Raw genomic sequence first — 72,089 nt, 5'->3', positions numbered from 1 at the left:
ACTACGGTTACATGACTGCATTGGCCATTGACAATTTATATCTGTCCCGAGGATATTGTTGGGACCTAACATCTGCAGGCCACTTTAACAAGGACCAGTAGAACAACTGAGCTGGCAGCACTGGAATTTTCATTGGGATTTACAAGATAAGTAATCATTTTGAGCATTCACTTCTGTGTCCATTTCTTAAAAATCTTACACGACTTAAAGTGTATCTATAAGCACAGAACATTATTGCTGCAGGCCACAAAACAAAGGCTGATGGTATTACTGGTGTGGCAGCATTAGAAACATGGGTTATTTATAAGATTAGTGAATAATGAAAAATTATTACTTGTTTTTGAACATTTTTTAACAAATCCTAGACAATTACTTAAAAAATGTATCTATAACTTATGTACAGAATATTGGTCAGTCATATCACATTCAATAACACAATACTAATATATGAGAAAAAACCATGGTTAACATATCAGCTTTAGCTATTCATGATTAGAACATGTAGACATATACTGTATATTGGACTTAAAAGCTTAAAAAAGTTTATTAAATATACCTTGAATATGACATTTACTATGTTTCTTATTTTATTTTTACCCATTACACTGCTTTATAAAAAAGGCATGTATTAACTTTAGTTCTCACCTACATTTCTTAAATTGTGAGCAAATGGATTAGGTACACTTAGAAAAAAAATCTAAAAAATAACAGCCTCCTCCATAACCCCTCTAGTTGTCCTTTCCATCACCAAGAGAAATGTGTGTTTTTGCCATCTTAGACAAAAATGGTTATTCCATTTGCTCATAATTTGGGAAAGATCATATTAAAGTAAATTTCGCTAAATGGACTCCTCCATCCTAGCACTTGATACTGGTAAGAGTATATGTTACACATCTTGTTTTTAAAGATGTAGTTAACACTTTCTGAAAACTGAACTTGAAGCAGAGAATTTGTTAAACTCACAAAATATCTAGTATTTAACTGAAAACTCCCTGCCGCTAGCATACTGCTGATCTAATATTCCTGCTCATAGTTGGAAACAGTTTTGCAGGACTTTTGAGCTGACCATACACAGGTTACAGCTACCGCCAATCTCTGGCTGCACCGCTGATGATACTACGGTTACATGACTGCATTGGCCATTGACTATTTATATCTGTCCCGAGGATATTGTTGGGACCTATTATCTGCAGGCCACTCTAACAAGGACCAGTAGAACAACTGAGCTGGCAGCACTGGAATTTTCATTGGGATTTACAAGATAAGTAATCATTTTGAGCATTCCCTTCTCTGTGTCCATTTCTTAAAAATCTTACACAACTTAAAATGTATCTATAATTTCTGCACAGAACATTATTGCTGCAGGCCACTGAACAAAGGCTGATGGTAATACCGGTGTGGCAGCATTAGAATCACAGGTTATTTATAAGATAAGTAATAATTTTTCATTATTCACTAGTCTTTGTACATTTTTTTCACAAATCCTGGCCAATTACTTAAAAAATGTACCTATAACTTATGTACAGAACATTGGTCAGACATATCACATTCAATAACACAATACTATTATAGGAGTAAAAACCATGGTTAACATATCAGCTTTAGATGTTCATGATTAGAACATGTAGACCTACATCGGACTTAAAAGCTTAAAAAAGTTTACTGAATATACCTTTAATATTACATTTCACTACATTTCTTATTTTATTTTCACCCATTACACTGCTTTATAAAAAAGGCATGTGTTAACTTTAGTTCTCAGCTACATTTCCTAAATTGTGACCAAATAGATTTAGGTACACTTAGAAAAAAAATCTAAAAAATAACAGCCTCCTCCATAACCCCTCTAGCTGTCCTTTCCATCACCAAGAGAAATGTGTGTTTTTGCCATCTTAGACAAAAATGGTTAATCCATTTGCTCATAATTTGTGAAAGATCATATTAATGTAAATTTCGCTGAATTGACTCATCCAGCCTTGCACTGAATACTGGTAAGAGTATATGTTAAACCTCTTGTTTTTAAAGATGTAGTTAACACTTTTTAAAAACTGAACTTGAAGCAGAGAATTTGTCAAACTCACAAAATATCTAGTATTTACCTGAAAACTCACTGCCGCTAGCATACTGCTGATTTAATATTCCTGCTCATAGTTGGAAAGTTTTGCAGGACTTTTGAGCTGACCATACACAGGTTACAGCTACCGCCAATCTCTGCCTGCACCGCTGATTATACTACGGTTACATGACTGCATTGGCCATTGACTATTTATATCTGTCCCGAGGATATTGTTGGGAACTAATATCTGCAGGCCACTCTAATAAGGACAAGTAGAACAACTGAGCTGGCAGCACTGGAATTTTCATTGGGATTTACAAGATAAGTAATCACTTTGAGTATTCCCTTCTCTGTGTCCATTTCTTCAAAATCTTAAACAACTTAAAATGTATCTATAAGCACAGAACATTATTGCTGCAGGCCACAAAACAAAGGCTGATGGTATTACCGGTGTGGCAGCATTAGAAACATGGGTTATTTATAAGATTAGTGAATAATGAAAAATTATTACTTGTTTTTGAACATTTTTTAACAAATCCTAGACAATTACTTAAAAAATGTATCTATAACTTATGTACAGAATATTGGTCAGTCATATCACATTCAATAACACAATACTAATATATGAGAAAAAACCATGGTTAACATATCAGCTTTAGCTATTCATGATTAGAACATGTAGACATATACTGTATATTGGACTTAAAAGCTTAAAAAAGTTTATTAAATATACCTTGAATATGACATTTACTACGTTTCTTATTTTATTTTCACCCATTACACTGCTTTATAAAAAAGCATGTATTAACTTTAGTTCTCACCTACATTTCCTAAATTGTGAGCAAATGGATTAGGTACACTTAGAAAAAAAATCTAAAAAATAACAGCCTCCTCCATAACCCCTCTAGCTGTCCTTTCCATCACCAAGAGAAATGTGTGTTTTTGCCATCTTAGACAAAAATGGTTAATCCATTTGCTCATAATTTGGGAAAGATCATATTAAAGTAAATTTCACTAAATGGACTCCTCCATCCTAGCACTTGATACTGGTAAGAATATATGTTACACATCTTGTTTTTAAAGATGTAGTTAACACTTTCTGAAAACTGAACTTGAAGCAGAGAATTTGTTAAACTCACAAAATATCTAGTATTTAACTGAAAACTTACTGCCGCTAGCATACTGCTGATTTAATATTCCTGCTCATAGTTGGAAAGTTTTGCAGGACTTTTGAGCTGACCATACACAGGTTACAGCTACCGCCAATCTCTGCCTGCACCGCTGATGATACTACGGTTACATGACTGCATTGGCCATTGACTATTTATATCTGTCCCGAGGATATTGTTGGGAACTAATATCTGCAGGCCACTCTAATAAGGCAAGTAGAACAACTGAGCTGGCAGCACTGGAATTTTCATTGGGATTTACAAGATAAGTAATCATTTTGAGCATTCCCTTCTCTGTGTCCATTTCTTAAAAATTTTACTCAACTTAAAATGTATCTATAATTTCTGCACAGAACATTATTGCTGCAGGCAACTGAACAAAGGCTGATGGTAATACCGGTGTGGCAGCATTAGAGTCACGGGTTATTTATAAGATAAGTAATAATTTTTCATTATTCACTAGTCTTTGTACAGTTTTTTTCACAAATCCCGGACAATTACTTAAAAAATGTACCTATAACTTATGTACAGAACATTGGTCAGACATATCACATTCAATAACACAATACTATTATAGGAGTAAAAACCATGGTTAACATATCAGCTTTAGATGTTCATGATTAGAACATGTAGACCTACATCGGACTTAAAAGCTTAAAAAAGTTTACTGAATATACCTTTAATATTACATTTCACTACATTTCTTATTTTATTTTCACCCATTACACTGCTTATAAAAAGGCATGTATTAACTTTAGTTCTCAGCTACATTTCCTAAATTGTGAGCAAATAGATTTAGGTACACTTAGAAAAAAAAATCTAAAAAATAACAGCCTCCTCCATAACCCCTCTAGCTGTCCTTTCCATCACCAAGAGAAATGTGTGTTTTTGCCATCTTAGACAAAAATGGTTAATCCATTTGCTCATAATTTGGGAAAGATCATATTAATGTAAATTTCGCTGAATTGACTCATCCAGCCTTGCACTGAATACTGGTAAGAGTATATGTTAAACCTCTTGTTTTTAAAGATGTAGTTAACACTTTTTAAAAACTGAACTTGAAGCAGAGAATTTGTCAAACTCAGAAAATAGCTAGTATTTACCTGAAAACTCACTGCCGCTAGCATACTGCTGATCTAATATTCCTGCTCATAGTTGGAAAGTTTTGCAGGACTTTTGAGCTGACCATACACAGGTTACAGCTACCGCCAATCTCTGCCTGCACCGCTGATGATACTACGGTTACATGACTGCATTGGCCATTGACTATTTATATCTGTCCCGAGGATATTGTTGGGAACTAATATCTGCAGGCCACTCTAATAAGGACCAGTAGAACAACGGAGCTGGCAGCACTGGAATTTTCATTGGGATTTACAAGATAAGTAATCACTTTGAGTATTCCCTTCTGTGTCCATTTCTTAAAAATCTTAAACAACTTAAAATGTATCTATAAGCACAGAACATTATTGCTGCAGGCCACAAAACAAAGGCTGATGGTATTACCGGTGTGGCAGCATTAGAAACATGGGTTATTTATAAGATTAGTGAATAATGAAAAATTATTACTTGTTTTTGAACATTTTTTAACAAATCCTAGACAATTACTTAAAAAATGTATCTATAACTTATGTACAGAATATTGGTCAGTCATATCACATTCAATAACACAATACTAATATATGAGAAAAAAACCATGGTTAACATATCAGCTTTAGCTATTCATGATTAGAACATGTAGACATATATATTGGACTTAAAAGCTTAAAAAAGTTTATTAAATATACCTTGAATATGACATTTACTACATTTCTTATTTTATTTTCACCCATTACACTGCTTTATAAAAAAGGCATGTGTTAACTTTAGTTCTCACCTACATTTCCTAAATTGTGAGCAAATGGATTAGGTACACTTAGAAAAAAAATCTAAAAATAACAGCCTCCTCCATAACCCCTCTAGCTGTCCTTTCCATCACCAAGAGAAATGTGTGTTTTTGCCATCTTAGACAAAAATGGTTAATCCATTTGCTCATAATTTGGGAAAGATCATATTAAAGTAAATTTCGCTAAATGGACTCCTCCATCCTAGCACTTGATACTGGTAAGAGTGTATGTTACACCTCGTGTTTTTAAAGATGTAGTTAACACTTTCTGAAAACTGAACTTGAAGCAGAGAATTTGTTAAACTCACAAAATATCTAGTATTTAACTGAAAACTCCCTGCCGCTAGCATACTGCTGATCTAATATTCCTGCTTATAGTTGGAAACAGTTTTTCAGGACTTTTGAGCTGACCATACACAGGTTACAGTTACCGCCAATCTCTGGCTGCACCACTGATGATACTATGGTTACATGACTGCATGGGCCATTGACTATTTATATCTGTCCCGAGGATATTGTTGGGACCTAATATCTGCAGGCCACTTTAACAAGGACCAGTAGAACAACTGAGCTGGCAGCACTGGAATTTTCATTGGGATTTACAAGATAAGTAATCATTTTGAGCATTCCCTTCTCTGTCCATTTCTTAAAAATCTTACACAACTTAAAATGTATCTATAATTTCTGCACAGAACATTATTGCTGCAGGCCACTGAACAAAGGCTGATGGTAATACCGGTGTGGCAGCAGTAGAATCACGGGTTATTTATAAGATAAGTAATAATTTTTCATTATTCACTAGTCTTTGTACATTTTTTTCACAAATCCCAGACAATTACTTAAAAAATGTACCTATAACTTATGTACAGAACATTGGTCAGACATATCACATTCAATAACACAATACTATTATAGGAGTAAAAACCATGGTTAACATATCAGCTTTAGATGTTCATGATTAGAACATGTAGACCTACATCGGACTTAAAAGCTTAAAAAAGTTTACTGAATATACCTTTAATATTACATTTCACTACATTTCTTATTTTATTTTCACCCATTACACTGCTTATAAAAAGGCATGTATTAACTTTAGTTCTCAGCTACATTTCCTAAATTGTGAGCAAATAGATTTAGGTACACTTAGAAAAAAAATCTAAAAAATAACAGCCTCCTCCATAGCCCCTCTAGCTGTCCTTTCCATCACCAAGAGAAATGTGTGTTTTTGCCATCTTAGACAAAAATGGTTAATCCATTTGCTCATAATTTGGGAAAGATCATATTAATGTAAATTTCGCTGAATTGACTCATCCAGCCTTGCACTGAATACTGTTAAGAGTATATGTTAAACCTCTAGCTTTTAAAGATGTAGTTAACACTTTTTAAAAACTGAACTTGAAGCAGAGAATTTGTCAAACTCACAAAATAGCTAGTATTTACCTGAAAACTCACTGCCGCTAGCATACTGCTGATCTAATATTCCTGCTCATAGTTGGAAAGTTTTGCAGGACTTTTGAGCTGACCATACACAGGTTACAGCTACCGCCAATCTCTGCCTGCACCGCTGATGATACTACGGTTACATGACTGCATTGGCCATTGACTATTTATATCTGTCCCGAGGATATTGTTGGGACCTAATATCTGCAGGCCACTCTAATAAGGACCAGTAGAACAACTGAGCTGGCAGCACTGGAATTTTCATTGGGATTTACAAGATAAGTAATCACTTTGAGTATTCCCTTCTCTGTGTCCATTTCTTAAAAATCTTAAACAACTTAAAATGTATCTATAAGCACAGAACATTATTGCTGCAGGCCACAAAACAAAGGCTGATGGTATTACCGGTGTGGCAGCATTAGAAACATGGGTTATTTATAAGATTAGTGAATAATGAAAAATTATTACTTGTTTTTGAACATTTTTTAACAAATCCTAGACAATTACTTAAAAAATGTATCTATAACTTATGTACAGAATATTGGTCAGTCATATCACATTCAATAACACAATACTAATATATGAGAAAAAACCATGGTTAACATATCAGCTTTAGCTATTCATGATTAGAACATGTAGACATATATATTGGACTTAAAAGCTTAAAAAAGTTTATTATACCTTGAATATGACATTTACTACGTTTCTTATTTTATTTTCACCCATTACACTGCTTTATAAAAAAGGCATGTATTAACTTTAGTTCTCACCTACATTTCCTAAATTGTGAGCAAATGGATTAGGTACACTTAGAAAAAAAATCTAAAAAATAACAGCCTCCTCCATAACCCCTCTAGCTGTCCTTTCCATCACCAAGAGAAATGTGTGTTTTTGCCATCTTAGACAAAAATGGTTAATCCATTTGCTCATAATTTGGGAAAGATCATATTAAAGTAAATTTCGCTAAATGGACTCCTCCATCCTAGCACTTGATACTGGTAAGAGTATATGTTACACATCTTGTTTTTAAAGATGTAGTTAACACTTTCTGAAAACTGAACTTGAAGCAGAGAATTTGTTAAACTCACAAAATATCTAGTATTTAAAGGGAACCTATCACCCCGTTTTTTAAAAATTAGATAAAAATAGTGTGAAATAGGGGCAGAGCTGGGCTTTACATTACTGCCTTTTTGGTGCCTTTACACCCTCGTTAGGCTGCCGAAATACCTTTGTGAAGTGGCCGTTTTCTGCTGTCACTCAAGTTGGTCAGGTCGGATGGGCGTGGTCACAGCACTGTTTCTCCCCCAGATCAGGCTCATCATTACGTTGGTGGCGTAGTGGTGTGCGCATGTCCAAAGAGAAGATCCACTGCCCAGGAGATTCAAAACAGCGCGGTCTTCGCTATTCGCCGTTTACCGGTGGGCGCGGCCATCTTTCCTGTGGCCGCGTGTGCGCAGATAGAGCACTCTGCTGCCCGGGGCTTCAGGAAAATGGCCGCCGCGATCTCCATCTGCGCACGCGCGGAATCCCGCGGCCATTTTCCTGAAGCCCCGGGCAGCAGAGCGCTCTATCTGCGCACGCGCGGCCACAGGAAAGATGGCCGCGCCCACCGGTAAACGGCGAATAGCGAAGACCGCGCTGTTTTGAATCTCCTGGGCAGTGGATCTTCTCTTTGGACATGTGCACACCACTACGCCACCAACGTAATGATGAGCCTGATCTGGGGGAGAAACAGCGCTGTGACCACGCCCATCCGACCTGACCAACTTGAGTGACAGCAGAAAACGGCCACTTCACAAAGGTATTTCGGCAGCCTAACGGGGGTGTAAAGGCACCAAAAAGGCAGTAATGTAAAGCCCAGCTCTGCCCCTATTTCACACTATTTTTATCTAATCTTTAAAAAACGGGGTGATAGGTTCCCTTTAACTGAAAACTCCCTGCCGCTAGCATACTGCTGATCTAATAATCCTGCTCATAGTTGGAAACAGTTTTGCAGGACTTTTGAGCTGACCATACACAGGTTACAGCTACCGCCAATCTCTGGCTGCACCGCTGATGATACTACGGTTACATGACTGCATTGGCCAATGACTATTTATATCTGTCCCGAGGATATTGTTGGGACCTATTATCTGCAGGCCACTCTAACAAGGACCAGTAGAACAACTGAGCTGGCAGCACTGGAATTTTCATTGGGATTTACAAGATAAGTAATCATTTTGAGCATTCCCTTCTCCGTGTCCATTTCTTAAAAATCTTACACAACTTAAAATGTATCTATAATTTCTGCACAGAACATTATTGCTGCAGGCCACTGAACAAAGGCTGATGGTAATACCGGTGTGGCAGCATTAGAATCACGGGTTATTTATAAGATAAGTAATAATTTTTCATTATTCACTAGTCTTTGTACATTTTTTTCACAAATCCTGGCCAATTACTTAAAAAATGTACCTATAACTTATGTACAGAACATTGGTCAGACATATCACATTCAATAACACAATACTATTATAGGAGTAAAAACCATGGTTAACATATCAGCTTTAGCTATTCATGATTAGAACATGTAGACATATATATTGGACTTAAAAGCTTAAAAAAGTTTATTAAATATACCTTGAATATGACATTTACTACGTTTCTTATTTTCTTTTCACCCATTACACTGCTTTATTAAAAAAGGCATGTATTAACTTTAGTTCTCACCTACATTTCCTAAATTGTGAGCAAATGGATTAGGTGCACTTAGAAAAAAAATCAAAAAAATAACAGCCTCCTCCATAACCCCTCTAGCTGTCCTTTCCATCACCAAGAGAAATGTGTGTTTTTGCCATCTTAGACAAAAATGGTTAATCCATTTGCTCATAATTTGGGAAAGATCATATTAAAGTAAATTTCGCTAAACGGACTCCTCCATCCTAGCACTTGATACTGGTAAGAGTATATGTTACACCTCTTGTTTTTAAAGATGTAGTTAACACTTTCTGAAAACTGAACTTGAAGCAGAGAATTTGTTAAACTCACAAAATATCTAGTATTTAACTGAAAACTCCCTGCCGCTAGCATAATGCTGATCTAATATTCCTGCTTATAGTTGGAAACAGTTTTGCAGGACTTTTGAGCTGACCATACACAGGTTACAGCTACCGCCAATCTCTGGCTGCACCACTGATGATACTATGGTTACATGACTGCATGGGCCGTTGACTATTTATATCTGTCCCGAGGATATTGTTGGGACCTAATATCTGCAGGCCACTTTAACAAGGACCAGTAGAACAACTGAGCTGGCAGCACTGGAATTTTCATTGGGATTTACAAGATAAGTCATCATTTTGAGCATTCCCTTCTCTGTGTCCATTTCTTAAAAATCTTACACAACTTAAAATGTATCTATAATTTCTGCACAGAATATTATTGCTGCAGGCCACTGAACAAAGGCTGATGGTAAAACCGGTGTGGCAGCAGTAGAATCACGGGTTATTTATAAGATAAGTAATAATTTTTCATTATTCACTAGTCTTTGTACATTTTTTTCACAAATCCCGGACAATTACTTAAAAAATGTACCTATAACTTATGTACAGAACATTGGTCAGACATATCACATTCAATAACATAATACTATTATAGGAGTACAAACCATGGTTAACATAGCTTTAGATGTTCATGATTAGAACATGTAGACCTACATCAGACTTAAAAGCTTAAAAAAGTTTACTGAATATACCTTTAATATTACATTTCACTACATTTCTTATTTTATTTTCACCCATTACACTGCTTATAAAAAGGCATGTATTAACTTTAGTTCTCACCTACATTTCCTAAATTGTGAGCAAATAGATTTAGGTACACTTAGAAAAAAAATCTAAAAAATAACAGCCTCCTCCATAACCCCTCTAGCTGTCCTTTCCATCACCAAGAGAAATGTGTTTCTGCCATCTTAGACAAAAATGGTTAATCCATTTGCTCATAATTTGGGAAAGATCATATTAATGTAAATTTCGCTGAATTGACTCATCCAGCCTTGCACTGAATACTGGTAAGAGTATATGTTAAACCTCTTGCTTTTAAAGATGTAGTTAACACTTTTTAAAAACTGAACTTGAAGCAAAGAATTTGTCAAACTCACAAAATAGCTAGTATTTACCTGAAAACTCACTGCCGCTAGCATACTGCTGATCTAATATTCCTGCTCATAGTTGGAAAGTTTTGCAGGACTTTTGAGCTGACCATACACAGGTTACAGCTACCGCCAATCTCTGGCTGCACCGCTGATGATACTACGGTTACATGACTGCATTGGCCATTGACTATTTATATCTGTCCTGAGGATATTGTTGGGACCTAATATCTGCAGGCCACTCTAATAAGGACCAGTAGAACAACTGAGCTGGCAGCACTGGAATTTTCATTGGGATTTACAAGATAAGTAATCACTTTGAGTATTCCCTTCTCTGTGTCCATTTCTTAAAAATCTTAAATAACTTAAAATGTATCTATAAGCACAGAACATTATTGCTGCAGGCCACAAAACAAAGGCTGATGGTATTACCGGTGTGGCAGCATTAGAAACATGGGTTATTTATAAGATTAGTGAATAATGAAAAATTATTACTTGTTTTTGAACATTTTTTAACAAATCCTAGACAATTACTTAAAAAATGTATCTATAACTTATGTACAGAATATTGGTCAGTCATATCACATTCAATAACACAATACTAATATATGAGAAAAAACCATGGTTAACATATCAGCTTTAGCTATTCATGATTAGAACATGTAGACATATTGGACTTAAAAGCTTAAAAAAAGTTTATTAAATATACCTTGAATATGACATTTACTGCGTTTGTTTTATTTTCACCCATTACACTGCTTTATAAAAAAGGCATGTATTAACTTTAGTTCTCACCTACATTTCCTAAATTGTGAGCAAATGGATTAGGTACACTTAGAAAAAAAATCTAAAAAATAACAGCCTCCTCCATAACCCCTGTAGATGTCCTTTCCATCACCAAGAGAAATGTGTGTTTTTGCCTTCTTAGACAAAAATGGTTAATCCATTTGCTCATAATTTGGGAAAGATCATATTAATGTAAATTTCGCTGAATTGATTCATCTAGCCATGCACTGAATACTGGTAAGAGTATATGTTACACCTCTTGTTTTTAAAGATGTAGTTAACACTTTTTGAAAACTGAACTTGAAGCAGAGAATTAGTCAAACTCACAAAATATCTAGTATTTACCTGAAAACTCCCTGCCGCTAGCATACTGCTGATCTAATATTCCTGCTCATAGTTGGAAACAGTTTTGCAGGACTTTTGAGCTGACCATACACAGGTTACAGCTACCGCCAATCTCTGGCTGAACCGCTGATGATACTACGGTTACATGACTGCATTGGCCATTGACTATTTATATCTGTCCCGAGGATATTGTTGGGACCTAATATCTGCAGGCCACTCTAACAAGGACCAGTAGAACAACTGAGCTGGCAGCACTGGAATTTTCATTGGGATTTACAAGATAAGTAATCATTTTGAGTATTCCCTTCTCTGTGTCCATTTCTTAAAAATCTTAAACAACTTAAAATGTACCGTATTTTCCGGCGTATAAGACGACTGGGCGTATAAGACGACCCCCCAACTTTACCAGTTAAAAAATAAAATCTTCTTAAAAGTCGGGGGTCTTCTTATACACCCTATGTCGTCTTATAGGGCCGGTGAATATGTGCCTTTTGGGGGGGGGGGGGAGTGATCCTGATGAGGACGAGGGGGCGTCTCACAGGAAAGTGAGTATCCCCCATTACCTTATCATAGCGCTGCAGCGTGGGGTCTCTGTGCTGGGAGCGGCGGCTGCTGTGCTGTGCTGTGCTGTGCTGTGCTGTGGCGGCTCCTCTTCTGCAGTGTGGGGCCTCTGGTGCTGTGGGGCGGTGGCGGCGGCGTATCTTCATACAGTCGGGGCTCCTCCGGCATCTCAAAGACTGGAAGCCCCGCCGGCAACTCCATGGGTACAATGCGGTCAGGTGGCCTCCGGGAAAATGGCCGCTGCTCAGATTCAGATCTCGTCCCGAGATCTCGGGAGACGAGATCTGAATCTGAGCAGTGGCCATTTTCCCGGAGGCAGCTCAATAGGTGCGATGCGGTGGCCCGGCCGCTGGGGGCTGCGCATGCTCAGATTCAGATCTCAACGAGATCTGAATCTAAGCAGCGGCCATTTTCCCGGAGGCCAGCGCATTGTACCGATGGAGTTGCCGGCGGGGCTTCCAGGCTGAGATGCCGGAGGAGCCCCGACTGCATGAAGATACGCCGCCGCCGCCACCGCCCCACAGCACCAGAGGCCCCACACTGCAGAAGAGGAGCCGCCACAGCACAGCACAGCACAGCAGCCGCCGCCGCCGCTCCCAGCACAGAGACCCCACGCTGCAGCGCTATGATAAGGTAATGGGGGATACTCACTTTTCTGTGAGACGCCCCCTCGTCGTCATCAGGATCACTCCCCCCCCCCACCCACCATATACACCCGGCGTACAAGGCGATTCCCGGCGTACAAGACGACCCCCGACTTTTAAGAAGATTTTCAGGGGTTAAAAAGTCGTCTTGTACGCCGGAAAATACGGTATCTATAATTTCTGCACAGAACATTATTGCAGCAGGCCACTGAACAAAGGCTGATGGTGTTACCGGTGTGGCAGCATTAGAATCATGGGTTATTTATAAGATTAGTGAATAATGAAAAAAGATTACTTGTTTTTGAACATGTTTTCACAAATCCTAGACAATTACTTAAAAAATGTATCTATAACTTATGTACAGAACATTGGTCAGTCATACCACATTGAATAACACAACACTAATATATGTGTAAAAACCATGGTTAAGGCTACGTTCACATTTGCGGTCGGAGCCGCAGAGTCGGGCGCCACAGCGTCGCCGCATGCGTCATGCACCCCTATATTTAACATGGGGGCGCATGGACATGCGTCACACTTGCGTTTTGTGCCGCATGCGTCCCTGCGGCGCCCGCGTCCGGGCGCAGAGGACGCAGCAAGTTGCATTTTTGCTGCATCCAAAATAAATGAAAAAAAGGATGCATGTGGCGCAAAACGCAGCGTTGTGCATGCGTTTTGCTGCGTTTTTGTTTGCGTTGTGCGTTGCGGCACCGACGCTGCGGCGCACAACGCAAATGTGAACGTAGCCTAACATATCAGCTTCAGATATTCATGATTAGAACATGTAGACCTATATTGGACTTAAAAGCTTAAAAAAGTTTATTGAATATAACTTGAATATGACGTTTTACTACATAATACCGGTGTGGCAGCATTAGAATCACGGTTTATTTATAAGATAAGTAATAATTTTTCATTATTCACTAGTCTTTGTACATTTTTTTCACAAATCCCGGCCAATTACTTAAAAAATGTACCTATAACTTATGTACAGAACATTGGTCAGACATATCACATTCAATAACACAATACTATTATAGGAGTAAAAACCATGGTTAACATATCAGCTTTAGATGTTCATGATTAGAACATGTAGACCTACATCGGACTTAAAAGCTTAAAAAAGTTTACTGAATATACCTTTAATATTACATTTCACTACATTTCTTATTTTATTTTCACCCATTACACTGCTTATAAAAAGGCATGTATTAACTTTAGTTCTCAGCTACATTTCATAAATTGTGAGCTAATAGATTAGGTACACTTAGAAAAAAAATCTAAAAAATAACAGCCTCCTCCATAACCCCTCTAGCTGTCCTTTCCATCACCAAGAGAAATGTGTGTTTTTGCCATCTTAGACAAAAATGGTTAATCCATTTGCTCATAATTTGGGAAAGATCATATTAATGTAAATTTCGCTGAATTGACTCATCCAGCCTTGCACTGAATACTGGTAAGAGTATATGTTACACCTCTTGTTTTTAAAGATGTAGTTAACACTTTTTGAAAACTGAACTTGAAGCAGAGAATTTGTCAAACTCACAAAATATCTAGTATTTACCTGAAAACTCCCTGCCGCTAGCAGACTGCTTATATAATATTCCTGCTCATAGTTGGAAACAGTTTTGCAGGACTTTTGAGCTGATCATACACAGGTTACAGCTACCACCAATCCCTGGCTGCACCGCTGATGATACTACAGTTACATGACTGCATTGGCCATTGACTATTTATATTTGTCCCGAGGATATTGTTGGGACCAAATTGCTGCAGGTCACTAACAAAGACCAGGAGTGGGGCAATGCTGTGGATACTGGGCTCTCATAAGACATAAGTGCCGATGAGTGGAGTCCCCTTTCTGGTATATTTATCTGCAGTGGGCTTTGAGAAAATGGCCGCCAGAGGCAGTGTATGCATAGATTGAGTTTTCGAGAGACGAGATCCTCTGTCACCCTGCAGCACAGCAGCAGCCCCCCACCCAGTAAGCTCATTTTGGAATATAAAACGCACCCCCATTAACCTCCCAAATTTGGAGAAAAAAAGTGAGTCTTCCAATCCAAAAAATACAGTACTTAAAAGTTTAGTTTGCCTTTAAGAAAGCTCACTCTGATGTGGTATTTGCCTAATTGGTCTCTGTGTTATTTGCACTTGGTAACATTAGGCTTTGTTTCCAAGATGAGTTTTTGGTGAGTTGTTGATACTGCATATTTTCGATGAGTCAAAAATGTTTTAGAAAAGTGGATGCGATTATATTTATTGCCTTATTTCACTAAGCGTAAACTGACCTGCGGTGTGTGTTTCAAATCCGCAACATGTCAATTTCTCTTGCTGTTAAGCTTTCAAGTGAAGATTTTCCCCATAGACTTGCATTATATAGGAAAATCCACAGGTAAAAAAAACACACAGGCATTTTGAGGTTTTTGTGACCAAAATCTCATGAAATCTGCAAATCAATATATGGTAAAGTTTGTCAAAGCCAAATACCAGGAAGTATTAAAAGCAGGGCAGCTTGATTTAAGGCACAGCAGACCAACAAGACACAAAAAATGCAAAATAACTACATGAAAAAAGGTCTAAAAAATGCAATGAAAAAAGCAAGTGTTCTAATTTACTTAAAAGGTGCAGAAATGGTGCCAAAAAGCTGCAACATCAAAAATTCACCAAAAGCTCATGGTGGGAACGCAGCGTTGTAAATATTTTTCAGACATCAACTTTTAAATAGGTTTTCCACATAACTGGTGTCTATTGTAGCTGAAATCTAGACCAGCTCATAACTGGGGGAATGTGTACATTTTGGTGCAGACGGTCTACAGATAGGTCAAATTAATTTTGCCCACCTCACGGCAGGTTAATTTTATACTTTAGTTTAAGACAAGGGTAAAACATGTCGATCTTCATAAACCTCCCTCTATGTTTTTCCCTGTGCCACTGACCTGTGTTACTATGGTTGATGTCCTGACCTGGAAGGTAGAATTCCTAATCATTGTTGTCCACTTTTCAACAAATGTCCTCAGTCCGGTTAGAAGAAATGTGCCAAACAACATGGAGGCCGATAAGGTCATGACCAGCGGCTGCTTGTGCTGATCAGGATGCCTGTGACATCTCATGATGGCTTCTCCTCCTGGTCTAAGTCGCGTTCCTCTCTGTGTAGAGCTGCGGCAGGAATGTGATGTCATGCATAGAATTCCATCCCATTGTGATGTCATGCATAGAATTCCATCCCATTGTGATGTCATTGACTGACATCCAATCAAGGCTCAGTTTTCTATATGTAGCTGCAACACATATACTATAAGATAAAATATAAATTTATATAATAAACGTGATTATTATCTATACAGTAATAATCTGCAGCAGAAGAGGGGTGTAACATAATATTGTGGATTTTCATATATCCAATAGAAAAATCTATTTCTTTCGCCTTCTGGATTGTTCTCACTCAGAGTTTACAGGTAAAATCTTTATTCAGTGAATACAGATTTCCATGTTAATAACCAATGAGATAACAGTTGCTGCTCATGAGAGTCTATGGAGCGGGGAGGAGGGAGGAGCTAGAGGCAGCACAGACATCCTGCTCACCTCAAATGACACTTACACATTAAAGGGAACCTGTCATGTTGTACGTGCAGTGTGATCTATGGAAATGATAATATAGAGAAGCTGAGCAGACTCATATATGTCCAGGGGGCAGACCTACAAGTGACTGACAACGATTTCTGCATGCACCATCATACAGGGAAGAATGTCAATCACTACCAGCACCACACACTGGGATATTTGTATGTAAACATCAGGGAGTTCAATGAATAAAATGCTAATTTTACTGAAACGTTTCCCACAAAAATGTCTAGAAATCTGATCAACTCCTCCTGCTCTATAACACCCAGCCAACTGGTCAGATATATTAACATGTCTGTGTGCTGCCAAAAGCTGGAAAAAGAGAAGGAAATCTTCTTTTCTGTGTGTTTAGTGCATTGGAGACATTATATTGGTGAGTCTCCTCCTACAAGCTTACAGTCAATTGCAAATTACAGAAAGAGCTTTCAGAGGGGAAAACTGGAGAACCAGTGCGGACACAAGTTATATACTGATCGGAAATAGTGTTGTATCTCATACACATAAAGCAGATAATTCTAACAAGTTACTTAAAAGTACAGTTCCTCTTTAAGAAAGCGCACATTCATGTGGCCTTTGCCTTTTGGACCCCTGTGTTCTTTGAACTGGGAAGTATTATAAGTAATTTCCAGAATACCTGCTTAGAAATAGTTTCTCCACATAACTGGTGTCCATTGTAGCTGAAATCTAGGCCAGCTCATAACTGGGGGATTTTGTACATTTTGGTGCATAGACAGTCTACAGATGGGCCAAATTAATTTTGTACACCTCATGGCAGGAGAGTTTTGGATTAAGACGAGAGCGTATGACATGTTGACCTTCATAAATCCCCCTCTCTGTTTTTCTCTTCTGAGCCACTGACCTTTTACTATGGTTGATGTCCTGTCCAGGAAAGTACAATTCCTAATCAATTGTCTCCACTTTTACCAAATGTCCTCAGTCCGGTTAGAAGAAATGTGCCAAACAACATGGAGGCTGATAAGGTCATGACTTGTGGTCTGTTTGTGATGATCGGGACCGCCTGTGACATCTCATGATGGCTTCTCCTCCTGGTCTGAGTCGTGTTCCTCTCTGTGTAGAGCTGCGGCAGGAATGAGAGGCCTGACCTCAGCGCTGAGAATCCTAAAGAAGAGAATCCCATTGTGATGTCATGCATAGAATTCCATCCCATTGTGATGTCATTGATAAACATCTAATCAAGGCTCAGTTTTCTATATGTAGCTGCAACACTTATATTATATACTATAAGAGAAAATCTATATTTTATATAATAAAAGTGATTATTATCTATACAGTAATAATCTGCAGCAGATGAGGGGTGCAGACACAAGTTACATACTGACCGGAAATAGTGTTGAATCTCATACACACAAAGCAGATTATTCTAACAAGTTACTTAAAAGTACAGTTCCTCTATAAGGGTATGTTTCCACGGTTAGGATGGCCGGCGGTATCGCCGCTCGGCGCTAAGCCCCGCCCCCTTTCTGGGACGCGATCATGCCGGATGTGTTAACTCTTCACATCCGGGATGATCGCTCTCTCCCATAGCGCCCTGTGATATGCCTTGCGGGGACGCTGCGTCCCCGCAAGGTGTACGGACATGCTGCGATCTGAAAAGACGCGCAGCATGTCCGGAGTCGCAGGGCCGCAGCGTGCGGGTTTCCACGCATAGTGGAGACGGGATTTCATAAAATCCCCTCCACTATGCTGGAACATCTGGACGCTGCTTGTTTGACGCTGCAGCTCTGCGCAGCGTCAAACAAGCAGCGTTTCCTGACCGTGGAAACATACCCTAAGAAAGTGCACATTCATGTGGCCTTTGCCTTTTGGACCCCTGTGTTCTTTGAACTTGGAAGTATTATAAGTAATATCCAGAATACCTGCTTATAAATACACTGTGTTCCAAATTATTATGCAAATTGGATTTAAGTGTCTTAAAGATTTAATTGTTTTGTTTTTCATATAAACTCGTGGATGGTATTGTGTCTCAGGGCTCAATGAATCACTGAAATCAATCTTAAACACATGTGATAATTAGTTTTCCAGGTGATTCTAATTAAAGGAAAACTACTCAAAAATGATGTTCCACATTATTATGCAGGTCACAGGTTTTAAGCAATATGGGAAATAAAAAGGATCTCTCTGCTGCTGAAAAGCGTTAAATAGTGCAATGCCTTGGACAAGGTATGAAAAAATTAGATATTTCACGAAAACTTAAGAGTGATCATCATACTCTGATGAGATTTGTGACTGAAACAGAGCACAGACAGAGTTCATGCAAATAAAGGCATAATGAGGAAGTTTTCTGCCAGACAAATTCATTGGATTAAGAGAGCAGCTGCCAAAATACCATTACAAAGCAGCAAACAGTTATTTGAAGCTGCTGGTGCCTCTGGAGTCCCTCGAACCTCAAGGTGTAGGATCCTTCAAAGGCTTGCTGTGGTGCATAAACCTACTATTCGGCCACTCCAAAACAGTGTTCACAAGCAGAAATGGTTGCAGTGGGCCCAGACATACATGAAGACTAATTTCCAAACAGTCTTGTTTACTGATGAGTGTCGAGCAACTCTGGATGGTCCAGATGGATGGAGTAGTGGATGGTTGGTGGATGGCCACCATGTCCCAACAAGGCTGCGACGTCAGCAAGGAGGTGGAGGAGTCATGTTTTGGGCTGGAATCATGGAGAAACAGCTGGTAGGGCCATTTAAGGTTCTGAAGGTGTGAAAATGACCTCAGCAAAGTAAATAGAGTTTCTGACTGACAACTTTCTTCCATGGTCTAAAAAGCAGAAACGTGCCTTCAGGAACAAAATCATCTTCATGCATGACAATGAATACCTCTGAGTAATTGGCTGCTATGGGCATAAAAGGAGATAAACTCATGGTGTGGCCACCATCTTCCCCTGACCTCAACCCTATAGAGAACCTTTGGAGTATCATCAAACAAAAGATCTATGAGGGTGGGAGGCAGTTCACATCAAAACAGCAGCTCCGGGAGGCTATTCTGACTTCATGCAAAGAAATACAAGCAGAAACTCTCCATAAACTCACAAGTTCAATGGATGCAAGAATTGTGAAGGTGATATCAATGAAGGGCTCCTATGTTAACATGTAACTTGGCCTGATAGGATGTTTTGGAGTTAAATAGCTTTTTTGTTCAGTGAATGTGACCTCCTAATGCTGCAAATTCCACAAATGAGCATTTTCAGTTCTTTAAAACATATCAAATGTTTAGAAATACTACTGTGCCTAATAATTTGGAACAGTGCATTTTGAGTTTTTATTCATTTTGGAGATTATAATGTTATCATTGGGAGGTTTCTTCAATAAAATTCAATGTATACTCTAACGGGTGATGACTTTTATTAGACTGACTGTCATTTGCACTGACCATTTAGGAAAATCCGAGAAAAATGTAATTTGCATAATAATTTGGAACATAGTGTAGTTGCTCCACATAACTGGTGTCCATTGTAGCTGAAATCTAGGCCAGCTCATAACTGGGGGAATGTGTACATTTTGGTGCATAGACAGTCTACAGATGGGCCAAATTAATTTTGTACACCTCACGGCAGGAGAGTTTTAGATTAAAACGAGAGCGTATGACATGTTGACCTTCATAAATCCCCCTCTCTGTTTTCTCTTCTGAGCCACTGACCTTTTACTATGGTTGATGTCCTGTCCAGGAAAGTACTAATCAACTGTCTCCACTTTTACCAAATGTCCTCAGTCCGGTTAGAAGAAATGTGCCAAACAACATGGAGGCTGATAAGGTCATGACTTGTGGTCTGCTTGTGATGATCGGGACCGCCTGTGACATCTCATGATGGCTTCTCCTCCTGGTCTGACTCGTGTTCCTCTCTGTGTAGAGCTGCGGCAGGAATGAGAGGCCTGACCTCAGCGCTGAGAATCCTAAAGAAGATAATCCCATTGTGATGTCATGCATAGAATTCCATCCCATTGTGATGTCATTGATCAACATCTAATCAAGGCTCAGTTTTCTATATGTAGCTGCAACACTTATATACTATAAGAGAAAATATATATTTTATATAATAAAAGTGATTATTATCTATACAGTAATAATCTGCAGCAGATGAGGGGTGCAGACACAAGTTATATACTGACCGGAAATAGTGTTGTATCTCATACACACAAAGCAGATCATTCTAACAAGTTACTTAAAAGTACAGTTCCTCTTTAAGAAAGCGCACATTTGTGTGGCCTTTGCATTTTGGACCCCTGTGTTCTTTGAACTGGGACGTATTATAAGTAATTTCCAGAATACCTGCTTAGAAATAGTTTCTCCACATAACTGGTGTCCATTGTAGCTGAAATCTAGGCCAGCTCATAACTGGGGGAATTCGTACATTTTGGTGCATAGACAGTCTACAGATGGGCCAAATTAATTTTGTAGACCTCACGGCAGGAGAGTTTTGGATTAAGACGAGAATATGACACGTTGACCTTCATAAATCGCCCTCTCTGTTTTTCTCTTCTGAGCCACTGACCTTTTACTATGGTTGATGTCCTGTCCAGGAAAGTACAATTCCTAATCATTGTTCTCCACTTTTCAACAAATGACCTCAGTCCGGCTAGAAGAAACTTGCCAAACAACATGGAGGCTGATAAGGTCATGACTTGTGGTCTGTTTGTGATGATCGGGACCGCCTGTGACATCTCATGATGGCTTCTCCTCCTGGTCTGAGTCGTGTTCCTCTCTGTGTAGAGCTGCGGCAGGAATGAGAGGCCTGACCTCAGCGCTGAGAATCCTAAAGAAGAGAATCCCATTGTGATGTCATGCATAGAATTCCATCCCATTGTGATGTCATTGATAAACATCTAATCAAGGCACCGTTTTCTATATGTAGCTGCAACACTTATATTATATACTATAAGAGAAAATCTATATTTTATATAATAAAAGTGATTACTATCTACACAGTAATAATCTGCAGCAGATGAGGGGTGCAGACACAAGTTACATACTGACCGGAAATAGTGTTGTATCTCATACACACAAAGCAGATAATTCTAACAAGTTATTTAAAAGTACAGTTCCTCTATAAGAAAGCGCACATTCATGTGGCCTTTGCCTTTTGGACCCCTGTGTTCTTTGAACTGGGAAGTGTTATAAGTATTTTCCAGAATACCTGCTTATAAATAGTTGCTCCACATAACTGGTGTCCATTGTAGCTGAAATCTAGGCCAGCTCATAACTGGGGGAATGTGTACATTTTGGTGCATAGACAGTCTACAGATGGGCCAAATTAATTTTGTACACCTCACGGCAGGAGAGTTTTAGATTAAGACGAGAGTGTATGACATGTTGACCTTCATAAATCCCCCTCTCTGTTTTTCTCTTCTGAGCCACTGACCTTTTACTATGGTTGATGTCCTGTCCAGGAAGGTAGAATTCCTAATCAGTGTTCTCCACTTTCCAACAAATGACCTCAGTCCGGCTAGAAGAAACTTGCCAAACAACATGGAGGCTGATAAGGTCATGACTTGTGGTCTGTTTGTGATGATCGGGACCGCCTGTGACATCTCATGATGGCTTCTCCTCCTGGTCTGACTCGTGCTCCTCTTTGTGTAGAGCTGCGGCAGGAATGAGAGGCCTGACCTCAGCGTTGAGAATCCTAAAGAAGAGAATCACATTGTGATGTCATGCATAGAATTCCATCCCATTGTGATTTCATTGATCAATATCTAATCAAGGCCCAATTTGCTTTATGTGGCTTCAAAACTTAGAGGTCGTATTTATATATATGGTGTAACTCATTCATCATTTAAAAAATAAATTATATTCCAAGTATCTGAGGTTCGTAATGTGAGATTTTGCCAAACTTGGGGAACCAGACTGTACACAAACTGCAGCTGCTGCAAATCCTCTTTTTAAAGAGTAAACAGAACATATATTGGCTGATGTAAATAGCCCGCCCCAGTTTTACATCAGTTTTCTATAATGAGGTTCTGAGTGAAATCAGTGTACTATGATGAGCTGTATATTATAATATTCGGCAGCAGGTGAGCTGTATATAATAATATTCGGCAGCAGGTGAGCAGTATATAATAATATTCTGCAACAGATGAGCTGTATATTATAATATACTGCAGCAGGTGAGCTGTATATTATATTATTCTGCAGCAGGTGAGCTGTATATTATAATATTCTGCAACAGATGAGCTGTATATTATAATATTCTGCAGCAGATGAGCTGTATATTATAATATTCTGCAGTAGGTGAGCTGTATATTATAATATTCTGGAGCAGGTCAGCTGTATATTATAATATTCTACATTGGATGAGCTGTATATTATAATATTCTGGAGCAGGTCAGCTGTATATTATAATATTCTGCAGCAGATGAGCTGTATATTATAATATTCTGCAGTAGGTGAGCTGTATATTATAATATTCTGGAGCAGGTCAGCTGTATATTATAATATTCTACAGTGGATGAGCTGTATATTATAATATTCTGGAGCAGGTCAGCTGTATATTATAGTATTCTGCAGTGGATGAGCTGTATATTATAATATTCTGCAGCAGGTGAGCTGTATATTACAATATTCTGCAGCAGGTGAGCTGTATATTATAATATTCTGCAGTAGGTGAGCTGTATATTATAATATACTCGAGTATAAGCCGACCTGAGTATAAGCCGAGACTCCTAATTTTGCCACAAAAAAACTGGGAAAACGTAATGACTCTGGTATAAGCTTAGGGTGGAAAATGCAGCAGCTACCGGTAAATGTCAAAAATACAACTAGATACCAATAAAAGAAAAATTAATTGAGATATCAGTGTTTTTCAATATCCATATTGAATCAGGAGCCCCATATAATGCTCCATAAAGTTTATGATGGGCCCCATAAGATGCTCCATATTAAAATATGCCCCATATAATGCTGCACAAATGCGGATTATGGCCCCATAAGATGCTCCATACAGACATTTGCCCCAAATAATGCTGCACAAATGCGGATTATGGCCCCATAAGATGCTCCATACAGACATTTGCCCCATATAATGCTGCACCAATGCGGATTATTGCCCCATAAGATGCTCTATAACGATATTTGCCCCATATAATGCTCCACAAACGTTGATAATGGCCCCATAAGATGCTCCATAAAGATATTTGCCCCATATAAAGCTGCACAAACATTGATTATGCCCCATAAGATGCTCCATGTAGACATTTGCCCCATATAAAGCTGCACAAACATTGATCATGGCTGCACAAATGCTGATTATGACCCATAAGATTCTCCATGTAGACATTTGCCCCATATGCTGTTGCAGAGATAAAAAAAAAAAAAAAAAATCACATACTCACCTCTCAGGCCCCCGTCACTTGCTATATTCACCTGCTCCCTGTTCCACCGCCACCGGCCACCGCTGCGTCTTCCCCGTCCTCTGCACTGACTGTTCAGGCAGAGGGCAGCGCGCACAATAATCGCCTCATCGTGCCCTCTGACCTGAGCATCAGTGCAGAGGACAGGGGAGGAGCGGAAGCCGTGGAACGGGGAGCAGGTGAATATCGCGCACTGAGTTATACTCACCTGCTCCTGGCGCGGTCCCTGGTTCCCCGGCGCCGGTAGCTTCTTCCTGTATTGAGCGGTCACATGGTACCGCTCATTACAGTAATGAATATGCCCTATGGGAGTGGAGTCGGGTCCATATTCATTGCTGTAATGAGCGGTACCATGTGACCGCTCACTACAGGAAGAAGTTCCAGATCATTTCACTTAGTGTCCATGGCCCACCTCCAAAACTAAGAGCAATACTCCTCCGCCAACCGGTCCCCTTACTGAAGTTGGCGCAGTGTGAACTCAGCCAAGGAGATGCGGTTGGGGCGTTGTATATAAGGCCCAGCTGCAGGTGATCTGTATATTACAATCTTCTGCAGCAGGTGAGCTGTACATTATAATAGTCTGCAGTAGGTGATCTGTATATTATAATATTCTGGAGCAGGTCAGCTGTATATTATAATATTCTGCAGTGGATGAGCTGTATATCATAATATTCTGGAGCAGGTCAGCTGTATATTATACTATTCTGCAGTGGATGAGCTGTATATTATAATATTCTGCAGCAGGTGAGCTGTATATTACAATATTCTGCAGCAGGTGAGCTGTATATTACAATATTCTGCAGCAGGTGAGCTGTATAGTATAATATTCTGCAGTGGAAGAGCTGTATATTATAATATTCTGCAGTGGATGGGCTGTATATTATAATATTCTGCAGGAGATGAGCTGTATATTATAATATTCTGCAGTAGATGAGCTGTATAATATTTTGCAGCAGGTGAGCTGTATATTATAATATTCTGCAGCAGGTGAGCTGTATATTATAATATTCTGCAACAGATGAGCTGTATATTATAATATTCTGCAGCTGGTGAGCTGTATATTATAATATTCTGCAGCAGGTGAGCTGTATATTATAATATTGTGCAGCAGGTGAGCTGTATATTATAATATTCTGCAGCAGATGAGCTGTATATTATAATATTCTGCAGTAGGTGAGCTGTATATTATAATATTCTGGAGCAGGTCAACTGTATATTATAATATTCTGCAGTGGATGAGCTGTATATTATAATATTCTGGAGCAGGTCAGCTGTATATTATAATATTCTGCAGTGGATGAGCTGTATATTATAATATTCTGCAGCAGGTGAGCTGTATATTACAATATTCTGCAGCAGGTGAGCTGTATATTATAATATTCTGCAGTAGGTGAGCTGTATATTATAATATACTCGAGTATAAGCCGACCCGAGTATAAGCCGAGTCCCCTAATTTTGCCACAAAAAAAACTGGGAAAACTTAATGACTCGGGTATAAGCCTAGGGTGGAAAATGCAGCAGCTACCGGTAAATGTCAAAAATACAACTAGATACCAATAAAAGAAAAATTAATTGAGATATCAGTGTTTTTCAATATCCATATTGAATCAGGAGCCCCATATAATGCTCCATAAAGTTTATGATGGGCCCCATAAGATGCTCCATATTAAAATATGCCCCATATAATGCTGCACAAATGCGGATTATGGCCCCATAAGATGCTCCATACAGACATTTGCCCCAAATAATGCTGCACAAATGCGGATTATGGCCCCATAAGATGCCCCATACAGACATTTGCCCCATGTAATGCTGCACAAATGCGGATTATTGCCCCATAAGATGCTCTATAACGATATTTGCCCCATATAATGCTCCACAAACGTTGATAATGGCCCCATAAGATGCTCCATAAAGATATTAGCCCCATATAAAGCTGCACAAACATTGATTATGCCCCATGAGATGCTCCATAAAGACATTTGCCCCATATAAAGCTGCACAAACATTGATCATGGCTGCACAAATGCTGATTATGGACCCATAAGATGCTCCATGTAGACATTTGCCCCATATGCTGTTGCAGCGATAAAAAAAAAAAAAAAAAAACACATACTCACCTCTCAGGCCCCCGTCACTTGCTATATTCACCTGCTCCCTGTTCCACCGCCACCGGCCACCGCTGTGTCTTCCCCGTCCTCTGCACTGACTGTTCAGGCAGAGGGCAGCGCGCACAATAATTGTGTCATCGTGCCCTCTGACCTGAGCATCAGTGCAGAGGACAGGGGAGGAGCGGAAGCCGTGGAATGGGGAGCAGGTGAATATCGCGCACTGAGTTATACTCACCTGCTCCTGTATCAACCCAAAGCAATTGACACACGGATCACAAGAAAAAAGAATATATACAAAGTATCGGGGTATCCAAAATACGGCTTTATTAAAAAAAAATGCCAAATGATATACATAATCAGGAAGAAATAATTACTTTAAAAATATATATTTATATATATAAAAACAAACACATACGCGCAGTACAGGATTATAAGGCTATATATATTAGCCAGAAATGTGGTCCACCATGGCCAGATTTTTTTAGGGGCTGTGCGGTATATACTAAGGTGCAAGTGCAGAGGATGGATTTGTGGAATAATCCTTACATAAGAGGAAAAAAACTTTAAAATACACCACTGTTCGCATAAAATGTATAAAGTGCAAAAAAAATTAATTATTATATGTGCTACTCAAAAAAATTTTTTTAAAAATTATTTTTTTAAAAAAAATATGGTGTATATAAATTATGGGTAAGGGGTTATTATAACCCTATAAAAATCACAAAACCAAAATTAAGCCATAATTAAAGTGCACTCAACCAAAGTGACACAGTGCAGGGTGGATTTCAGTGATGTGCACACTCGCAAACAGCTGCCAAAGTTCAATGGTGATACCATCTGCTCAATCTAGCATACCTCCGTATGCAACAGCACAGCCAAATAAAAGTTGTTTACCTAAGCCAGGGGGGTCTCCTGTACCAGCGCGTGCCCGACGCGCGTTTCGGAATTTATCCTTCGTCAGGGGTGATTAACTATGTGTAAATAGCGTCTTTTATACTGTGCGTCTCCAACGCTGCAGCCCAAGTAAGTCCGGCGCATGCGCAGTCAGGAGGCATCGGAGTTCCGGTCCCCGCGTCACGTGACCGGCCGCATGGGGACGGAGTACCCAGCGTTGCCACGGTTACACGCACGCAGGGAACCGGGGCTCCAGGGCGCAGACCACGCATGCGCTCAGCCGGGGCCACAGCGTGGAAGAAAATATATGGCACAAATATAGCGATACATAAAAGGTTTGAAGATGGGCCTGGGGAATCAGAGATTGGAATACAATAGAAAGAATCAATAGAGCAGATAATGGATGCCCCCCAAAAAGGGAATATACCAATGATTACCGCATATATAGATAAATTATGTAAGGGGGAAACCACATGGCTTGTAAATCAAAACAGGATTCCACAATAATAAAGAAAGAAAGAAAAAAGAAAAAAAGGGGGGGGAAGGGGGAGAAGGGATGAGGGATATACTTAATTATACAAATTATATTGTACAGCACAAATCAAGATATATAAATATTACATCTTTTTTTCTTTTTTTCTCCAAACAAGAGATTGAACACTTTCATCGATCCGAACTCCACCAACGGCCAACCGACCAACGACCAGATAGGCCCGCAATCCACACATGGTAAGTACTTAGATGAATAAAAAATATAAATTAATAATCATCATCAGATATGAATATTATCACATAGAAAATCAATATTATAAAAATGTAAAAATATAAAATTATTAATAAAATAATTAAAAAGATATAATAAATATATTTATTCTTCCCATAAAAATATAAAAAATTATTATTATACAAAAGATGGTTATTATAAAAAAGGTACAAAACTTAGGTTCTCATTCAATCCCTTTGGTGAGACAGTATCAAGCGTCCAGATCCACTTAGTCTCTTTCTTGGCTAATGCTACACTTATCTTGCCACCTCTTTCATTCACCTTTATCATGTCTATGCCAGTTATTTTCAGTAGCGATGCATCACAATCATGATGCAATTTAAAATGCCTAGGGATCGTCTTCAACAGTGACGCATCGCTTGCTTCCTTGGCATCCAAGATCCCCAACACGTGTTCCCTGGTACGAACCTTCAATTGTCTCGTTGTCATGCCCACATATACCTGCTCCTGGCACGGTCCCTGGTTCCCCGTCGCCGGTACCTTCTTCCTGTATTGAGCGGTCACATGGTACCGCTCATTACAGTAATGAATATGCCCTATGGGAGTGGAGTCGGGTCCATATTCATTGCTGTAATGAGAGGTACCATGTGACCGCTCACTACAGGAAGAAGTTCCAGATCATTTCACTTAGTGTCCATGGCCCACCTCCAAAACTAAGAGCAATACTCCTCCGCCAACCGGTCCCCTTACTGAAGTTGGCGCAGTGTGGACTCAGCCAAGGAGGTGCGGTTGGGGCGTCGTATATAAGGCCCAGCGCCCGAAAAAAATTCCTCCGTCTGAAGCGGCTGATAGTCAGACGTGAGAGAAAATGCCCATGCTTGGGATCCCCCAGGAGGAGCGAGATTAATATCCCCACACCCTGCGCCTCTGTACCTGAGGAAACAGGATGTAACCTTTACAGGCCTCTCTGATTGCAACAAACTTTTCACGGCCCCCAGAGAACTGTCAGGCAAAGCGATGTTGGGCTCAACTATAGTTTGACTGGGTGACGTGATTCCCACACCAGATGTATTAGGGTGCTGCAAAACAAGCATGCGTAAATCTGCCATCTCCAGGCTGAGCTGCTGCAGTTGCCATCAGAGCGGTGATAGGATCCATAATGGATCAGCAAAAAATGTTACGGTCAGAGCTAATGACATGACACAGCTATCAGGAGACCCGGGACCAGGGGCTCCTTCTCTGTCCCTAACAATAGGGTGCGCCATAGCTCGCTCTATTCCGCGGGATACTTCTGAAGGTGAAGATCCCGGGGTTGCCACCCTTGCCTTATCTCCTGAGTTAGCCCTCTGTTTGTTCTTTTCCCCCACCCAGGGAAGAGGGGCGCTACTGTGCACTGTAGTACACCAACTCGACAAACAAGGCTGCACAAACAAAAGTTAACTGAAAACACCAGGCATACAAAATATTCACTCACATATAATAGAGGAGTGGACCGGAAAGTGGAGGAAGGGGGAAAGAACAAAGTAGAGGAGGGAAGGGAATTATCACACTTACAAACCACGCAACAGTCAAAGATATGCCTCCAAAACTCCTTTTGATATGAACAACTTTCCTGCTAAGAAATGCAGCAAATGCTAGCTCTGACATGGATCTGCATCAGGACCCAGATTATAAAGGGGATGGGAGTGGCTAACTGAGCTCAACTGAGAGCTCAGAGTTTTCAACATGGCTAATTACCAACCATTATGCCCAAAGAAATAAACACCATTAAAATGAAGAAGTGCTTCTTCTCACAGCGCAGGAGTAGGAGCTGTGGTCTTCTGGCTCCTCTCTGTTGCGGTAACCCTGTGACAAATGCAAACAGTATAATACACAGTCCTTGATATAGTATAATGCAGCCCCTATATAGTATAATGCCCACCCCATAGTCCTCCAGTATTATGGCCACCACGTACTCCCTGATTAAAAAAAAAAAATACAATACTCAACTCTCCCTGTTTCCTCAATGCTCTAATCTCTGCAGTGTGTCTCCCTCAGTAGCTCCACTGCCTGACCCGATGAAGTAACATTGCGCCAGCTGTGTTAAAGTCAGATGCTAAGGGGGAATGATGTCAGGGTTCCACCCCTCAGTGCCTGGGATACAGTTACTGACAGCTCAGCCAATCAATTTGGTACAGGGGCATGCTGAAGCTACCGATGCTTTGATTGACAGCTCAGTCAACCAGTCTGGTGAAGGGGTGTGCTGAGCTGTCGGTAAGTTGATTAACAGCTCGGCCATCCAATCTGAGACTGGGTGGCGCTGTGTCTTAAGTGTTCATTATCCCAGGTGATTGCCAGGCTACTTAACTGAGCTGTTTCTCCCAGACCTCTGCCAGACATACAGTACATTCCACTAACTGTGGTTTGTTTTCTCTGCACCTTGAGTTCTGTATGTTGATTTTTCGTTGCCTGACCTTGGACCTCATTCTGACCATCCATCTGTTTAACCCCTTCTGCTCTGATCCGCTATCCTTCTGGTTTTCTGACATCAGAAAGTTACCTGTCTATGCTTTTTTCTCTTCCATTTGACGTACCCTCTTGGCTTCTGACCTTGGACTCCTTGACTATTCTGACTCACAACTTGGCCGTGAAAAAGTGACTAGCGTCAGAGATGGTAAAGGAAGCATCACCTGACACTTCCTCCTCCATCATTATTTCAACTGTATAGGCAGCGAGGATGCTGATACAGTCAAATGTGCGATAGTTGGGGAGGTGGGGGCCTAGGGCCAGCACTGACACTGGGCCCACGACACACAGGCCCCATAGTGGCTGTGTGGTCAGCCACTATTAGCGGCATGCCACTGATGGCCCCTGGGGGAGTGGGGGCACTAGGCAAATGCTTAGTTTGCACCGCCCTAATGCCAGCCTTGGCTGTGTCCCAACTTTCAATCAATGTGTGCAACTCATCTCTCCTGCCGCCTTCATTGCTCTGTAGCTCTAACATCTTGGAGGGATGGGACGGTTACTCTGCTCTCTATATACTTACATTCAATTAAATACCTTATTCTCTTCTTGAGATCTGGTCTTCCAGATATTCAAACACCCAACGTGCATTATTGTAGGCAGTACTAAACTCTGTGAGCCACAAGCTGCACTGACAAGTTTGGGAGCATTTTCTATACTAATAAAATTGCATTGTAGGCTGTGAAATTACACGCAAATCGTGCTAGTACATAGAGATACATTGGTGTATACCAATGCATTTATATGTACATTCTAGAGGTCAGAGATTTGTTATTCTTCATTAAAAATTACTAAAAAATAATGAAAAATAATTGTCATTTTAATGCACTTTAAAAAAAAAATAACACCATGAATCAGCAAATAACATGGATATATTTGATGTCCCTGTAATCATAACAAGCCACAATAACAAACTTCTCTAATTATTGCGTCTTCTGTTTTTTTTATGTGCTTCCCTCTTAACCCCTTAGTGACAGAGCCAATTTGGTACTTAATGACCGAGCCAATTTTTACAATTCTGACCAGTGTCACTTTATGAGGTTATAACTCTGGAACGCTTTATCGGATCCCGCTGATTCTGAGATTGTTTTTTCGTGACATGTTGTACTTCAAGATAGTGGTAACATTTCTTCGATATTACTTGCGATTATTTATGAAAAAAATGGAAATATGGCGAAAATTTTTAAAATTTTGCAATTTTCAAACTTTGTATTTTTATGCCCTTAAATCAGAGAGATATGTCACAAAAAATAGTTAATAAATAACATTTCTCACATGTCTACTTTACATCAGCACAATTTTGGAAACAATTTTTTTTTTTGTTAGGGAGTTATAAGGGTTAAAAGTTGACCAGCAATTTCTCATTTTTACAACACCATGTTTTTTTTAGGGACCACATCACCTTTGAAGTGATTTTGAGGGGTCTATATGATAGAAAATAACCAAGTGTGACACCATTCTAAAAACTGCACCCCTCAAGCTGCTCAAAACCACATTCAAGAAGTTTATTAACCCTTTACGTACTTCACAGGAACTAAAACAATGTGGAAGAAAAAAATTAACATTTTACTTTTTTTTGCAAACATTTTACTTCAGAACCATTTTTTTTAATTTTCACAAGTGTAAAAACAGAAATTTAACCACAAATTTTGTTGTGCAATTTTTCCTGAGTACGCCGATACCCCATATGTGGAGGTAAACCACTGTTTGGGCGCACCGCAGAGCTTGGAAGTGAAGGAGCACCGTTTGACTGTTTCAATGCAGAATTGGCTGGAATTGAGATCGGACGCCATGTCGCGTTTGGAGAGCCCCTAATGTGCCTAAACAGTGGAAACCCCCCACAAGTGACACCATTTTGGAAACTAGACCCCCCAAGGAACTTATCTAGATGTGTGGTGAGCACTTTGAACCCCCAAGTGCTTCACAGAAGTTTATAACGTAGAGCCGTGAAAATAAAAAATCGCATTTGTTTTCACAAAAATGATTTTTTCGCCCACAAATTCTTATTTTCACAAGGGTAACAGGAGAAATTAGACCACAAAAGTTGTTGTGCAATTTCTCCTGAGTACGTCGATACCCCATATGTGGAGGTAAACCACTGTTTGGGCGCACCGCAGAGCTTGGAAGTGAAGGAGCACCGTTTGACTTTTTCAATGCAGAATTGGCTGGAATTGAGATCGGATGCCATGTCGCGTTTGGAGAGTCCCTGATGTGCCTAAACAGTGGAAACCCCCCACAAGTGATACCATTTTGGAAACTAGACCCCCCAAGGAACTTATCTAGATGTGTGGTGAGCACTTTGAACCCCCAAGTGCTTCACAGAAGTTTATAACGTAGAGCCGTGAAAATAAAAAATCTCATTTTTTCTACAAAAATGATCTTTTTGCCCCCAAATTTTTATTTTCACAAGGGTAACGGGAGAAATTAGACCACAAAAGTTGTTGTGCAATTTCTCCTGAGTACGTCGATACCCCATATATGGGGGTAAACCACTGTTTGGGCGCACCGCAGAGCTTGGAAGTGAAGGAGCACCGTTTGACTTTTTCAATGCAGAATTGGCTGGAATTGAGATCGGATGCCATGTCGCGTTTGGAGAGTCCCTGATGTGCCTAAACAGTGGAAACCCCCCACAAGTGATACCATTTTGGAAACTAGACCCCCCAAGGAACTTATCTAGATGTGTGGTGAGCACTTTGAACCCCCAAGTGCTTCACAGAAGTTTATAACGTAGAGCCGTGAAAATAAAAAATCTCATTTTTTCTACAAAAATGATCTTTTTGCCCCCAAATTTTTATTTTCACAAGGGTAACAGGAGAAATTAGACCACAAAAGTTGTTTTGCAATTTCTCCTGAGTACGTCGATACCCCATATATGGGGGTAAACCACTGTTTGGGCGCACCGCAGAGCTTGGAAGAGAAGGAGTGTCGTTTTACTTTTTCAATGTAGAATTGGCTGGAATTGAGATCGGACGCCATGTCGCGTTTGGAGAGCCCCTAATGTGCCTAAACAGTGGAAACCCCCCACAAGTGACACCATTTTGGAAACTAGACCCCCCAAGGAACTTATCTAGATGTGTGGTGAGCACTTTGAACCCCCAAGTGCTTCACAGAAGTTTATAACGTAGAGCCGTGAAAATAAAAAATCGCATTTGTTTTCACAAAAATGATTTTTTCGCCCACAAATTCTTATTTTCACAAGGGTAACAGGAGAAATTAGACCACAAAAGTTGTTGTGCAATTTCTCCTGAGTACGTCGATACCCCATATGTGGAGGTAAACCACTGTTTGGGCGCACCGCAGAGCTTGGAAGTGAAGGAGCACCGTTTGACTTTTTCAATGCAGAATTGGCTGGAATTGAGATCGGATGCCATGTCGCGTTTGGAGAGTCCCTGATGTGCCTAAACAGTGGAAACCCCCCACAAGTGATACCATTTTGGAAACTAGACCCCCCAAGGAACTTATCTAGATGTGTGGTGAGCACTTTGAACCCCCAAGTGCTTCACAGAAGTTTATAACGTAGAGCCGTGAAAATAAAAAATCTCATTTTTTCTACAAAAATGATCTTTTTGCCCCCAAATTTTTATTTTCACAAGGGTAACGGGAGAAATTAGACCACAAAAGTTGTTGTGCAATTTCTCCTGAGTACGTCGATACCCCATATATGGGGGTAAACCACTGTTTGGGCGCACCGCAGAGCTTGGAAGTGAAGGAGCACCGTTTGACTTTTTCAATGCAGAATTGGCTGGAATTGAGATCGGATGCCATGTCGCGTTTGGAGAGTCCCTGATGTGCCTAAACAGTGGAAACCCCCCACAAGTGATACCATTTTGGAAACTAGACCCCCCAAGGAACTTATCTAGATGTGTGGTGAGCACTTTGAACCCCCAAGTGCTTCACAGAAGTTTATAACGTAGAGCCGTGAAAATAAAAAATCTCATTTTTTCTACAAAAATGATCTTTTTGCCCCCAAATTTTTATTTTCACAAGGGTAACAGGAGAAATTAGACCACAAAAGTTGTTTTGCAATTTCTCCTGAGTACGTCGATACCCCATATATGGGGGTAAACCACTGTTTGGGCGCACCGCAGAGCTTGGAAGAGAAGGAGTGTCGTTTTACTTTTTCAATGTAGAATTGGCTGGAATTGAGATCGGACGCCATGTCACGTTTGGAGAGCCGCTGATGTGCCTAAACAGTAGAGACCCCCCACATATGACACCATTTTGGAAACTAGACCCCTTACGGAACTTATCTAGATGTGTGGTGAGCACTTTAAACCCCCAGGTGCTTCACAGAAGTTTATAACGTAGAGCCGTGAAAATAAAAAAAATCGCATTTTTTCTACAAAAATGATCTTTTTGCCTCCAAATTTTTATTTTACCAAGGGTAACAGGAGAAAATGGACCCCAGAAGCTGTTGTACAATTTGTCTTGAGTACGCCGACACCCCATATGTGGGGGTAAACCACTGTTTGGGCGCATGGCTGAGCTCGGAAGCAAAGGAGCGCCATTTGACTTTTCAATGCAAAATTGACTGGAATTGAGATCGGACGCCATGTCGCGTTTGGAGAGCCCCTGATGTGCCTAAACAGCAGAAACCCCCCAAAAGTGACCCCATTTTGGAAACTAGACCCCCCATGGAACTTATCTAGATGTGTAGTGAGAACTTTGAATGCCCAAGTGCATCACAGAAGTTTATAATGCAGAGTCGTGAAAATAAAAAATATATATTTTTTAACAATAAAGATTTTTTAGCCCCCAAGTTTTTATTTTCACAAGGGTAACAAGAGAAATTGGACCCCAACAGTTGTTGTCCAATTTGTCCTGAGTATGCTGGTACCCCATATGTGGGGGTAAACCACTGTTTGGGCGCATGGCAGAGCTCGGAAGGGAAGGAGTGCCATTTTGGAATGCAGACTTTGATAGAATTGTCTGCGGGCGTTATGTTGCCTTTGCAGACCCCTAATGTACCTAAACAGTAGAAACCCCCAACAAGTGACCCCATTTTGGAAAATAGACCCCCCAAGGAACTTATCTAGATATGTGGTGAGAACTTTGAATGCCCAAGTGCTTCACAGAAGTTTATAATGCAGAGTAGTGAAAATAAAAAATATTTTTTTTCCCACAAAAAAGATTTTTTTAGCCCCCAAATTTTTATTTTCACAAGGGTAACAAGAGAAATTGGACCCCAAAAGTTGTTGTCCAATTTGTCCTGAGTATGCTGGTACCCCATATGTGGGGGTAAACCACTGTTTGGGCGCACGGCAGAGCTCGGAAGGGAAGGAGCGCCATTTTGCAATGCAGACTTTGATAGAATTGTCTGCGGGCGTTATGTTGCGTTTGCAGACCCCTAATGTACCTAAACAGTAGAAACCCCCACAAGTGACCACATTTTGGAAACTAGACCCCCTAAGGAACTTATCTAGATATGTGGTGAGAACTTTGAAAGCTCAAGTGCTTCACAGAAATTTATAATGCAGAGTAGTGAAAATAAAAAAATATATTTTTTTCCAACAAAAAAGATTTTTAGCCCCCAAGTTTTTATTTTCACAAGGGTAACAGGAGAAATTGGACCCCAAAAGTTGTTGTCCAATTTATCCCGAGTACGCTGATGCCCCATATGTGGGGGTAAACCACTGTTTGGGCGCACGGCAGAGCTCAGAAGGGAGGGAGTACCATTTGACTTTTTTAGCGCAAAATTGGCTGTCGTGTTTGGAGACCCCCTGATGTACCTAAACAGTGGAAACCCCCCAATTCTAACTCCAACCCTAACCCCAACACAGCCCTAACCCTAATCTCAACCCGATCCATAATCCTAATCACAACCCTAACGATAATCACAACCCTAACCCCAAAACAGCCCTAATCTCAACCCTAACCATAACCCTAATCAAAACCCTAAATCCAACACACCCCTAACCCTAATCCCAACCCTAACCCTAATCCCAACCCTAATCCCAAACGTAACACTAATCCCAACCCTAATCCAAACCCTAACCCTAATCCCAACTCTAACCCTAACTTTAGCCCCAACCCTAACTTTAGCCCCAACCCTAACCATAACTTTAGCCCCCGTCGTCACAAAAAAAGTTCAATGTAACCTTTTTTTTGTACGTCGCGTCCGCCATTTCCGCGGATGCGTGGCCGTAACTCTGCCCCCTCCTCCCCAGGACATAGACTGGGCAGCGGATGCGTTGAAAAACTGCATCCGCTGCCCACGTTGTGCACAATTTTCACAACGTGCGTCGGTACATCGGGCCGACGCATTGCGACCGCCCCGTACCGACGCAAGTGTGAAAGAAGCCTTAGGCTACTTTCAGACATAGCGCATTTTTGAGCGCTATTTTGCGGGCGCTTTTCAAAAATGCGCAATGTCATTTTCGTCTGCCGGCAAAGTGAATGAGAAATTCACTTTGCCGTTCAGACACACCGCAAAAAAACGCGGCGCTTTTGTCTGCAAACACGCCGGCGTAAAAAGAATTGACATGTCAATTCTTTACGCAGCGGCGTGTCTGCGTATCCCCCTAGGGCCCCATATTACCTTCCACACACAGCGCCTTTGTCCTGGGTGTCGGCGTCTTTGTACGGAGGGGTTGACACCCAGGACCGGACGTGATGTCGGACAGGAAGAGGGAAGCCCCCGCCCCCCAGTGAAGCAGCATGGAGTCCTTCTGTGTGCGTGTGTGTGCGTGTGTGTGTCCCCATGCGACGCTAGTGCCACCATTGTGCTAAGTCGCCGTATGGGACTACTACTCCCATCCGGTATTAGGATGGGAGAGTTGTCCCTGTGTCCGGCGACTTAGCACAATTGTAAAGTTACACAAAACACCTACACACAATACACATACATGACACACAGTACATACAACATATAACACAGAGTATATACTCACCAACAGCACACTTGTAGGCGAAGCCCTCGATCCTCCAGGAAAAAATCCAAAAATAATAAACCAAATTCATACTCCCTGTCCGCAGAATCCATAAAACGAGTGTCCCACGCCGATCGGCTGCTCTCCGGCGATACACTGCCAGGAGCGAAGCTCCTAGCAGTGTATCGCGTACTGTTCCGGAGTTCAATGACTCCGGCGTCTCGGTTAACAGCAGTACAGCTGCGTTGAACTTTCCCACGCAGCACTGCCGTTAAGCGAGAGTGCCGGGGTCAATGACCACCGGTAAACTCGCTCGCGCATGCGCAGTGACACACCGACAGGAACTATGGCTCCTGTCAGTGTGTTGCTGCAGCCGTGGAGAGCTGACATATCTCTGGATGTGTCTGTTCTCCATGGAAAATCTTGATATGTGGCACTTAAATATGTGGCAATTAAATACGTGACACGTGGCACTTATACGTGATACGTGTCACTTAAATACGTGGCACTGAAATACGTGATACGTGGCACTTTGATACGTGGCACGTGTCTCTTAAATACGTGGCACGTGGCACTGAAAGATGTGGCACGTGGCACTTTGATACGTGGCACGTGGCACTTTGATACGTGGCACTGAAATATGTGGCACGTGGCACGTGGCACTTTGATACGTGGCACGTGGCACTTTGATACGTGGCACGTGGCACTTTGATACGTGGCACTGAAATATGTGGCACGTGGCACTTTGATACGTGGCACGTGTCACTTAAATACGTGGCACTGAAATATGTGGCACGTGGCACTTTGATACGTGGCACGTGTCTCTTAAATACGTGGCACGTGGCACGTGGCACTTTGATACGTGGCACGTGGCACTTTGATACGTGGCACTGAAATATGTGGCACTTTGATACGTGGCACGTGGCACTTTGATACGTGGCACGTGGCACTTTGATACGTGGCACGTGGCACTTTGATACGTGGCACTGAAATATGTGGCACGTGGCACTTTGATACGTGGCACGTGTCACTTAAATACGTGGCACTGAAATATGTGGGACACGTTGCACAAAAAAGTTACATGTAGTTTTTTTTGTGTTGACGGTCCGCCGAAGCACGACGCATCCGTCGCACGACGGATGCGACATGTGGCAATCCGTCGCAATGCGTCGCTAATGCAAGCCAATGGAGAAAAAACGCATCCTGCAAGCACTTTTGCAGGATGCGTTTTTTCTCCAACGACGCATTGCGACGGAAGCCAAAAAACGCTAGTGTGAAAGTAGCCTAACCCTAGCCCTAACCCTAACCCTAAATTTAGCCCCAACCCTAACCCTAACTCTAACCCTAACCCTAACTCTAACCCTAACCCTAACCCTAATTTTAGCCCCAACTTGTCTTCTCCTGCCGGCCGGCAGATGGCAGCAGATGGCGGGCGCACTGCGCATGCGCCCGCCATGATGAAAAAGCCGGCCGGCAGGAGAAGACAGAAGAGGACCCAGGGACCCCGGGTGAGTATGATAGGGTCCCCGAATCCCCCTATTTCTCTGTCCTCTGATGTGCGATCACATCAGAGGACAGAGAAATAACTGATCGCTTTTTTTTTTTTTTTTTTTTTTTGCGGTCGCCGGTAAACTGTTAATTACCGGCGATCGCAAAGCAGGGGTCGGTGCAAATCGACCCCGATCATGTTCTTTGGGGTCTCGGCTACCCCCGGCAGCCGAGACCCCAAAGAACATCCGGGTGCCGGGCGGCGGGCGCACTGCGCGTGCGCCCGCCATTTTTTCCCGGAAAAAAGATGGCGGCGCCCATGGGGAGACACGAGGAGCACCGGGGGAGGTAGGTAAGTATTGGGGGGCTATTGGGGGCCATCGGGGACCACATTTCTCTGTCCTCCGATGTGCGATCACATCGGAGGACAGAGAAATTAAACGGCAAATCGCGTTTTTTTTTTTTTTGTTGCGACCGCCGGTAAACGGTTAATTACCGGCGATCGCAACTCGGGGGTCGGTAAAAACCCCCCGAATCATGTTCTCTGGGGTCTCGGCTACCCTCGGCAACCGAGACCCCAGAGAAAATCCGACTCTGGGGGGCGCTATTCACTTTTTCCACAGCGCCGTTAATTAACGGCGCTGTGGTTTAAGTACCCTTAGCGGCCGCCGTTAAAAGGCGTATCGGCGGTCGTTAAGGGGTTAAGCTACGCTCCCACGATGAGCGTTTCTTGTTTTTGACACTGTGCCGTGTCAAAAATGCAGCGTCTTACAGTTCCAGCAAAGTGGATTAAGATTTATAGAAATCTCATGCACACCGTACTTCTTTTTAACACTGCATAAACTCAACTACGGTTCGTTTTTCAAATCCGCAGCATGTCAAGTTCTCTTGCGAGAGAAATAAGAATTCTCCAGCAATGAAGGGTAAATATAAACTTCACATTTATTGGTAGGTTAAAAGATTACAGCAACCTCATATCCTGGGCCGGTGTCAGCAACCGGCGCACCCGGGCAAGTGCAGGGTCCCTGAGCAGGTGGGGGAGCCCACTCGCCATCGGGGACCCAAGCGTGCTATGGTGGTCTGGTGCCTGTGCCAATGCCTGCAAGTGGGTCCCCGGCACTTGTGATATTTATCTCTCCCCACTCCACCGCTGTGGCGTCTTCTACGTCCTCTGACTGTGACGTTCAGATCAAAGGGTGTGATGACATCACGTCTGTGCGCCCTCTGCCTGAACAGTCAGTGCAGAGAGCCGGAAGACGCCTGACACTGAAGAGCGGCCAGCGAGGAGAGGTATTTCATTTTTTTTAATGTTTGGAGCAATATATGGGGACCATCATACACTGGAGCATCATATGGTGCCCATTATATATGGAGCATTATATGGGGCCCGTCATACACTGGAGTATCATATGGGGGCCCATTATATATGGAGCATTATATGTGGCCCATCATACACTGGAGCATCATATGGGTCCCATTATACACTGGAGCATCATACACCATGTTCCAAATTATTATGCAAATAATATTTTTCTTGGATTTTCCTAAATGGCCGGTGCAAATGACAGTCAGTCTAATAAAAGTCATCACCCGTTAGCAGTGTTTCCCAACTCCGGTCCTCAAGAGCGGCCCCTGGGATTACTCCACACAGCGTGACGGACCGGACGTCTATGAGTGCCATATGCAGCGGCGGATACACGCCCTCCCTCTCCCTTCAAGGATCTGTGAGGTAAAAATATTTTTTTTTTGCCCAGACCCAGTGCGTCACTAGCTTAGGTTTTTTCTTATGGTCCAACACACCTGTATAATTTTCCGCAGACGCTCCAGGTGCGCTTTCCATCCCGGGTTGCCTAGGCTCATATACCCCATTGTCCTATGCTTCCAGTTTTGTTAAAGATATTTCTGATGAAGGTCTTGTGATTTGACCGAAAACGTTTAAATAATCTTTGAACTGGATGCACAAATAAATGGAATGTTCACTTTTTTCATCTGAAAGAAACCATTTGAGTGCCAAGTGATTTATTACTATTGGACTGACGGGCTGGAAACCTGACTTGGGCACCACACAGGATCCTTGAGTGCCGTGTGTTTTGTCTTTACCGGTCCTCAAGAGCCACCAACAGTTCATGTTTTGAGGATTTCCTTAGTATTGCACAGGTTATTGAATGCTTGCCTGTCCAGGTGATGCAATTATCACCTGTGCAATACTAAGGAAATCCTGAAAACATGACCTGTTGGTGGCTCTTGAGGACCGGACTTAGGGAACACTGTGTTAGAGTATACATCAAATTTTATTGAAGAAACCTCCTAATAATAACAGTATAATCTCCAAAATGAATAAAAACTCCAAATGTACTGTTCCAAATTATTAGGCACAGTAGAATTTCTAAACATTTGATATGTTTTAAAAAAATGAAAATGCTCATTTGTGGAATTTGCAGCATTAGGAGGTCACATTCACTGAACAAAAAAGCTATTTAACTCCAAAACATCCTAACAGGCCAAGTTACATGTTAACATAGGAACCCTTCTTTGATATCACCTTCACAATTCTTGCATCCATTGAACTTGTGAGTTTATGGAGAGTTTCTGCTTGTATTCCTTTGCATGAAGTCAGAATAGCCTCCCAGAGCTGCTGTTTTGATGTGAACTGCCTCCCACCCTCATAGATCTTTTGCTTGACGATACTCCTAAGGTTCTCTATAGGGTTGAGGTCAAGGGAAGTTTATCTCCTTTTATGCCCATAGCAGCCAATGACTCAGAGGTATTCTTTGTAGCATGAGATGGTCATGCATGAAGATGATTTTGCTCCTGAAGGCACGTTTCTGCTTTTTATACCATGGAAGAAAGTTGTCAGTCAGAAACTCTATATACTTTGCAGAGGTCATTTTCACACCTTCAAGAACCTTAGATGGCCCTACCAGCTGTTTCCCCATGATTCCGGCCCAAAACATGACTCCTCCACCTCCTTGCTGACGTTACAGCCTTGTTGGGACATGGTGGCCATCCACCAACCATCCACTACTCCATCCATCTGGACCATCCAGGGTTGCTCGACACGCGTCAGTAAACAAGACTGTTTGAAAATTAGTCTTCATGTATGTCTGGGCCCACTGCAACCGTTTCTGCTTGTGAACACTGTTTTGGGGTGGCCGAATAGTAGGTTTATGCACCACAGCAAGCCTTTTAAGGATCCTACACCTTGAGGTTCGAGGGACTCCCGAGGCACCAGCAGCTTCAAATAACTGCTGCTTTGTAATGGTATTTTGGCAGCTTCTCTCTTAATCCAAAGAATTTGTCTGACACCTTTATCTGCATGAACTCTGTCTGTGCTCTGTTTCAGTCACAAATCTCTTCATAGTATGATGATCACTCTTAAGTTTTTGTGAAATATCTAATGTTTTCATACCTTGTCCAAGGCATTGCACTATTTGATGCTTTTCGGCAGCAGAGAGATCCTTTTTATTTCCCATATTGCTTGAAACCTGTGGCCTGCTTAATAATGTGGAACATCATTTTTAAGTAGTTTTCCTTTAATTAGAATCACCTGGAAAACTAATTATCACATGTGTTTAAGATTGATTTCAGTGAACCATTGAGCCCTGAGACACAATACCATCCACGAGTTTATATGAAAAACAAAACAATTAAATATTTATGACACTTAAATCTAATTTGCGTAATAATTTGGAACATGGTGTATATGGGGCCCATTGTATATGGAGAATTATATGGGGCCCATCATACACTGGAGTATCATATGGCGTCCATTATACATTGGAGAATCATATGGGGCCTATCCTGTATGAAGCATTATATGGGGCCCATTCTGTATGGAGCAATATATGGGGCCATCATATACTGTATGGAGGATTATATGGGACTCATTATACTGTATTGAACAATATATGTGGCTCATTATACTGTATGGGGTCAATCCTATAATTTATGGAGCATTATATGGGGTCCATTATATATGGAGCAATATATGGGGCCCATCATATACTGGAGCATTATATAGGGCCCATCATAAACTGTATGGAATATTATACGGGACCCATTAAGTATAGAGCATTATATGGGGCTCATTATACTGTATGGAGCATTATATGGGGCTCATTATTTTGTATGTAGAAATATATGGGGTCTAATATGTACTGTTTGGAGCAATATATGGAGCTCGTTATTCTGTATGTAAGCACTATGTGGTGGCCATAATACTGTATGAAGGGATTTACTGTTCAGTTTCTGACCTACTGTAGAATTTACAATAGATATCGCTCATGTAATGTAAGAGGTGAAATCTTTGGCATTGTATATATCTTACTGACCTTGAGGAAGACGCTGCGGGCGTCGATACGCGTGGGTCACAACTATGACATAGCCTGTCATAAATCTACATAACCAGCGCTGCTAGGAGCCCTTTTACCACCCGGGTGCTAGGCAGGGTGAGTCGATAGAGCATACAGGGGACCTGAACTTTAGGGTTTGGTTATCCATGCTGTGTTCAGTATGCCTTTAGGTGCATTATGTGCCACCCTATTTTTTGATTTCTTGCTGTGGGGCACAGAACATTGAGGGTGTACCATTTGGTTTGTGGTATTATATTATATAGCACCATATAACGCCCACATGCTGGTCACTATGGTTTTTATGATCTATATATTGGTTGTTTAAGGCTATGTGTTATGTTATAACATTCATTTACTACTTGTATGGACCCGTTACCCCAGGTCACATTTTTTAGGGGGTGTTTTTAAGCATGTTTTTATGTCTTTGTGTGATGTTTTCCTAAATAAAGATGTTATTTGTTTGAACTTGGATTCAGTGTGGTGATCCCAAATTTGTCTGCATACACTTTGTCTTTTTTGGTTGCATATCTATATTTTTCTGCTGTATCTGAGAATCATGGATCGCTAGATGGTATGCGTTAAAGGGGCCCACTGAGACTCTTTCACCCGGGGCCCACGAAAAGAGAGCCTTACTCATGGTCTAGATCAAGGGTGAGGAACCTCAGGCCCCAAGGCCGTTTACGGCCCTCGATGACCTATTATCAGTCCCCGAGCAGATTCTCAGGGATTGCATTCTTGAGTAGGGAGGTGTATTTTGATTACAACCAGCTCATTAATTTCTTCTTGCTCTGTTAACACACACACACATACAATGTTCACTACTGAACACTGAAGAGCATGCAATGAAAGATTACGTCCTGACACCAGTGCCAGAGTCAGGATGCACTTTGTGTGAAGAGTTTGTACGGCCCCCGAAGGATGGTATAAATATCCAAATGGCCCTTCTCCAAAAAAAGATTGCCCACCCCTGGTCTAGATCATGGGTCCTCAAACTTTTTAAACAGGGGTCCAGTTCACGGTCACTCAGACCATTGGAGGGCCGGAATATAGTTTAACCACTTAGTGACAGAGCCAATTTGGTACTTAATGACCAGGCCAATTTTTACAATTCTAACCACTGTCACTTTATGAGGTTATAACTCTGGAAAGCTTCAACGGATCCTGCTGATTCTGAGATTGTGTTTTCGTGACATATTGTACTTCATGTTAGTGGTAACATTTCTTCGATATTACTTGCGATTATTTATGAAAAAAACAGAAATATGGCAAAAAAATTTAAAATTTTGCAATTTTCAAACTTTCTATTTTTATGCCCTTAAATCAGAGAGATATGTCACAAAAAGTAGTTAATAAATAACATTTCCCACATGTCTACTTTACATCAGCACAATTTTGGAAACAAATTTTTTTTTGTTAGGGAGTTATAAGGGTTAAAAGTTGACCAGCAATTTCTCATTTTTACAACACCATTTTATTTTAGGGACCACATCACATTTGAAGTCATTTTGAGGGGTCTATATGATAGAAAATAACCAAGTGTGACACCATTCTAAAACCTGCACCCCTCAAGGTGCTCTAAACCACATTCAAGAAGTTTATTAACCCTTTACGTGCTTCACAGGAACTGAAACAATGTGGAAGGCAAAAATGAACATTTAACTTTTTTTTGCAAACATTTTACTTCAGAACCATTTTTTTTTTATTTTCACAAGTGTAAAAACAGAAATTTAACCATAAATGTTGTTGTGCAATTTCTCCTGAACACGCCGATACCCCATATGTGGGGGTAAACCACTGTTTGGGCGCACTGCAGAGCTTGGAAGAGAAGGAGCGCCGTTTGACTTTTTCAAGGCAGAATTGGCTGGAATTGAGATCGGATGCCATGTCACGTTTAGAGAGCCCCTGATGTGCCTAAACAGTGGAAACTCCCAACAAGTGACCCTATTTTGGAAACTAGACCCCTTAAGGAACTTCACTAGATGTGTGGTGAGCACTTCAGACCCCCAGGTGCTTCTCAGAAGTTTATAACGTAGAGCCGTGAAAATAAAAAATCACATTTTTTCTACAAAAATGATCTTTTTGCCCCTAAATTTTTATTTTCACAAGGGTAACAGGAGAAATTAGACCACAAAAGTTGTTGTGCAATGTCTCCTGAGTACATCGATACCCCATATGTGGGGGTAAACCACTGTTTGGGCGCACTGCAGAGCTTGGAAGAGAAGGAGTGCCGTTTTACTTTTTCGATGTAGAATTGGCTGGAATTGAGATCGGACGCCATGTCGCGTTTGGAGAGCCCCTGATGTGCCTAAACAGTGGAATCCCCCAACAAGTGACCCCATTTTGGAAACTAGACCACTTAAGGAACTTATCTAGATGTGTGGTGAGCACTTTAAACCCCCAAGTGCTTCACAGAAATTTATAAAGTAGAGCCGTGAAAATAAAAAATCCTTTTTTTTCCTCAAAAATGATTTTTTAGCCTGCAATTTTTTATTTTCTCAAGGGTAACAGGAGACATTGGACCCCAAAATCTGTTGACCAGTGTGTCCTGAGTACGCTGATACCCCATATGTGGGTGGGGGCACTGTTTGGGCACCCATCGGGGCTCGGAAGGGAAGGAGCGCCGTTTGGAATTCAGACTTTGATGGGATGGTCTGCGGGCGTCATGTTGCATTTGCAGAGCTCCTGATGTACCTAAACAGTAGAAACCCCCCACAAGTGACCCCATTTTGGAAACTAGACCCCCCAAAGAGCTTATCTAGATGTGTGATGAGCACTATGAACCCCCAACTGCTTCACAGAAGTTTATAATGTAGAGCCATGAAAATAAAAAAAATCATATTTTTTCCACAAAAATGATTTTTCACCCCCAAATTTTTGCTTTCACAAGGGTAACAGGAGAAATTGGACCCCAAAATTTATTGTGCAATTTATGCTGAGTAGGCTGATATCCCATATGTTGGGGTAAACCACTGTTTGGGCGCATGGCAGAGCTCGGAAGGGAAGGAGCGCCGTTTTGGAATGCAGACTTTGATAGAATGGTCTGCGGGCGTTATGTTGCGTTTGCAGAGCCCCCGATGTACCTAAACAGTAGAAACCCCCCACAAGTGACCCCATTTTGGAAACTAGACCCCCCAAGGAACTTATCTAGATGTGTGGTGAGAACTTTGAATGCCCAAGTGCTTCACAGAAGTTTATAACGCAGAGTCGTGAAAATAAAAATAATTTTTTTTTTCCACAAAAAAGATTTTTAAGCCCCCAAATTTTTATTTTGACAAGGGTAACAAGAGAAATTGGACCCCACAAGTTATTGTCCAATTTGTCCTGAGTACACTGATACCACATGTGTGGGGGTAAACCACTGTTTGGGTGCAGAGCTCGGAAGGGAGGGAGCACCATTTGACTTTTTGAGCACAAAATTGGCTGTGGCGTTTAGAGACCCCCTGATGTACCTAAACAGTGAAAACCCCCCAAATCTAACTCCAACCCTAACCCCAACACACCCCTAACCCTAATGCCAACCCGATCCATAATCCTAATCACAACCCTAAGGATAATCGCAACCCTAACCCCAAAACAACCATAACCCTAATCAGAACCCTAAATCCAACACACCCCTAATCCTAATCTCAACCCTAACCTCAAACCTAACCCTAATCCCAATACACCCCTAATCCCAAACCTAACCCTAATGCCAACCCTAATCCAAACCCTAATCCCAACTCTAACCCTAACTTTAGCCGCAACCCTAGTCCTAACTTTAGCCCCAACCCTAGCCCTAACTTTAGCCCCAACCCTAGCCCTAACTTTAGCCCCAACCCTAACCCTAAATTTAGCCCCAACTCTAACTCTAGCCCTAACTTTAGCCCCAATCCTAACCCTAAATTTAGCCCCAGCCCTAACCCTAAATTTAGCCCCAACCCTAACCCTAAATTTAGCCCCAACCCTAACCCTAAATTTAGCCCCAACCCTAACCCTAGCCCTAACCCTAGCCCTAACCCTAAATTTAGCCCCAACTCCTCTAGCTGCCGGCTGGCAGATCATGGCGGGAGCACTGCGCATGCGCCCACCATTTTCTTACAGAAGGAAGAAGCCGGCGGCCAGAAGAGGACACAGGAAGACCCAGGGACACCGGTAAGTATGATAGGGTCCCCGAATCCCCCTATTTCTCTGTCCTCTGATGTGCGATCACATCAAAGGACAGAGAATTACACATCGCTTTTTTTTTTTTTTGCGGTCGCCGGTAAACAGTTAATTACCGGCGATCCCAAAACGGGGGTCGGTAAAACCCGACCCCGATCATGTTCTTTGGGGTCTCGGCTACCCCCGGCAGCCGAGACCCCAAAGATCTCCCGGGTGCCGGCCAGCGGGCACACTGCGCATGCGCCCGCCATTTTTTTGCCGGAAGATGGCGGCGCCCATCGGGAGCCACGAGGAGCACCGGGGGAGACAGGTGAGTATCGGGGGGCTATCGGGGGCGATCAGGGACCCCATTTCTCTGTCCTCTGATGTGCGATCACATCGGAGGACAGAGAAATTAAATGGGAAATCGCGTTTTGTTTTGTTTTTTTGGGACAGCCAGTTAAAGGTTAATTACCGGCGATCGCAACTCGGGGGTCGGTAAAAAACCCCCGAATCATGTTATCTGGGGTCTCGGCTACCCGGTAACCGATACCCCAGAGAAAATCCGACTCTGGGGGGCGCTATTCACTTTTTCCACAGTGCCGTCAATAAACGGCGCTGTGGTTTAAGTACCCTTAGCGGCCGCCGTTAAAAGGCGTATTGGCGGTCGTTAAGGGGTTAAAAAAAACTAGGAACAAATTCCTATGCACACTGCACATATCCTATTTTGAAGTAAAAAAACAAAAACAAAACAGGAACAAATACAATATTTAAAATGAAGAACAAGTAAAGTTAAATAAACATACTTACTGGTATTTCAATGGGAACTATGGGCCTGCTTTTGGCTAATGAGATGGTCACTGTCCGGTTCCATATCTGTCACTGCTAGTCATAACCATTGAAGCAATTGTTCTCTTTCTTGATATCAATGTTTCCTGGGGATTCCAAATTGCTATTAGTAAGATACCAATATATATACAGCGCTACAAAAACAATATACCAGCAATAAAATTGCCAACAGAGACATACAGACTGCACTGCCCATCAATGCAGTCTGATCAGTGCCCATCAGTGAAGCCTTGTCAGTCCATATCCTTTCAGCCTCAGCTGTGCCCATACTGGTGGAACTTTGCTTTTACCTCAGACTCAGACTGGTGTGGTGTAAGAGTCCCCAATAGGCAGCATAGTCCTCAATAGGCAGCAAAGGTCCCCAATAGGCAGCATAGTCCCCAATAGGCAGCTCAGGTCCCCAATAAGCAGCACAGGTCCCCAATAGGCAGCTCAGGTCCCCAATAGGTAGCACAGGTCCCCAATAGGCAGCATAAGTCCCCAATAGGTAGCATAGTCCCCAATAGGCAGCATAAGTCCCCAATAGGTAGCACAGTCCCCAATAAGTAGCATAGTCCCCAATAGGCAGCACAGGTCCCCAATAGGCAGCATAAGTCCCCAATAGGCAGCATAGTCCCCAAAAGGCAGCACAGGTCCCCAATAGGCAGCATAAGTCCCCAATAGGCAGCATAGTCCCCAAAAGGCAGCTCAGGTCCCCAATAGGCAGCACAGGTCCCCAATAGGTAGCATAGCCCCAATAGGCAGCATAAGTCCCCAATAGGCAGCACAGGTCCCCAATAGGCAGCAAAGGTCCCCAATAGGCAGCACAGATCCCCAATAGGCAGCACAGGTCTCCCAGTAGGCAGCAAAGGTCCCCAGTAGGCAGCACAGGTCCCCAGTAGGCAGCATAGGTCCCCAGTAGGCAGCATAGTCCCCAATAGGCAGCTCAGGTCCCCAATAGGCAGCACAGGTCCCCAATAGGCAGAACAGTCCCCAATAGGTAGCACAGTCCCCAATACGCATACGGAGGGTCGCTCATCACCTTTCCTCGCCGCCTCGTCGTTCTGCCCAAGATTACAGGGCCCGCCGGCATTGAACTGTAGTGAAGTCCAATGTCGGCCGGGCCCAGGGGCTGGATAAATGTCCTCTGAGGGCCGCATGTGAGATAGCCGATGGTGAACCACCATTAAATGTTACTGTTACTGTTACACATATTCATCGGCCAAAGGAAAATGCATAGAATCATATGCATGGGGGTGGCTGCTTTTTTCTTTCCATGGGCGGACAAACATGTGGCTAACAATCATTTTTAATGGTGCATCAAATAAGGGGGGAAAAGCATTAAGAAAATGCAAAAATGCAATAATCAGCAAATATTGATATTGTGTAGTTTGGTGCGGACATATGCAGAAAACAAAACCACAGGATTTCTGCAGCGTGTGAACACGGCCTAACAGCCACCAGATGTCATACAGGGACGCTACATAAAGATGAGAACGTTCTGGCGGCTCCGACTGTGACTGACTGAAATAAATCCCCGGATACTGTGGACAGTCCCGGATTAGGCTACTTTCACACATCAGGTTTTCAGTGTCAGGCTAAATCCGGCGAATGTTGGAAAAACTGGATCCGGCGCAGATTTTGAAAAACTGATGCAACGGATCCGGCTAGCATATCTAGATTATTGGATAAAAAAAAAATTTGGAGCATGCTCAGTTTAAAAAACCGGATCAGGCTGCCGGATCCGCCTTTTTCCAGATCCGGCACCTTTCGGCTCCCATAGGCTTTCATTGTTGCAAACAGCCGGAAGCGCCGGATCCGGATCTTCAGGCTTTTTCACCGGTGACAAAAAAAACGTTGCAATGGACGTTTTTTCAAGAAACCGGAAGCGGCAGATTTGCCGGATCCGGCGAAAACCGGACGAAACGCAATGTAATCCGGTACTAATACAAGTCTATGGGAAAAAACCTGATCCGGCGGCAACATTTGCCTGATCCAGTTTTTTGAAAATTAGCCGGATTTAGCCTGACGGCGAAAACCTGATGTGTGAAAGTAGCCTTAGGGCCTATGTCCTGCGGTCTCCTGCATGGCCGGACTGCCAGCGCCCCTCTGACAACTCCTCCTGGCAGGGGAGAAAGAGACGGTAACTGGCTGTGACACGGGCGCCCACAGCATAGTGCAGCCTCTCTGGTACAGTCGTATGCAGTTACACTACTGTGCTGAAGGGGGCGCTCTGCCTGTCCTGACGGCAGTGACCTGGTGACAAGCTCTCGCTGACTGTGCTGACAGTCTAGCTGCAATGACGGTAATCAGGGCGGACATGTTACCACAGCAGCCATGTGAGGGGCTGACAGTAATAGCAGACGGTACACAAGACCCCTCAGGACATAAGGCGCCATCTTCTGACGTTACAGCGCGGGCTCCACAGTTTCTATGGTAACAGGCTCCGGGAAGCGCCGGCTGACGTCATCTCAGCGCGTCCACCAGGACACTGCACGTGGAGGCTGGGAGCTCAGAGCAGGCGGAGATCGTCAGTGTCGGCGAGAACGATCTGAGGGAAGTCATGGAAACTAGGGCGGAGAAGTCAGGCACCGCCGGAGCCCCAGTGCTGAGGGCAGCTGCACACACACCGGAGGCGCCCACAGAAGCCATGCTGCAGGGGGAGGGGAGGCAGTGAGGACGGTACAGGAGGGGCACGACAGAGGCAGTGACATCTGTGCAGGCGGAGGAGAAGAAAGGAGGGCGAGGAAAGGAGCAGCCAGGGCTGAAGAGGAGAAGGGAGGCGCCGACTGCTAAGGCCCCGCAGGGGAGGCCCAAGGCTGGGCGAGTGTGGAAGGAGAACAGGAAGAGGTGAGCAGATGGCAGGGTGCACGGTGCTGACCCCTGGTGGCCGGCGGCCTGCACTATGGGGACAGGCACCAGCTATTGCTCTTCTGTTCCCCTGAGTATTCAGTGAGGGGGGTTATGTATTTTCGGCTCCCCATTCTGTGCTAGAGCTATGGGCACTCTAATAATAGAGCAGGAGCAGCCAGAGGACCCTGTGAGCATCACCTTGTAAAGTCCAGAGCTATCCGACCTGTGTGACTACACCTGAAAGGGTCCTATGCGCTGTCTGAGGGGGCTGCAGTGCTATCACATGTGGTCACATGGGGTGGCAAACTGTGTAGTTTCCTGGGCCATTGGTGCAGGGGGCTGCAGCGCTGTCTCGGTCACTGGCGGGTTTATGGCTTGGGAGGATATGGACCGGCCTACAGTCTGATATAAACATTGAAGGATAGGACATCAGTTTAAAGGCGGAATAATCCTTTTTAAAAAAATTTTTTTTTTTCTCCCAAGATTTTTAATTGATGACTTATTCTTAGTAGAGGCTATACAAACTATGTATGTACGTTATTACATGGATCTCTGACCTGATGTCAGTCAGATGGTGGATGGAGAATGAATACACCTAGGTCTTGTTCACACGCTGCTTTTTGATGCGGAAAAACACAATGTTTTATAGTGCCAGCAAAGAGAATGAGATTTTTGTCATGTCATGAACACGTTGCTTTATTATTATTACCTTGGAACCATCGGAGCGTTTTTCAGATTTGCAGCATGTGGATTCTTTCAGAAGTTTGCAGTGTTTTTCACCCATTTAGAAAAGTGTGTATTTTATGTAGTGCTTTTCCTGCCTACATCCGACTATTTGCAGCAGATTTTTTTTCTACAGGAATAAAACTGCATAAAATACGCACATTTTTGAATATCATTCACTTTGATGGTTCTGTAAAGTGCATCATTTTTTTACCTACATGTTTTTGCCTATTATAGTTAGTTGTGCCAAAGTCTCCGTAGTGTGTTACATTGTTGAATACAGTGCTCGGAGATGCCCACTCAGCCAAACACTGGGCATTTCTGGTGGTCGTGGATGGACCAGGAAGCACAGACTAGTAGGCACTGGTTAAGCATCAAAATGGAAGCTCCAAGTGATCAATGTGTTATCAATGTGGGCGAGCAGCACTACATCTAGGTGTGTTTTTTACAGTTCAGAGCATTTCATAAATAACTTTAGACTGCTTTTCTAATGAATATAAAGTGAACATGACAGCACGGTGGCTTAGTGGTTCTGCAGCCTTGCAGCACTGGAGTCCAGGGTTCAAATCCCACCAAGGACAACACCTGCAAGGAGTTTGTATGTTCTCCCCGTGTTTGCGTGGGTTTCCTCCGGGTTCTCCGGTTTCCTCCCACACTCCAAAGACATACTGATAGGGAATTTAGATTGTGAGCCCCATCGGGGACAGCGATGATAATGTGTGCAAAACTGTAAAGCGCTGCGGAATATGTTAGCGCTATATAAAAATAAAGATTATTATTATTATTATTGATGCTGCCCATGAATGGGAGACCTGCTGTGGTATTGTAGCCAGGTATGTTTTACTCTAGGAAATTATGGGGTTCCACAGAAAATCTACTTTTAGGCTATGTGCACTCGTTTCGGATCTGAAGCGTTTTTTCTGTGCGGAATTGCACAAAGGATTGGTCAAGCAATGTAAATCAATGGGAATACAGAATTGGTGTGCACATGCTGCAGAAAATTCCATCCTGATTCGCAGCTTTTTATTTTCTGCAGCATGTCCATTCCTTTTGTGGATCTGCAGCCTTTCTGCACCCATTGACTTCTATTGAGTCAGTCAAACCTACAGCCAAATCGCAGGTGTAAAAAGGTTTGCGGATTTGCATGCCTAAAACGCTGCAGAAAGGAAATGATGTCTGAAGGAGGAAGAGAGTGTGTGTGTGTGGGGGGGGGGGGAGAATATGTGCCTGTCTGTCTGTGGGTGTACCCAGGTGTCGTCTAATGGTACTACAACTCCCATCCGGCTATGTCTGCTGTCACATATAACAGGGACAGCATGAGCTGATGATGGGAGAATAGTCCCATCATCCGGCGCCTGTGTTCAACCGTAAAAATAAATAAAAACATTTACATAATTATGTACAATATACATGCTCACCAAACACCTAATCCCCGACACCCGGGTCTCCTGCAAGCAATCAAAAATAATAAACGAACATATACTACTTTTCTGCCTTATTCATTTAATAACGAGTGTCCCTCGACGATCTTACGTGTAGAACAGTCACATCGGGAGATGTGACTGCTCTACCCGGCTTCTGGCGATACACTGACAGGAGGTAATCGCTCCCGCAGTGTATCAATGAGTCGCCGCAAGAGTTCACCAAAGTTCATCAGCTGATCAGCTACGGCACTCTCACTTGCGGCACCACTGTCTGAGAAAATTTGCACACAGCGGTGCCATAAGTGAGAGCACCAGAGCTGATGAACTCCGGTGAACTCTCAGTGATACACTGTCAGGAGATATTCACTCACGCGGTGTATCGCCGGAGGTCGGGTAGAGCAGTCACATCTCTCGGTGTGACTGTTCTGCACGTGAGATCGTTGTGCGACACTCGGTAATGGACTACGTCGGACAGGGAGTATTATATGTTGGTTTAATATTTTATTTTTGTTGGAGGAGACGAGGGCGTCTGGATTAAGCTTTCAGTAAATATGGTAAATTAAGATTCAGTAATGGAGTCTGTGATTATTTTAAATAAAGGCCTTTATTCTGGCTGTGTATTTACTATGTAACTATAGAATTAGTAATGGATAGGTGTCTTATAGACGCCTCTCCATTACAAACCTGTGGGCTTGATGTCACCTGACAATACGAAGGTGACATCAACCCCACAAATATGAACTCCACTCTCCACCGGGCAAGTGGGAAGAGTGAGGCTAAGTGCCAGAATTGGCGCGTCTATCAGATGTGTCATTTCTGGGACAGCTGAGAGCTGATATTTTTAGCCGGGGGGGGGGGGCAATATCTATGGCCCCTTCCCTTGCTATTAATATCAGCCTGCAGCTGTCTGCCTAGCCTTTGCTGGTTTGATTTTATAGTGTGACCCCCATTTAAAATTTTTTCTGGAGTTCCCATATAAACTAGCCATTAAATGCTTAACAAACAGCTGTGAGCTGATATTAATATCCTGGAAACCTTTATGGCTATTGGCTCCTTCCCAGATTATTAACATCTGCCCTCAGCTGTCGGCTTTCCCTTTGCTGGTTATTGAAATTATCCGGGAGCCCACGCAATTTATTTTGTAATTTGTTTTGAAAAATAAACATTGCATTTCACGCAGATTTCTGAGGGTACATTCCCACTGTCAGTAAACGCTGCGGGTTGGACGCTGTGTACATCCGCAGCATCCAACTCGTGGTGGCCAGATATTACAGCATAGTGGATCGGATTTCAAGAAATCCCATGTCTATTATGCGTGCAGCGGCTTCCCTGCGGAGACAGATATGCATCGCGTCTTTCCAGACCACAGCATATCTATTTAACATGCGAAAACGCTCAGTTTCCGCAAGACAAATATCACCAGTTCAATGACGGTTCAGTGAACACATGCAGAGTCATCTCCGTTCAAAAGCCGGCAGCGCTTTGGACCGAGCGGACATGTGCTGCATCCAAAGCGCTGCTGATTACTGACCGTGGGGGCATAGCAATTGCTGTTTTGTTACAGCATATGTACAGTGGGGAAAAACGTATTTAGCAACCAATTGTGCAAATTCTCCAGCTTAAAAAGATTAGAGGCGTGTAATTGACATCACAGGTAGACCACAACTATGAGAGTCAAAATGAGAAAACAAATCCAGAAAATCACCTTGTCTGATTTGGCAAGATTTATTTTGAATATTTATGGTGGAAAATAAGTATTTGGTCATTAAAGGGAATCTGTCACCTCATATTTCGTATATAAACTGCTGCCACCGCCATCAGGGGCTTATCTACAGCATTCTATAATGCTGTAGATAAGCCCCCCGGTGTAACCTGAAAGATAAGAAAAACAAGTTAGATTATACTCACCCAGGGGAGGTCCCGGTGCGGTTCGGTCCGATGAATGTCGCGGTCAGGATCCTGTACTGCAGTGTGCAGGCATCGGGGAAGGTCAGAGAGGCCCAGCACCTGCGCACTGCAGTACTTTACGCTGCCCTCAACAGGGCAGGAGCTGCGGCAGGAAGCAAAAGAGAGGACGTTATTGTATGAAGATGGGAGGCGCCGGACCGCAACGCCCATCGGACCGAACCGGGACCTCCCCTGGGTGAGAATAATCTATCTTGTTTTTCTTATCTTTCAGGTTACACTGGGGGGCTTATCTACAGCATTACAGAATGCTGTAGATAAGCCCCTGATGGCGGTGGCCGCAGTTTATATACGAAATATGAGGTGACAGATTCCCTTTAAAGGGAACCTGTCACCCCGTTTTTTCCGTATGAGATAAAAATACTGTTAAATAGGGCCTGAGCTGTGCATTGCAATAGTGTATTTTGTGGACCCCGATTCCCCACCTATGCTGCCGAAATACGTTACCAAAGTAGTCGTTTTCGCCTGTCAATCAGGCTGGTCTGGTCAGATGGGCATGGTGTCTTCCCCCAGATCTTGCTTAGTTTTCCGTTGGTGACGTAGTGGTGTGCGCATGCCCAAGGTCCCGAATCCACTGCACAGGGGAGTGAAAAGAGCGCTATGTGCGCTATTTCATTGGTGATCGGTGGGGGGCGGCCATCTTCCTTTGGCCGCGCGTGCGCAGAAGCGGCGCTCTGCTGGCCGCGGCTTCAGGAAAATGGCCGCGCGTGCGCAGATGGAGATCGCGGCGGCCATTTTCCTGAAGCAGAGTTCGCATCTGACCAGACCAGCCTGATTGACAGGCGAAAACGACTACTTTGGTAACGTATTAATAATACACTATTGCAATGCACAACTCAGGCCCTATTTAACAGTATTTTTATCTCATACGGAAAAAACGGGGTGACAGGTTCCCTTTAACAAAAGTTCATCTCAATATTTTGTTATATATCCTTTGTTGGTAATGACAGAGGTCAAATGTTTTCTGTAAGTCTTCACAGAGTTGGCACACACTGTTGGTGGTATGTTGGCCCATTCCTCCATGCAGATCTCTAGAGCAGTGATGTTTTGGGCCTGTCGCTGGGCCACACGGACTTTCAACAAAGGTTTTCTATGGGGTTGAGATCTGGAGACTGGCTAGGCCACTCCAGGACCTTCATGTGCTTCTTACGAAGCCACTCCTTCGTTGCCCTGGTGGTGTGCTTGGGATCATTATCATGCTGAAAGTCCCATCCATGTTTCATCTTCAATGCCCTTGCTGATGGAGGGAGGTTTGCACTCAAAATCTCATGATTCATGGCCCCATTCATTCTTTCATGTACACGGATCAGTCGTCCTAGTCCCTTTGCAGAGAAACAGCCCCAAAGCATGATGTTGCCACCCCCATGCTTTACAGTAGGTATGGTGTTCTTTGGATGCAACTCAGCATTCTGTCTCCTCCCAAACACAACGAGTTTTGTTTCTACCAAACAATTCTACTTTGGTTTCATCAGACCATATGACATTCTCCCAATACTATTCTGGACAATCCAAATGCTCTCTAGCAAACTTCAGACGGGCCCAGACATGTACTCTGTTAAGCAGGGGGACACGTCTGGCACTGCGGGATCTGAGTCCCTGGCGGCGTAGTGTGTTACTGATGGTAGCCTTTGTTACTGTGGTCCCAGCTCTATGCTGGTCATTCACTAGGTAGCCCCCCCCCCGGTATGTTGTCCTGAGACTTTTGCTCACCGTTCTTGTGATCATTTTGACCCCACGGGGTGAGATCTTGTGTGCAACCCCAGATCGAGGGAGATTATCAGTGGTCTTGTATGTCTTCCTTTTACTTATTATTGCTTCCACAGTTGATTTCATCACACCAAGCTGCTTGCCTATTGCAATTTCAGTCTTCCCAGCCTGGTGCCGGGCAACAGTTTTGTTTCTGGTATCCTTTGACCGCTCTTTGGTCTTCACTAGTGATGAGTGAGTATACTCGTTGCTTGGGTTTTCCCGAGCACGCTTGGGTTTTCCCGAGCACGCTCGGGTGACCTCTGAGTATTTGTTAGTGTTCAGAGATTTAGTTTTTGTCACCTCAGCTGAATGATTTACAGCTATTAGCCAGCTTGAATACATGTGGGTATTCCCTAGCAACCAGGCAACCCACACATGTACTCAACCTGGCTAGTAGCTGTAAATCATTCAGCTGAGGTGATGAAAACGAAATCTCTGAACACTAACAAATACTCGGAGGTCACCCGAGCAACGAGTATACTCGCTCATCGCTAGTCTTCACCATAGTGGAGTTTGGAGTGTGACTGTTTGAGGTTGTGGACAGGTGTCTTTTATACTGATAAGTTCAAACAGGTGCCATTACTACAGGTAATGAGTGGAGGACAGAGGAGCCTCTTAAAGAAGATGTTACAGGTCTGTGAGTAACAGAAATCTTGCATGTTTTTAGGTGACCAAATACTTATTTTCCACCATCATTTAAAAAAATAAATCTTGCCAAATCAGACAAGGTGATTTTCTGGATTTGTTTTCTCATTTTGACTTTAATAGTTGTGGTCTACCTATGATGTCAATTACAGGACTCTCTCATCTTTTTAAGTGGGAGAACTTGCACAATTGGTCGATGACTAAATACTTTTTTCCCCACTGTAGGTTAATTATGTTAATGCTCCTACATAGGCTGGTGTGTGTCTTAATTTAATATTAATGAGGGTATCTGGCTAACGAGGTTGAAGAAAATGACATCACTTTTTTTTTTTCCTTTTTTTTTTTTTAAGTAATCTTTATTTAGCTCTATGGATTTACAAAATGCGAGAAAATCTACATAAAAACCACACAGATTTTCAACTTCGTTTTCTGCCAAGAGAGGCAGAAACTGCGCAGAATTTTACACACGCAAATCCGCAATGTGTGCGCATAGCCTTAGGCTACTTTCACACTAGCGTTAACTGCAATACGTCGCAAATGCGTCGTTTTGCCGAAAATACGCATCCAGCAAAAGTTCTTGCTGGATACGTTTTTTCGTCATAGACTAACATTAGCGACGCATTTACGACGCATTGCCAAACGTTGCGTCCGTTTTGCGACGCTTGGGCGTGTGGTAGCGGACCGTCGGGAGAAAAAAACGTTACATGTAACGTTTTTTGCTCCCGACGGTCCGCTTTTCCCGACCGCGCATGCGCGGCCGGAACTCCGCCCCCACCTCCCCGCACTTCCCCGCACCTCACAATGGGGCAGCGGATGCGTGGGAAAAATGCATCCGCTGCCCCCGTTGTGCGGCGGAGACCACGCTAGCGTCGGGAACGTCGGCCCGACGCACAGCGACGGGTTGTTCCCGACGCTAGTGTGAAAGTAGCCTTAAATGTGTGTATTGTCTGAAACACCGCAGCATTTTCAGCTTCTATACACAGGCCTAAGCCACAGACAGTCAATGTACTGCCAGCTCACACTTTCATTAAAAGTCCAGGAAGGGAATGGCTGTAGGAATCCGGACCTTGAGCTAAAAGTATCTTTATCGTTACAAAATAAGCCGACATGTACCATAATGTATTGTAGACGTGGTCAGTGTTAATGTGCTAAAATGTTGTGTGCAATCTTTTTATTTATTTTTCCTACCAGGTTCTCCAACATGGTAAGAGATCGCCCACTGTGCACCTCCTGGGAGGTGAAGATGAAACAAAAACAGGAGAAAAAGTTACTCAAAAGTTTAGCCCAACAACTGAAGGATGAAAAGCAGCAAGAGAAAGAGGTGAGACCATCTCTCTAATGCGGGATTAGATGAGTAGCAGGAGCCATGACTTATTGTGTCCTTTACTGACCTAATAGAAGGCATCAGGAGATAACGGAGATGTGCGTGGATGCTTGACATCACAACTGTCCGAGAAATGGTCTAGCTCAAAGCCAGAAAAGCCGTCTCACACCATTGTCACTAAAGGTACCTTCACACTGAGCGACTTTACAACGATAACGTAAGCGATCAGTGACGTTGCAGCGTCCTGGATAGCGATATCGTTGTGTTTGACACGCAGCAGCGATCTGGATCCTGCTGTGATATCGCTGGTCGTTGCTGAAAGTCCAGAACTTTATTTGGTCGTCAGATCGGCGTGTATCGTCGTGTTTGACAGCAAAAGCAACGATGCCAGCAATGTTTTACAATGGTAACCAGGGTAAATATCGGGTTACTAAGCGCAGGGCCGCGCTTAGTAACCCGATGTTTACCCTGGTTACCATTGTAAATGTAAAAAAAAAAAAACAGTACATACTCACATTCCGGTGTCTGTCACACGTCCCCCGCCGTCCGCTTCCCGCACTGACTGAGTGCCGGCCGTAAAGTAAAAGCAGAGCACAGCGGTGATGTCACCGCTGTGCTGTGCCTTACGGCCGGCACTCAGTCAGTGCAGGAAGCAGACGCCGGGGGACATTACGGACACCGGAATGTGAGTATGTACTGTTTGGGTTTTTTTACATTTACACTGGTAACCAGGGTAAACATCGGGTTACTAAGCGCGGCCCTGCGCTTAGTAACCCGATGTTTACCCTGGTTACCAGGGGACGTCGGCATCGTTGGTCGCTGGAGAGCTGTCTGTGTGACAGCTCTCCAGTGACCACACAGCGACGCTGCAGCGATCGGCATCGTTGTCGATATCGCTGCAGCGTCGCTTAATGTGAAGGTACCTTTAGTCTCTACCAAACTTTATATTAGGCAGTATGCAAATTGCCTCTTCTGAGAAAAAGAGGACTTAAACTCTACAGCGCCACCTATTGGAAGTAGCGATCCTACAAGTCACAATCAACCCTTTAACGAGTCGTACAATATGACTTAGGATAAAAGCCAAATCAGTATCTCAATTCGCAGACACGGTGTTTCGGGCTGTTGGCCCTCGTCAGTGCGAAGCATGAGAACCGATTTGGCTAGGTGAGAGGCTCTGGACATGGGGTCTAAGGGGTATCGTTTCTCCTTATGGAGAGTGACATACCATCTCTGGCTTGTCAAGGTAAGGAGGCTTATTTGCCGTACAATGCTCCTCTGGGAATTTAAATATGCAAATTGCCTCTTCTGAGAAAAAGAGGACTTAAACTCTACAGCGCCACCTATTGGAAGTAGCGATCCTACAAGTCACAATCAACCCTTTAACGAGTCGTGCAATATGACTTAGGATAAAAGATATTAGGCAGTAAAATTTGGTCAGGAAGTGTTTTTGCCCATGTTTCCCCCAAACAGTTTTGTCCATCAGATTGACGAAAAATAACGTTATCCATCACTCCAGAGAACGCTTTCCCACTGATAACCAAAGGGATATGAAAGCAAATTTCACAGTCTGGCTAGTGGAAAAAGTGGTATTGTATGACAATAATTAGCTCTTCAGTATGACGCTTGCCACCATTAATCTTTGTCTATGGGCTCACATCTGAGACTTCAGCAAGGCGTTAGAAGCTCATCATTTTATGATGAATAGCTGAGGGTTTACCATGTGGTTTTTGTGTGAAGCGTGTCACATAAACGTGTGTTTGAGTGAAAATTGTATCAAGAAACAAAATTGTCTTATGCAGTTTTTAGACAAGGTTTAAAAAAAAAAAAACTCATGTAAAATGTACTGTACTTGGTTTTATGTATCGGAGATCAGTAAGGGTATGTGCACACTGTCTTTTTCAGGCAGATTGCACTTTAATCCCACCCGAGAATGTGCTTGATCATGCATAGTAATGTCAAAACAACATGTTCTGTCTCCTTGAGCGTCTTTTAGCTGCTTTAGGATTCGAAAATCTATGTGGGCATACCCTAATATCCTATACTGCATTTATGGAGCTTGTCAAGATGGTGGTGACAAAATTTTTCAGGTATTACTTTTTTTTATTTTTTTTTCCTTTACAGGCGAAAAGGAGACGTCGGGAAGAAAACCTGAGACGTAGGTTGGAAAATGAAAGGAAAGCTGAGGTGGTACAAGTGGTAAGTGTTCTCTGCTGTCTATGTTGATTGCAATGTTAAGAAAGAAAGAGAAGGGGCTGGTTTCGTCTCGCCGTCAGCCCTGGTTTCACAATAGTTTTATACTGTTAATGCCGGCTACATTACATAAGCCTATCTGTAAAAATGTACATTTAGAATAAATATGCTATATTAATCCTTCCTACAAAAGAAGTTAAGAAACATCCTTTTTTTCATTAATTAAAAAATGTGTTTTGCTATTAAAAAAAAAAAAAAAATCCACTTAAGGCTTTAGTTTTTGAGGGGTTCATTACTTCTTTGTTGCAGTTTAATGTGAACCTTTTGTATATATTCTGCATATATTGTTCCTTTAAGGTGAATGTTGACCGTAAATGGCTGAAAATCGATGATTCTAATCTGCCACATTAGAATGTTCATGGCAGTCTCCACTTTTTTTGGGGGTAAATGTCTCTCAGATTCTGTACTTTATTGCTAACCAAATGTATGTTCTCTTCCATTAGATCCGAAATCCAGCAAAATTGAAACGGGTCCGCAAGAAGCAATTGCACAGCATAGAGAAGAGAGATACCCTGATGATGTCAAAAGCTGGGAAGAAGCTGTCTCAGAAGAAGAGTGCCTCTTCCAAGGGGACAGAGAAAAAGGAGGCTATTTCTAGATGAAGAAAATGCATTCTGCCATCGGAGTTGGACAGAAACGCCACCCGGAGCGTACACCCCGGCAGTGTGCGGATCAGCCATTGCGTTTTTGTAAGGAGGGGAGCGCATATGGTATTGAGAAGTAATGGGTCACTGTGCTGAGATCTACTCTTATAAAAGAGACTTTTGGGTCTTTGTAGACTGTGGCCTTACACGTACTTAAAACTACTTTCTGGACTAGTTATTCTAAGAGTATGTGGGCACAGTTTTTAAACTTTTTTGAAGCAAGTCTGCAATTTTGATAGAATCCTTGTTTATTCTGCTGTAGATGTAGCATTGGTCAGAATGTTGAACTGTGTATAACCCCTGGCAAAAATGATGGAATCCCATTCAGTTGTTTAATTTTGTAGAAAAAAAGCAGATCAGAGACATGGCACAAAAATAGTCATTTCAAATGGCAACTTTCTGGCTTTAAGAAACACTAAAAGAAATCAAGAATAAATAATGTGGTAGTCAGTAATGGTTACTTTTTTTAACCAAGCATAGGGAAAAAATTATGGAATCACTCATTTCTGAGGTAAAAATTCTGGAATCATGAAAAACAAACAAACAAAAAAAAAAAACACTCCAAACCATCACTAGTATTTTGTTGCACACCTCTGGCTTTTATAACAGCTTGCAGTCTCTGAGGCATGAACTTAATGAGTGTCAAACAGTACTCTTTATCAATCTGGCTCTGGTTTTGCAGGTTGGAGCCTTGTCATGGACCATTTTCTTCAACTTCCACCAAAGATTTTCAATTGGATTGAGATCCGGACTATTTGCCGGCCATGACATTGACCTTATGTGTCTTTTTTTCAAGGAATGTTTTCACAGTTTTTGCTCTATGGCAGGATGCATTATCATCTTGAAAATTGATTTCATCATCCCCAAACATCCTTTCAATTGATGGGATAAGAAAAGTGTCCAAAATATCAACATAAACTTGTGGATTTATTGAAGGTGTAATGACAGCCATTTCCCCAGTGCCTTTACCTGACATGCAGCCCCATATCATCAATGACTGTGGAAATTTGCATGTTCTCTTCAGGCAATCATCTTTATAAATCTCATTGGAATGGCACCAACCAAAAGTTCCAGCATCATCACCTTGCCCAATGCACATTCGCCATTCATCACTGAATATGACTTTCATCCAGTCATCCACAGTCCACGATTGCTTTTCCTTAGCCCATTGTAACCTTGTTTTTTCTGTTTAGGTGTTAGTGATGGCTTTCGTTTAGCTTTTCTGTATGTAAATCCCATTTCCTTTAGGCGGTTTCTTACAGTTCGGTCACAGACGTTGACTCCAGTTTCCACCTATTCGTTCCTCATTTGTTTTGTTGTGCATTTCCTGTTTTGGAGACACATTGCTTGAAGTTTCAGGTCTTGAAGCTTTGATGTCTTCCTTGGTCTACCAGTATGTTTGCCTTTAACAACCTTCCCATGTTGTTTGTATTTGCTCCAGATTTTAGACACAGTTGACTGTGAACAACCAACATCTTTTGCAACATTGCGTGATGATTTACCCTCTTTTAAGGGTATGTGTCCATGTTCAGGTTTGCTTCAGGCTTTGGTCAGGATTTTATGCAGGTAAAATCCTGACCAAAAATGCACCTGAGGTCACTGGCAGGTTACCTGCGGTGTTCCTGCGTGTTTTGCTCATTGTAGCAACATGCTGCGTTCTGAAAAAACGCACCGCATGTGCGTTTTTGCGGGAAAAACGCATGCGTTTTTTAATGCACAGTGGAGACGGGATTTCACTAAATCCCCTCCACTATGCTGTAACATCTGGACGCTGCGTTTTTGACGCTGCGGCTCAATGCTGCGTCAAAAACGCAGCGTTTCCTGAACGTGGACACATACCCTAAGAGTTTGATAATCCTCTCCTTTGTTTCAATTGACATCTCTTGTGTTGGAGCCATGATTCATGTCAGTCCACTTGGTGCAACAGCTCTCCAAGGTATGATCACTCCTTTTTAGATGCAGACTAACGAGCAGTTCTAATTTGATACAGGTGTTATTTTTGGGTATGAAACTTTACAGGGTGATTCCATAATTTTTTCCTCAGAATTGAGTGATTTCCATAATTTTTCCCCTATGCTTGGTTAACCCCTTCACCCCCAAGGGTGGTTTGCACGTTAATGACCGGGCCAATTTTTACAATTCTGACCACTGTCCCTTAATGAGGTTATAACTCTGGAACGCTTCAACGGATCTTGGTGATTCTGACATTGTTTTCTCGTGACATATTGTACTTCATGATAGTGGTAAAATTTCTTCGATATAACTTGCATTTATTTGTGAAAAAAACGAATATTTGGCGAAAATTTTGAAAATTTCGCAATTTTCCAACTTTGAATTTTTATGCCCTTAAATCACAGACATATGTCACGCAAAATACTTAATAAGTAACATTTACCACATGTCTACTTTACATCAGCACAATTTTGGAACCAAAATTTTTTTTGGTGACGGAGTTATAAGGGTTAAAAGTTGACCAGCAATTTCTCATTTTTACAACACCATTTTTTTTTAGGGACCACATCTCATTTGAAGTCATTTTGAGGGGTCTATATGATAGAAAATACCCAAGTGTGACACCATTCTAAAAACTGCACCCCTCAAGTTACTCAAAACCACTTTCAAGAAGTTTATTAACCCTTCAGGTGTTTCACAGGAATTTTTGGAATGTTTAAATAAAAATAAACATTTAACTTTTTTTCACACAAAATTTATTTCAGCTCCAATTTGTTTTATTTTACCAAGGGTAACAGGAGAAAATAGACCCCAAAATTTGTTGTACAATTTGTCCTGAGTACGCTGATACCCCATATGTGGGGGTAAACCACTGTTTGGGCGCATGGCAGAGCTCGGAAGGAAAGGAGCGCCATTTGACTTTTCAATGCAAAATTGACTGGAATTGAGATGGGACGCCATGTTGCATTTGGAGAGCCCCTGATGTGCCTAAACATTGAAACCCCCCACAAGTGACACCATTTTGGAAAGTAGACCCCCTAAGGATCTTATCTAGATGTGTGGTGAGCACTTTGACCCAACAAGTGCTTCACAGAAGTTTATAATGCAGAGCCGTAAAAATAAAAAATCATATTTTTTCACAAAAATGATCTTTTCTCCCCCAATTTTTTATTTTCCCAAGGGTAAGAGAAGAAATTGGACTCCAAAAATTGTTGAGCAATTTGTCCTGAGTACGCTGATACCCCATATGTGGGTGTAAACCATTGTTTGGGCGCAGGGCAGAGCTCGGAAGTGAAGGAGCGCCATTTGGAATGCAGACTTAAATGGATTGGTCTGCAGGCGTCACGTTGCATTTGCAGAGCCCCTGATGTACCCAAACAGTACAAACCCCCCACAAGTGACCCCATATTGGAAACTAGACCCCCCAAGGAACTTATCTAGATGTGTTGTGAGAACTTTGAACCCCCAAGTGTTTCACTACAGTTTACAACGCAGAGCCGTGAAAATAAAAAATCTTTTTTTTCCCACAAAACTTATTTTTTGGCCCCCAGTTTTGTATTTTCCCAAGGGTAGCAGGATAAATTGGACCCCAAAAGATGATGTCCAATTTGTCCTGAGTACGCTGATACCCCATATGTTGGGGTAAACCCCTGTTTGGGCACACGGGAGAGCTCTGAAGGGAAGGAGCACTGTTTTCCTTTTTCAACGCAGAATTGGCTGGAATTCAGATCGGATGCCATGTCCCGTTTGGAGAGCCCCTGATGTGCCTAAACAGTGGAAACCCCCCAATTATAACTGAAACCCTAATCCAAACACACCCCTTACCCTAATCCCAACAGTAACCCTAACCACTCCTCTAACCCAGACACACCCAACCCTATTCCCAACCGTAAATGTAATCCAAACCCTAACCCTATCTTTAGCCCCAACCCTAACTGTAGCCCCAACCCTAGCCCCAACCCTAGCCTTATCACTAGCCCTATCACTAGCCCTATCACTAGCCCTATCACTAGCCCTATCACTAGCCCTATCACTAGCCCTATCACTAGCCCTATCACTAGCCCTATCACTAGCCCTATCACTAGCCCTATCACTAGCCCTATCACTAGCCCTATCACTAGCCCTATCACTAGCCCTATCACTAGCCCTATCACTAGCCCTATCACTAGCCCTATCACTAGCCCTATCACTAGCCCTATCCCTTGCCCTAACCCTTGCCCTAACCCTAACCCTTGCCCTAACTCTAGTCCTAACTCTAGCCCTAACCCTAATGGGAAAATGGAAATAAATACATTTTTTAATTTTTTTTATTTTTCCCTAACTAAGGGGGTGATGAAGGGGGGTTTGATTTACTTTTATAGCGGGTTATTTAGCGGATTTTTATGATTGGCAGCTGTCACACACGGAAAGACGCTTTTCATTGCAAAAAATATTTTTTGCGTTACCACATTTTGAGAGCTGTAATTTTTCCATATTTGAGTCCACAGAGTCATGTGAGATCTTGTTTTTTGCGGGACGAGTTGACGTTTTTATTGGTAACATTTTCGGACACTTGACATTTTTTGATCGCTTTTTATTCCGATTTTTGTGAGGCAGAGTGATCAAAAACCAGCTATTCATGAATTTCTTTTGGGAGAGGCGTTTATACCGCTCCGCGTTTGGTAAAATTGATAAAGCAGTTTTATTCGTCGGGTCAGCACGATTACAGCGATATCTCATTTATATCATTTTTTTTATGTTTTGGCGCTTTTATACGATAAAAACTATTTTATAGAAAAAATAATTATTTTGGTATCGCTTTATTCTCAGGACTATAACTTTTTTATTTTTTTGCTGATGATGCTGTATGGCGGCTCGTTTTTTGCGGGACAAGATGACGTTTTCAGCGGTACCATGGTTATTTATATCAGTCTTTTTGATCGCGTGTTATTCCACTTTTTGTTCGGCGGTATGATAATAAAGCGTTTTTTGCCTCGTTTTTTTTTTGTTTTTTCTTACGGTGTTTACTGAAGGGGTAGTTGCGGCAGTTTTATAGGTTGGGTCGTTACGGGCGCGGCGATACTAAATATGTGTACTTTTATTGTTTTTTTTATTTTATTTAGCTAAAGAAATGTATTTATGGGAATAATATATATATTTTTTTTCTTTATTTAGGATATTTTTTTTTTTTTTTTTTACACACATGTGGGGAATTTTTTTTTACTTTTTTACTTTGTCCCAGGGGGGGACATCACAGATCATTGATCTGGCAGTGTGCACAGCACTCTGCCAGATCTGCGATCTGCTGTGCAGGGCTGCAGGCTTACCAAGTGTCTGCTCTGAGCAGACACTCGGTAAGCCACCTCCCTCCCTGCAGGACCCGGATGCCGCGGCCATCTTGGATCCAGGACCTGCGGCGAGGAGGGAGGTAGGAGACCCTCGGAGCAACGCGATCACATCGCGTTGCTCCGGGGGTCTCAGGGAAGCCCGCAGGGAGCCCCCTCCCTGCGCGATGCTTCCCTATACCGCCGGTACACCGCGATCATGTTTGATCGCGGTGTGCCGGGGGTTAATGTGCCGGGGGCGGTCCGTGACCGCTCCTGGCACATAGTGCCGGATGTCAGCTGCGATATGCAGCTGACACCCGGCCGCGATCGGCCGCGCTCCCCCCGTGAGCGCGGCCGATCGCGTATGACGTACTATCCCGTCGGTGGTCATACGGGCCCACCCCACCTCGACGGGATAGTACGTCAGATGTCAGAAAGGGGTTAAAAAAGTAACCATTACTGACTACCACATTTTTTGTTATTGATTTCTTTTAGGGTATGTGTCCACGTGCAGGAAACGCCGCGTGTTTGACGAGGGTGGTAACACGCACCCAGCGGCCCTGCGATTTCGGACATGCGCGTCTTTTTAGATCGCAGCATGTCCGTATACCTTGCGGCGACGCTGCACCGCCGCAAGGTATATCACAGGGCCCTATGTCCGGAGTGCGATGATGCCGGATGTGTGCAATGAACACATCCGGCATCATCACGTAACAGAAGGGGGCGGGGCTTAGGGCAGAGCCGGTTTGCCGCTCCGTCCATACTGCCGGCCATCCTGAACGTGGACACGTACCCTTAGTGTTTCTTAAAGCCAGAAAGTTGCCATTTGAAATTACTTTAGTTTTTTGCCATGTCTGTGCTCTGCTTTTTTTTTTTTCTACAAAATTAAACAACTGAATGAACATCTTCCAAGGCCGGTGATTCCATAACTTTTGCCAGGGGTTGTATAAGCCCACATTGCTGACTTAGGCTATGTGCACATGTTGTCGATTCGTGTGTGGATTTTATCGCAAAATCTGCAGGTAAAACGCACTGTGGATTTACCGCGGATGTCCTGCAGTTTTTGTGCGGATTCCACTTGCGGTTTTACAACTGCGGATTCCTGTTGAGGAACAGGTGTAAACCGATGCGGAATCCGCACAAAGAATTAACATGCTGCGGAAAATACAACACAGCGTTTCCGTGCGGTATTTTCCGCTCCATGGGCACTGCGGATTTCGTTTTCCATACGTTTACATGGTACTGAACAACGCATGGAAAGCTGCTGCGAATCCGCAGCAAAATCCACAATGTGTGCACATAGCCCTACAGATTCTTATCTACACTGTGACTTGTCAGCAAGCTGCCAATCAGTGGGGGTGTTGGAGTTACAGAGATTAATTGGACTGGCTGCACGTGAGCCATAGTCAGGCAGTGATAATCTCCTGCTAATAAAACACTGATTGCATTGAAACTAAAGCACACATCCTAGTCAGTAATACACCCCTGTAATCAGGCTTTGTGCCTCTACAATATAAAACACCAGTACAAAGCCTAGGAAATGACATATTGCTGGAATCAGGCTTTCTATCCCTACATCAGATTGAATAGAAAAATCAGCTGCCAAATTCCCTATAATTAGCTTCAGGTTTTTACAAATGCCAAACTGCTAAAAAGAACTGACCTGACCATTCTTCAGGCTCCATTCTAAGAGAGCCAATGAGCATGCAATAACTAAAGCTGGTGCTGATTCTGTCAGGATTATAGAGAAAGCCCCAGATCTTTCTACTTTATCTATGACAGCGACTTCACCGAGGCGCAACTCAAGAACTGCTGCTACCAAGACAAAAAAAATGCTCTTGGGATGTGTTTCCACCGACTTATTTATTTTTTCAGGAGTTATTAGAATAGAAATGCTCCCAAAAACCTCCCCAAACTCTGGAGTTTCTACTCCAAGCACTCAGCATAAATCCTCAGTGTGAACACATCTTTGTTTGGGGATTTCTCCTAATGTAGACTTGGGATCTATGCACATGAATATCTTTAGACGCTGGCGTACCAGTCACGTTTTTCAAGCGGAAGACCCTTCAGGAATACACAGGTGCTGTTCTAACAGAAGAATCTTTTGTGGTGGTGTGATTTTTGGTTTTGTTTTTTCCTCCCCATTGTGTATACAATACAATAGAGAGTGGCTTCCAAGGGGATTTCACATGAAGAACGGTCAAGTCGTTTCTTTTAACTTTTATACGTCTTCTAAAGCTTGAAGCAGTTAAATGAAGCTCAAAGAGACTGAACATGGGAACAGTGACATTGCAGTGCATATGTTTATTTACAATGGGTCTGCTCCAAAACCGTCCTGAAAGACATCTTGTGCACATAGCCTTATTGTTCAATAGTCAAGGCATACAACATGAGGGAGAGGCTGGGCACCCCGGATTCTTGCCTTCTGCCAGCACGGACTAACCTGTAATTTCCCTATTAACCATTACGTAGGCACTGTATATACTATTCTAATTGGCTTAATAAAATCTGGTACAAACTAAAAAAAACATCTTGCCACTCAACCAGAAGTATCGCCACTTCACGGAAGCTTCCAAATAAAGGATTTTTCTGTTTCCATTTTCCCCTTCTTTCATCTAAGTAGTATCAAACACTCTTCTAGGGCTCTTCGTGCTATCATTAAAGCCTTAATGTATCAGAACTAGTGTTGAGCGATACCGTCCGATACTTGAAAGTATCGGTATCGGAAAGTATCGGCCGATACCGGCAAAGTATCGGATCCAATCCGATACCGATACCCGATACCAATACAAGTCAATGGGACTCATGTATCGGACGGTATCCCTGATGGTTCCCAGGGTCTGAAGGAGAGGAAACTCTCCTTCAGGCCCTGGGAACCATATAAATGTGTAAAAGAAAGAAAGAATTAAAATAAAAAATATCGCTATACTCACCCTCCGACGCAGCCGGGACCTCAGCGAGGGAACCGGCAGCGTTGTTTGTTTAAAATTCGCGCTTTTACTTGGTTACGTGAAGTCCCGGCTTGTGATTGGTCGGGTCGGCCATGTTGCCGGGACGCGGACCAATCACAGCAAGCCGTGACGAAATTACGTCACGGCTTGCTGTGATTGGTCCGCGTCCTGGCAACATGGCCGCCATTAACCAATCACAAGCCGTGACGTCACGGGAGGCTGGACTTGCGCGTTTTTTAAAAAGCGCGCGTGTCCAGCCTCCCGTGACGTCACGGCTTGTGATTGGTTAATGGCGGCCATGTTGCCGGGACGCGGACCAATCACAGCAAGCCGTGACGTAATTTCGTCACGGCTTGCTGTGATTGGTCCGCGTCCCGGCAACATGGCGCCGTGACCAATCATAAGCCGGAACGTCACTGGAGGCTGGACACGTGCGCTTTTTAAAAAACGCGCAAGTCCAGCCTCCCGTGACGTCACGGCTTGTGATTGGTTAATGGCGGCCATGTTGCCGGGACGCGGACCAATCACAGCAAGCCGTGACGTAATTTCGTCACGGCTTGCTGTGATTGGTCCGCGTCCCGGCAACATGGCCGACCCGACCAATCACAAGCCGGGACTTCACGTAACCAAGTAAAAGCGCGAATTTTAAACAAACAACGCTGCCGGTTCCCTCGCTGAAGTCCCGGCTGCGTCGGAGAGGTGAGTATAGCGATATTTTTTATTTTAATTCTTTCTTTTACACATTTTTACACACATTTTTACATTAATGTTGTTTCGATACCGATACCCGATACCACAAAAATATCGGATCTCGGTATCGGAATTCCGATACAGCAAGTATCGGCCGATACCCGATACTTGCAGTATCGGAATGCTCAACACTAATCAGAACCCATTCTTGGTGGTCTAGCATATAGTATGCCCTAGGGCAGTGAGGGTGAACCGTTTACAGACCGAGTGCCCAAACTACAGCCCAAAACCCACTTATTTATCTCACAGTGCCAACACAGCATTTTAACCTGAATACTGAGGTTTTAGTTTAGAAAAACAAGTCATATATAAACATCTTTTTATCTTAAAGGGAACCTGTCACCCCCAAAATGGAAGATGAGCTAAGCCCACAAGCATCGGGCTTATCTACAGCATTCTGTAATGATGTAGATAAGCCCCCTGATGTATTCTGAAAGATAAGAAAAAGAGGTTAGATTACACTCACCCAGGGGCGGTCCCGCTGCGGTCCAGCGCCTCCCATCTTCTTACGATGACGTCCTCTTGTCTTCACGCTGTGGCTCTGGTGCCTGCGTACATTGTCTGCCCTGTTGAGGGCAGAGCAAAGTACTGCAGTGCGCCGGGAAAGGTCAGAGGGGCCTGCGCACTGCAGCACTTTGCTCTGCCCTCAACAGGGCAGACAAAGTGCACCGGAGCCGCAGCGTGAAGACAAGAAGAGGACGTGATCGTAAGAAGATGGGAGGCTCCGGACCGTGTCGCCCACCGGAAAGCAGCGGGAACGCCCCTGGGTGAGTATAATCTAACCTCTTTTTCTCATCTTTCAGGATACATGGGGGGCTTATCCACAGCATTACAGAATGCTGTAGATAAGCCCCTGATGCTGGTGGGCTTAGATCATCTTCCATTTTGGGGGTGACTGGTTCCCTTTAAATGAGAAATACAATAATAGGACTTTCAACGTTCTGTCACTCTGGTGGTCTCCAGCTAGAATGGGAGCAATATTGTCTCATTCTTTGGCCACTTGACTACTGAGACGTGTAACATGGCATCAGCAGAAGCACATCTGATGATGTTTTGTTCCAGTCACCTGAGGTCTTTAGTGGTTAGGTGACCAAGGAACGGATCTCATTGTTTCCTGTCCTGCTGGAGACCACTAAAGCAGCTGGTGTGAGAGCAGGAGTGGGGAAGCTTTTATTCTGCCAAGGGGTATTTGGATATTTATAACTTCGTTCTGGGGCCATACTAAATTATTAACTAGAACCCCTGGCAGTACAGAAATACATCAGTAAAACCCCCATCAGTACAAAAACACAGCATCACAACCCTCATCAGTACAGACATGCCTCACCAGATCCACCAGCAGAACAGAAATACATCATTAGGACCAACAGTACATGGTACATCAATTGTAATGTCCAGTCCGCCCCATAAACACTTGTATCACATTAATTTACAACTCCCAGTATGTCCTTAAAATTGATAAGATTATTAGAGTTGTTGTTATCATGTCATTATCAGACTGTGGACCATACAGGGACCACAGTACGGTTAAGACACAAGCAGGATCACAAACATTTACATCCAGGTACCTGATAGATGACGTTGTCTGATTGGAATCGTTCTCTTTCCTTCATTGGTCCAGACACCGTGATGACTTTTCACAGCCTCATCTCTGCAGACTTCCATCTTCTCC

General features: G+C 42.7%; 1 protein-coding gene and 1 long non-coding RNA gene across 4 annotated transcripts; one reads left to right on the top strand and one right to left on the bottom strand.

Moving 5' to 3' along the window:
- Positions 1-15,322: 15,322 nt before the first annotated feature.
- On the bottom strand, positions 15,323-50,275 carry LOC143764896 (uncharacterized). 3 transcript variants are annotated; one of them, XR_013213292.1, is made up of 9 exons: positions 50,209-50,275; positions 47,864-47,988; positions 27,621-27,735; positions 22,011-22,271; positions 21,144-21,404; positions 20,291-20,544; positions 17,496-17,755; positions 15,952-16,307; positions 15,323-15,461 (listed from the first exon to the last, which is right to left on the bottom strand). It is a non-coding gene; the product is annotated as an uncharacterized LOC143764896 (long non-coding RNA). The 3 variants fall into 3 exon arrangements; XR_013213294.1 differs by having other exon boundaries at positions 15,952-16,171; XR_013213293.1 differs by lacking the exon at positions 27,621-27,735.
- On the top strand, positions 50,096-64,375 carry LOC143764893 (coiled-coil domain-containing protein 86-like). Its single transcript, XM_077250977.1, has 4 exons — positions 50,096-50,317; positions 58,432-58,561; positions 60,686-60,760; positions 61,258-64,375. The coding sequence occupies exons 1-4, from the start codon at positions 50,181-50,183 to the stop codon at positions 61,414-61,416; spliced, it is 501 nt and encodes a 166-aa protein (XP_077107092.1). The 5' UTR covers positions 50,096-50,180; the 3' UTR covers positions 61,417-64,375.
- The last annotated feature ends 7,714 nt before the right edge of the window (positions 64,376-72,089 follow it).

The sequence above is a fragment of the Ranitomeya variabilis genome, chromosome 4, assembly GCF_051348905.1.
Source record: "Ranitomeya variabilis isolate aRanVar5 chromosome 4, aRanVar5.hap1, whole genome shotgun sequence".
NCBI classification, from domain to species: domain Eukaryota; kingdom Metazoa; phylum Chordata; class Amphibia; order Anura; family Dendrobatidae; genus Ranitomeya; species Ranitomeya variabilis.
The sequence above is the reverse complement of the archived record's forward strand: the minus strand, read 5'-3'. Positions and strand labels throughout refer to the sequence as shown.

What these genes read in the sequence shown, in the direction of transcription:
- LOC143764893 (XM_077250977.1), top strand. Translation starts at nt 50,181, where the DNA reads ATGACGGTAATCAGGGCGGACATGTTACCACAGCAGCCATGTGAGGGG. An exon ending in AAAAGCAGCAAGAGAAAGAG is followed by an intron (nt 58,562 to 60,685) that starts GTGAGACCATCT and finishes TTTCCTTTACAG; the next exon opens with GCGAAAAGGAGACGTCGGGA. An exon ending in AAGCTGAGGTGGTACAAGTG is followed by an intron (nt 60,761 to 61,257) that starts GTAAGTGTTCTC and finishes CTCTTCCATTAG; the next exon opens with ATCCGAAATCCAGCAAAATT.